Source organism: Silene latifolia, chromosome 10 (assembly GCF_048544455.1).
Source record: "Silene latifolia isolate original U9 population chromosome 10, ASM4854445v1, whole genome shotgun sequence".
Lineage (NCBI taxonomy): Eukaryota > Viridiplantae > Streptophyta > Magnoliopsida > Caryophyllales > Caryophyllaceae > Silene > Silene latifolia.
The window spans coordinates 158,252,061-158,324,149 of NC_133535.1; the positions used below are offsets into that span (position 1 = coordinate 158,252,061).

Here is a 72,089-nt window from a genome sequence, read left to right on the forward strand (position 1 = left end):
TGGTCGGTTAAGACCGTCATGGGATGTGCGTCGAAGTAGGGTTTCAACTTCCTTGCGGCAACAACCACGGCAAAGGCTGCTTTTTCAATCGGCGGGTAGTTTCTCTCGGCGAGGCAACGATGTATGGGCGATAAAGTAGATTGGTCTTTTGCTTGTTTTCTTCTCGACGACGATTACGACCGGCCGTGGCCGAGGTTCTTGCTAGATATAGATATAGTGTTTCCCCCGGCGTCGGTGCCGGACGGGGTCGGGAGAGTTTGCGAGATGGGCCTTAATTGTTTGAAAGCCGTGCTCTGTTCCTCCCCCCAGCAGAAGTCCTTATTCCCCTTTAGCACTTTGAAGAATGGGGTGCTCTTGTCGGCCGACCGAGAGATAAAACGGGCAAGGGCCGCCATCCTCCCGGTCGATATCATGACCTCTTTGCGATTCCTCGGCTCCGGCAGGTCTAGAATTGCTCGCACTTTCTCTGGATTGGCATCAATTCCCCTGGCGCTGACAAGCACGCCGAGGAACTTACCTGCCCGGACACCGAAGTTGCACTTTGTAGGGTTAAGCTTCATCTTGTATTTCCTTAGTGAACAAAATGTCTCGTGTAAATCGGCTAGGTGCTCGCCGTCGGACTTGCTCTTGACAATAGCATCGTCGACGTAAGCCTCAATGTTTCGCCCTTTTTGATTTTGGAACACTTTGTCCACCAGTCTTGTGTAAGTCGCGCGGCGTTTTTTCAAACCAAACGGCATCATCTTGTACATGTAGGTGCCGTGTATGGTGATGAATGCGCATTTAGGCATGTCTTCCTCTGCCATGAATACCGATGGTATCCTGAAAAGGCGTCGAGCGAGGCTCGGCATTGTGTAGCCTGCCGTTGCGTCTATTAAGCTATCTATCCGAGGCAAGGGGTAGCAATCTTTCGGGCATGCTTTATTAAGTTGCGTAAAATCAACACACATCCTCCACCCCCTGATGACTTTTTAACCATTACAACATTAGCTAGCCATTCAGGGTATGTACAAGGGATGATAAAGCCCGCATCTAACAACTTATCGACCTCGGCCTTGATGGCATCTTCCTTTTCGGCCGAGGAGTTTCTCACCCTCGCTTCACAGGGGCGAGCGCTGGGAGTACGTTCAGCTTGTGGACGATGACCTCCCGGCTTACACCTGGCATCTCGGCGGCCGAGTATGCAAAGACATCTTTGTTCCTTCTCGGCGGGTCTAGGAGATCGGCCACGAATTTTGGTTCCGGGCCGACACCGACGATCACGGTGCGTCCCCGGATCAATCTCTATCTGTTCGGTCTCCGCCCCTTCGACCATGGCGACGTGGTTGGTGCTCATCGGTTCGTCCTCCTGTCTTAAGGATGGGTTCTTCCCTTTTTCCTCTTTCTTTGCCACTTTGAAGGATTGCATGTTGCATCCTCTGGCCGATATTTGGACGTTGACCACCTCGTCTTTTTCGTTCTTTGAGACGAGTTTATGAACCTCCCCGCGGTCCGAGACATACATCGGTGTCGGGGCCCGATGATGGACATTACAAAGATCGACCTCACTCAGGGTGACACGACCGATGAGAACGTTGTATGCGGATGAGCCGTCGATGACCACGAACTCGGACATCACATTCTTGGCCGCGTCGGATGGCCGAACATCACTGGTAACTTGATAGACCCCCGGGGGACCAAGCCTGCCCCGGAGAAGCTGTACAATGGGTTGGTGCATGGGCTAAGGTCCGCAATTTTCGGCCGAGCCCCGAAAGCACTCCCCGAACATGATGTTCGTGTAAGCACCCGTGTCAATCAGGCATCTCATGACCAGGTGGTTAGCTATGTCTAAGTGGACTACGAGTGGGTCGCTATGTGGGGCGATGACTCCTTCGTAGTCCTTCTTCCCAATAGTTATGTTCGGGATGTTGGAAGCGCGGGCGCTGTAGTGGGCACGAAGTTGACGGCCCGATCGATTCGTTCGGTGCCTTTTGTGCCCGTGAGCGGATCCGCCGTTCTCGTTTCCCCCGATGACAACATGAATTGTTCCTATCCGTTGAAAGACGGATTTTTTATCTGAGCCATCGGTGTTAGTCTTTTGGCCTCCGGCAATATACTTGCCGAGGCTCCCTTTTCGATCGGCTCTTCAATGGCATTCTTCAAATGCCGTGATCGTTGGTTAAGTGACCGGTGTGGCGTGGTACTCACAAAGATGCGGGCTCGTGTCACCGTCCCCCTAGGTTTGGGGGCCTTTCCCACTTCTCGCCCCTCGTTTACGCTCGGGAGAAGACCTCGGCGGCCGATACGACCGGGGGTGTGATCCTTGTACTTCTTATGATAGTACGGACTGAACTCCCCGGCGTCCGCCGGTTCTCTTCCTCTGGCGGGCTGTCGGTCCGTGACCTATTATTGTCACGGCGCCCTTCATCCGGCTTGTCCTCCCGGTGGCTCTTTCTTTCGAGTGCCGGCCTCGCCGTGGCCTACCCATATTTTGTGATAGTCTTCGACCTTGATGGCCTGGTCGGCCAATTTCTGGCGGACTCAAGGCTCGAGCCACCGCACTTGATGAGCTCGTTTTCAAGTCCCCTGCGGGGAGGCCTTTCATCGGTCACGAAGGCCGCTAGTTCGCTGTTCAGCTCCCTAATCTGCTGAACCCCGGCATCGAACCTCTTCACATAGCTTCGGAGTGACTCGCCTCCCTCCTCGCTGATGGTCGGGAGATCCGATGTCTCGACGGCTCTCCTTTATTGGTAGAGTCTTTGGGCCAAAACGCGTCTCTTAGGTCGGAATAGGAGTATACCGACCCATCGGGTAGCCCCTTGTACCGGCTTTGCGCCATTCCAACCAAGGTCGTTGGGAAAACTCGGCACTGACCTCGTCAGGTTGCTCCCACACCGACATGTGAGACTCGAAAGCCTCGGCATGATCGGTTGGGTCGCCCTCTCCTTTGTATGATATAGACGGTAGCTTTAGCTTTGGCGGCACCTGGGTCTCTAGGACGTAGGCACTGAGGGGCTGTCTGACCACGTGTCTAATGACACGCGGCGATCGGCTCCTCGCATCCCTAGTCCGGCCCCTCTCCCCGTGGCGGGAAGGGCTTCTTCTCCGACTCTGGTGAGTCGGACTCCTTCTTCGACTCTGGTGAGTCGGGCTCCTTCTCCGACTCTGTTGAGTCGGACTCCTTTCGCTCGTCTGGGGCATGCCTCGTGGGCGTCGCGGCGACATCGTCCTTCCGCGAGTGCGGGAAGGGCTTAGTTCTACCACCGACACTGGGCTCCCCGGCGTCTTGGTAGGCTCAGCCTCTCTTAGTGCTTCGTTCAGGTTTCTCGGAGTCACCTTTTGGGCCCTAGCTTCCTGGACGGGTCCCGCTGCTCTTGTCGGTGTGACAGTGTGAGCCGGCGCGCTGACAATCAGGTCCAGGAGCTGCTTCAGCTTTGCTGCATCAACCACACGCCCCATGACGGTGACCTGGTCGGCGGGCAGCGGCGTATCTGGCATTATTGGCATCCCGAACTCCGGTTGAATTATCCGGCTGGTGGAGGGCTGCACAACTCCAGAATTGTGGACGGTATCTTCTGGGTGGAGGGGCTCTTCGGTTACGAACACCTCTTGTTCTTTTGACATCTTCTTAGCTTTTTGGGTGGGTTTTTTTTTTTTTTTTTTTTTTTTTTTGTGTTTGGGAATGACTAGCTTCTAGTATCTGTATCCCCACAGACGGCGCCAATTGTTCCGGGTATGAATTCCGAAGTAGGTTTGTTTACCACGCTAGCTTTCTCGAATAATGCCTCTTCTAGCCTTGACTGCTCTCCTCGGCCTCTCCTGCAACAATGGGCAAACTGAGGGCTTGGCTTTGTGCCAAGCGTACTCACTCCGACGCTCAAGTCAGTGAACCTATTGTGGTTAAGTAGAATGTTGCTTGATGACGTGTATTGTAGAGAGATGAGAGAGATAATACCAATTTAAGTGGTTCTTAGGTTAGATTCTGGATCCCTTCCTCAATGAGGATTGAGGAGTATTTATAGACTTTCACCTTTTGTCACGTAGTGGCCAAGTGGGCCAAGTGGCGTAGCAGGTGGAAAGACTGATCTATCCTCGGCCGAGGGACCTATGGCAGGCCGGCGAGCCTGGTTGACTCCATGCCGAGGGTTCTTGGATATGAGTACGCGGGTATGTGCCCCGGCTGGTAGGTTGCCATGCCGATACCCAGGCTGGCAGGCCGAAAGGATGCATCGGCTGGGATGTCTAAGTCATTGAATTGCTGTGGATATCTTTGACCTCGTTCAATATGTTGACTTGGTCAGCGGGCACAGAATATGCCCCATCAATTAATATTATAAGAGGATGACATACTCACATATCAATAACAATGCACGAGATTCGAAATAATGGTTATGGATCTTCTTTACAGATTTTTTTTTCTTGGTTTGGATGAGTCTTTCATTTTTGTCAATTTTTCATTTTTTCTACAATGGTTTATTAGAAATATCGAATGGTAGCAAAAATCTTTAATAAGTTGTTGACATGTTGTTGCATTATTGTCCTTCACTCTTTCATACACTTTAGTCTCCTTTGTAACACTTATGTTTTATTTTTACTTTGTCAAACAAGTTACAAATCAAATTGTTTAGCCAAATTACGATACACATGTCAATTTGATCTTATCATAGTGTTATAATATGCATAAATAGTAATTAGTTAGAAAACGATTCTTATTCTCCAATTCATTGTTTCAATTCCAATGTGTAATTAGTTTTGCTCATCTTATACTAATAATACGAAGTAATAATTATTAGAGTTCACCTATAAAGTTTTGATCCTTACTTTACTCTCTTACTTTTTGTCTCATATCTAATCTTATATATACTACGAAGTATATTATTATAACACAAAATGTGATATTTTAAATATATGTAATCTTTCCTTGGAATTATTTGGAATAGTTGTTAAAGTTGCTCACATAAAAATTCACGACCGTTTCTTTGCAAGATAAACATAGGGCCAAGTACTTTAAAATGCACCAAAACGAAAATAAAAACAGTATCTTCATTCAAGCAATAAAGAGGCAAAATGTAATGTTTGTTGGTGAAAAAAACCATTCATATTCTATAATCTTTAAGTTGGTCAAATCAATGGTTAAATAATAAAGAGACAATTGAAAAATCGCTAATTAAAGAGACAATTGAAGAACCATTAATTGAACAGGCAATTGAAGAATCATTAGCAACTCAAACGAGAAAATTGAGAGTCATTGATTTTCTTTCTATAAAATCTCATCAAAATACCAATTCATATTGTCTTATTTGATACCAGGTTGTCGAAACCAACATTACCCGTCCTTTGAAAACAAGGGACGACAATGGAGCGCAATTTCATGTTCCAATACTTCTATGGCGTCAAGATTGTCCATAAGACCAGAAGTACCCGAAAATTCAATTTGACGGATTGTGTCCTCACTTCAAAACAACCAAGCTATTCATATTTTGGTTTGCGTACCATCCAGAATCAAAAATTTGGTGTATTAAACTTTTGTTTTAAAATACCGGTCCCCCAGTCGTGTTTATTTATTTACTTTTTTTTTTTTTAATTATTTGTGAGTGGTTTTTTAATTAAAATTAAACAAACGATTGAGAGAGGGACTACTCCATATAAGTTATTCACAAATTAAACACATAAACACAATCAATTATTAACGATCCCGTGATTTTCACGGGCTCCAAAACTAGTTATATATATAATTAACCAACAAATTAAATAATGTGAGGTCTAATTAGATAAATGAGCTAATATTTATCATAACAGTGTAGATTATTAATGAAAGTGTAGCTGATATGATAATTTCGTGTAAAAATCGTCTCCCCTTTAATATAGTCTAACTGGGAATGTCATATACCTTTTTTTTATACAACTGTGCTAAATTGCTCATGATTAGTTATGTTGTTGTATCAGTGGCGAAGCTAACGAGGTTAACAAAGCACTCCAAAAATGAAAATTTTATAACTTTTAGTTAAATTTTATAACACATGCAGGGTGCCCCACCTTGTCGCATCTCCCTTTTTGTGAGAAGTCTTCGACTTGTGACGAATTTAACCCGTCACAAGCAAGACGCTTGGCTCTCATAATCAATATGATCTATGTATTTATTTCCAAATCTTTCGAACTGATTTGAAAGTCGACAAATTGTCCTCACTCATTAGTCATCATCCAAAGTTGGTCCTACCTACAAGAATAATTACAAAAATTGAAAAATAACGTGGTACACGACTCATTAGTCATCATCCAAAGTTGGTCCTATCTACAAGAATAATTACAAAAATTGAAAAATAACGTGGTACGCGAGTCACATAAGACATGCAAAATTTTGGCAGTGCAATAATACTCTCGAGTCTCCTCGTCCTAGCCAATCAATGCTATATAAGACATTGAAAAACAACACTTTCTCTTCATTAACAAAAACACATACATATACATCAACCAATCAAAATAATAGAAAGGCCTTCCATTTACTAATTTCAGCTCTTAAGGTAAGAAATTACAGGTTTGTGCTGACTATGACTGTGCAATAATACTCTCGAGTCTCCTCGTCTCGCTCATCTATTTACCTATATTAATTTTTCATATTATAGTTATTTAATTACGTTTTATTTTAAGAATGTTTTTAGTAGATATCGATCATCATTGTATATTGCCATTATTGGTCAATTTATTTTCCACTATTAGTGTCAAAACTCAAAAAGAAAATAAATAAATAACTGAGACAACGAGATATCGAGATATACATTGTGGTTATTTTACGTGTTGGTGGATCTCTCACTGATTGACTTTAGTTTGGAGAAAATTTACGAATTTAATAAATTAAATTATACGCGTCGACTAGAGAAATTGCCAAGATAAATAAATTTGGACAACCTAATAAAATAAGTTTTGCAAGTAATTTAAATGCTGAGGAATAAATTCCCAGATAAGCCAGAATTAATATAATTGGAGTTCAAGTAACAACTTTGCTCGAGTCATGTTTTCCATGGCCCCCAAACCTGGCATTCCACCCTCATGAATTTAGGGCTGTTGAGTAACACAAAAAAAAAAAAATGAATTTAGGGTTGTAACCTAGTCGAGCCGAGCTCGAGCTCGAGCTTACCTATGATTTAGCTCAGTTCACATTGTAAAAATCAAGTCTAAGCCCGAACCCAAGCTTTAGTCATTAAGGCTCGAGATCGATTCATATGATATTGTACGAAACCTGAGATTGAGTTCTGTTTTAGTACCATTTTTTCGAGCATTATTTTATTTCCAGCATAATTTTTAAGTTAAAAATTCCAGTTCAAACTAGTATTTTTCCGATAATTAGCTTAAAATAACATTTCTTATATTATTTTCTTTTCTAAACTTATATCTTAATTAATTTATCATAAAATTATAAATTAATGTAATTTAAGTAAATATTATTAATAAAAACTATGTAATTTAAAACATAACAAGCTCAAACAAGTTTCCGAGCTGAGCCTTACTGTGCTCCGGTTTAACTAGGTTTGGTTCAAGCTCGAGCTCAGTTTGACCGATCTCAAGCCGAGTTTTGACTTAACCAATATCGAGGGCTTGTTGAGTGTCTAACTTGCTCCTCGTGAATTTCCACTGAAAACGCCCCTGTTTACAAATCGATCTTCTCATCGTTGTTTCAATACACAAGTAATACTAATCTAGTAATTAATCAATTCAAACAGGATACAAGATAAAAGATGAAGATGTCTATTATAATATCAGTATGGTTCATGGTGATGGCCTTGATTGTGGTAGCAGACTCTGCGGACCCAACCTGGAGCGTTGATTCTGATTCTGAAGAATATTCGAAATTTTTGGATTCTCTGAGGGAAGAACTCGGGCGAGGAACCACAAAAGTTTGCAATCTACCAGTCACCAACAAAAACAATAATAACGTATTTGTTTTGGTGAATTTAGTATTACCCTTTAATGGGAACACCATTACATTAGCCTTAAGAAAATCCGATGCTTATCTTGTCGGTTTTCAGGACACAGATGCGAAAACCAAGAAAATACGTGCGAATTTCTTTTCAGATGAGTATGCAAGATTGAACGGTAATTATAAGAGCGTCTTTCCGAAAGCACAGGACCTAGGAAAGGCGCTTCCCTTATCAAGCAGTTACACTGATTTAGAAAAAAAAGCCGGTGTTTCGAGGGAAAATCTAAATCTAGGGGTTAGTACTCTTCAAACTTCCATTAATAAGGTTTATGGGAAGGATTTTAATGCTAAAGGTGAAGATATTGCGAAAGAGGTAGCGAAATTTGCGCTAACCTCTATACAAATGGTTGCTGAGGCAGCGCGATTCAAATATATCGAGGATCAGGTGATAAATCGTGGAATGTTTGGCACTTTCCAGGCCGGTTCTCGTATCACACTTTTGGAAAATAATTGGAGTTCAATTTCAGATCAATATCATAATCCAGCTCGTAAATGCATACCACAGGATTCTAGGTTTACTGCGGAAGAAATGAAACTTGGTCTCCTACTGTATAAAGGAGGATCTGTCTTAAATTCGAATGATGGTCATGCCAGTTTCGCATTTGTCGAAGACGGGTTAGCTAGTCTCCTTTGAGACGGTTTTGCAAAACTATTTTTGTAAGATCGTCTTTTTGGGTCTATGTCCTTCTCTATTATGTAAATATAAAAACAGTCGATATGACACTATTTAGACTGTTATATCTAAGGAATAAGTAATGGTGTTATTGCCGTCAACTTGTACTTTGAATTCAATAAGGGAAGGTTTGGGTTTCTCCCATTCGGGTTTCTCCCATCCCTATCATCCCAATGTTGTTTATTTGTAGTATTGTACTGTTTTTATTAGATATGTGAATTTTGTTTTATAAGGGCTGTGTTTATTACCCTTAAATATATATATTTTCTCGTTTTTCATAAATTATTACGGAATATGGAGGGAGTAAACTGCATATTATGTTTAGCAAATTAGTCAAAAGAGAATATGTAAAGAATTTATTGAATAGGAGGGAGTATTGTTAACAACTAAACAGGTGAGAAAAATTAAAATATAATCCGGCTAAAATGTGAATTAAGCCTTGACACAATTTGGTCAGTCCAAGTTATGGATCAAATATCAAAAACAGAGAGTTGGGCCCAAAAAGCAAGGCCATGTTACACTGCATTTTTCTAGCAGAAATTATTGTGTAAGGTCTATTATTTAAGTTAAAAATATATAAATAATATATTTTTTTTTAATTACTTATAATATTTTAAATTCATAACTTATATATTTAAATATGTTCAGTTTTCGATATATAAGATATAAAGTATAAAGCTTAATATATACGTAATGTCTTATGTTTGGGCTTTTTTTTTTTTTTTAATTGGGTAAGTTCTGTAATATATGAGGATTCTATATGAGAGTTATTATTTTCTGAATGTTGCTACATAATTTGGCCAGTTATGGGGTTGGAGTTACAAGCTACAATTATACATGTATACGGAATACAACTTCCCTTAAATTATGATATTCTCGTCTTTGCACTATGAAAGACTGTAAATGAGATAACGTCATCATATTCGTAATAATTAACAAGCCTCTCTGTAACAACTAAAATAATGAACATTATATAAGAATATGTGAAAGTATGGTACCCAGACTCGACACCATTCGACACCGTACTCGGCATATTTTTCTTTCAAATGAGGCTTGCAGCTTTTGGCAGATTGTCAAATTCGTTTGTAAATCTTTTGTCACTCGTTAGTCGTGTGTGGAGAGCTAGCCAGGCAAGGAGAATTACTTGTTTTCTAAGGAGAATGCTTTTGTCTAGTCATTTGATTACTTAACCACCAACATAGTTTAAAAGAAAATATAATCATATGAGATAATCTTGTGTGATCCATTTTATAAGTACAATAAGAAAAACAAAGTTTTATATTTTTTTTTATAATGTAAAATTTAAGATATTTACGTCACAGTTTATACATTGATGAACGTCTAAAAGAGAAATGATGTATTTGGAATTAAAATGGAGGGAGTATCATTGTTTCTATTCTCTTATTAATTACACAAAAACTTTACACCCCATCTTGTGCTTTGTTGTGTTATTAGTGTACTAGTTTGGATGTCCGTGCGTTGCAACGGGTTAACTAACTTAGTTTAAAAAAATTGGTTATAAGGTCTTAATATTTACATCTTATCTCTAATCATTTATTTAGATATGAACAAAAGTCAAAACATCTTATTTAAGAGACGCAAAAGATGTTAGGTTGATAACTAAGTTCCAAGGATGCCTCATATTTATAATCATAAGACCACTACATCTTATGTTAATCTTTCGATGTGGGACAATTCTATTATTTTTATATAATCCTACATTATTTTTCAATGGGGACATATAACATACTAAGAAGTACACAATTTTATATCTGTACAAATTATATGAAATCTATACGTTAATGATGTCATTTTTACCACGAATCAAATTATGTTATTTTCATAATTTTCTTAATGATATTTTTTTTGCAAATGAAATGTAAAAGTTTTTATATAAAAATTAGAAACATCACTTGAATATAATATAGAAAATAAATTTTATAATAATTAAAAGATTCTCCACTTTATTTTTTACATCAAAAAATATTATTTATAATACTTTCCTAAATTAATTTTTAAGATCACCCCACCTTATGTGAATTTTCTAATGTGGGACAATTCAACTATTTATATGTAGTATATTTACTACACCTACATTATTTTTTAATGTGGGACAAATAACACACGAAAAAGTACACCATCTTTTTTGCACCTATTTCGATATCCAACCCGATTTAATAATGAGAAAATATTATACTATCTATTTATATTTGTACGTTTTTTCCATTTTTTGTCATAATTAAAATATGTACAAATGATATGATTTAAATTACATTTTTTTCCTAACACGACTTTTAAGATGTAATTGGGGGACAATAGAATGTATAAACAAATACAAAATATTTCTTTTTTCTGGTGCGATTTTGATTAATGGTTAAAAATTATGATGTATTTTAGTTACTCAAATGTAATGAGGCATAATAATTACCTATATTTGAAAGTTAAAAAGATTTAATTCTACTATTTATCAAAGTAAAAAAGCTCATTATTGATTTGTTTGTGAATTCAAGATCTTTTTATGCAACACTTGATTGTATTATAATTCATAAATTTTCTATTTTAGTGCAGAGATTATCATTATTAGACACAAACAAATCTATAAAATATAATTAAAAGTCTACCCTAAAATGACTAATAAATGCCACGTAGACAAAGCCACGTAGGATCCAAAAATGCGACGTAAATGCCACGTAAATGTGAGCATCAAAACTCATTGCCACATAATTGTCTTATTTTATAGATTTAATTCATTTTTCTATAACTTAATTTAATTTATGTAACCCTTACAAATTTACATCAAAATTTCATAATTTATAATCAATATTGACATTTTAATTGAACTTTTGTAATAAAAACATGTTAATAAATGTCATAATTTAAAATTAAAATTGACATATTAATTAAAATTGGTAATAAACCATGTTAATAAATTAAAACTTTTCATATTACTTAACTTGCACGGATGCACCCACCATTTTTATTAACACTTTTTCCTATTTAATTCATTTTTTAATTAAACATTATATTAAATTGATTAAAACTCTTCATAATACTTAACACCCACCAAATTAATTAAAATTTCTTCCTATCTAATTAATTTTTGTAATACAATATGTTAATAAATTGATTAGATTTCTTTATACTACTTAATACCCATAATTTTCATTAACATTTTTCCCTAATTAATTCACCTCTTGAGTTACTCAGCAATCAATTATCTAATTTAATAATACCACAAAATAAATTAAAAATAAAATTAAAATATGGGAGTCTATGGTTGTGTGATGGCTATAAATTATAAAACCTAAAATACCTATGATAGTTTATATTCACAATATTTATTTAAAATCTATTGCTCATTTGCCTAGGAGTTTCTAAGTTGTGGATTATATTTTATGGTTTAATTTATTTATTTGATTATGGAGAGTATATTGAGTATTGTTGTTGTTATGTCCAATAAAGTATATTTTAATTTGTTATGTTATTGGTTTTATAAATCCTTTAATTTATATTTAAATTCATGTTTCCCATTTGGTTTAATTTCAATGATTTAAATGTGACAATGTTGATTCGTTTGTGAAGTTTTTGCCATGTTGATGTTTTACCTTTTGGTCAATATATTTTTTATATGAATTTTAAAGCATCGGGAAATGTATGTAAATGCAGATAAGACAAAACATCACGTAGGTAATCTGAAGAGGGAGGAAATACAAAAGGCACGAAACTGAGGTAAAATCTATCTATCTATACAATATAATTAAAAGGATACTTAAAACATTTAATTTTAATTCACATGGCATTTTTATAGAGATTAATACTAATTAATCTATATTAATTACTTAATTATTTATTTTTATACATATTATAAAAAGGCAAAACTATGTATTAAAAAGTTAATTATCTCCAAAATTGTCACATGCTTATAAATACCAAAAAAATTAAAAAAAATAGTAGTTGCAATCACTAAAAAACTAATATAAACTCTTTATTTTCCTCTCATAAATTTGGTTATTAATCTACCTATTTATTTAACTTTAATTCCATAAGATAATTAAAAAGTAAGCAATACTATCTACCATTATTATTCTGCATGTCATATTTTAATTTCGGAAGATAATTTCTAAACCATTCCCATGCAAAGTAGATTATGTAAAAATAATAATAATAATAATAATAAAGCAAACCTTTCACATTCCATTTATCCTTACACCATATTTATGTCTATATTAGACTTCATAATACTGAGAATAATCTATAACTCTATAATCTAAATAAAAAATTTATAATCTATAAATCTAATTAAAAGGCAAGCCAAACTATCTACCATAATCTATATGTCATATTTAATTACATACGATAATATCTTAAACCACTCTTGTATAAATTAGATTTTGTAAAAAAAATAAAAATTACAATTATTAGTAATCAAGCAAACCTTATTCTCCTTACTCCTTATTTACGTTTATATTAAATTTCATAATAATGAAAAAAATGATGCTCAAAACTTAAAAGTCATGAACCTTAATTCATATTTATACTTATATTAAATTTGATAATAATGAAAAAATAATGCTCAAAAGTCATAAACGCATCCTCAATTGTTTATATATTTTTGTTGGTAGGCAAAATTTATTAACCAAAATTTTTCTCATCCCTATTGTTAGTAGAACTAAATGTGTCACTAATTTATTTCTTTTTTAGTGCAAGTTTCATTAGTATGAAGTTTTGATCACATTTTTCAACTTCATCGTATGTATTTGTTTTGTTCTCATTTAGGGTCTACCAAAATTTGTGGTGTTGACCTATTCAAAGGTTAACATACTTAGATCTCTAAGATTTCATTCCTATTCCCTCTTTCTTTCTCTATTTAAGAGGAAGCTTAAGTTAATAACGATAATATTGTATAAAACAAATTCCACTGTTTTGTTGGTTAATTCGCACTAATTACTGAGTTACTTTTTTATAGGGACGATTCATTGGAAAAAGAAGACTATATGAAGAAGTAAAATATTAGGATTGTTTAAAGAACTATATATTAAAAACTAAGTGTAAGATTGACAACATCAACGTGAATGAGTAATAGTTTTTTAGTTTTTTTTTTTCAACTGTATTTCTTTTTGGGAAAATGCACATGGTGCCCATGAGGTTTGCCCTTTTGCACGATATACCCAAAATTTTGATCCGGAAAACTTTAAGAGGTCATAACTTGTGTTTAAGAGATCGAAATGTGACGAGGTTTTTTCAAATCGACCGTCTTTTCGAGAACTACGATTTGAAAAAAAAAAATTCAAGTTTGGAATTCGTTACCAAGAGATATGGTTACTCAAAGTTTGTTCGGTCAAAAAAACTTTGACATACTAAAACTCCAAGCCACGGGATCCAAATACGACAATTTTTTTTTTCCAAATCGTAGTTCTCGAAAAGACGAACGATATGAAAAAAACCCATCACATTCCGATCTCTTAAACACGAGTTATGACTCTTAAAGTTTTCCGGATCAAAATTTTGGGTATATCGTGCAAAATGACAAATCTCAAGGGCACCATGTGCATTCTCCCTTTTTTATTTGACAAATTTAACAAAAGTAACCCAACGTTTGTTAAGTATTCCGAAAATAACCCAACCTTTTGATTTTAACAAGAATAATCCAACGTTTGCTTTTGTGTTGCAGAAATGTCCCAACATTTTACTTATATTTCGAAAAATAATAATTTAATCATATATTAATCAATCCATTAACTTATTGGCCATATATTTGAATAAGTAATTATATAAAATTATGAAAAAATTATTTAAGAACAATTTGAAGCATGGAAAAAAAATAAAAAAAAATATTATACTGTTGTTCAAAATCCCAAAATGCATAAATGATATGTTTAAAAAATTATTTGTTTCCTCAAATCCACGGTTTAAAAAATCAAAAGTATTTCTCTCATAACTATTTCCACAAATTTAAAATCTATCTTATTTGTTATTTCTTTTCAAAAAAAAATATATATTTGTTTTATAATTAATTTTCCATTGACAAACTAAAGAAATTATAATTTTTTCAGTTTTTTGGTTATGAGTTTTTTTATATATGATATCACAAAATAGACTTTAAAGATTTATGAAACTATTTTACAAATATCATTTATCAATATGTGGTAGAAATTTGTTTAGTTGAGATTTCGGGATATTTATGTGACAAAAATACAAAGGTTGGGTTATTATTGTTTAAGTTAAAAGGTCGGGTTAGTTTTGGAAGACTTATCAAAGGTTGGGTTATTTTTGTTAAATTCGCCTTTTTATTTTGGTATTTGTTGATTTTTTTTCATCATTTTAGCTTTGAAAAAATAGCACTCTTTAATTTATCGACTTTGATCTTACATGTCAATGCCTGCCCGTATTTTAAGTACACGATCTATCATGAATTATTCATGAGGTAATCTTACTTTGTGATTGTATTTTATAAAGTCTCAATTACTATAAACACTAAAAACAAAATATCCCGTGAAATTCACGGGCCACAAAGCTAGTTTATGTATATTTAGCACCCATTTTAGTTTTTAATTATGACTTTGTCTTAAATAAAGTTATTATATTATCGATTGTCTTAAAATAAACATTATAATATCAGTAATATATAATCGCTTTTATAAATATCTACGTGATTAATATTTGTATGGTATTGTTGTAACTAAGGTTTGCCGTTAATACAAACTCTTATAATAACCATCTAAGATAATTTTTAAGCGATTCAAAAGTTTTGGGTTAATACCCCTAAGTTATGACTCATATTTATAATTATGTGATACCTCACCTCATGATAATCTTCTAATGTAGGACAATTCAACTATTTATATGTAGTATATTTACCACACCTACATTATTTTTCAATGTGGGACAAACAATATACTTAGAAATACACCATCTTTTTCACACCTAATTTGACATCTAACCCAATTTATTAATAATAATAAGCAAATACTATAGGAGTACTATTTATTAATATTCGTATAATACATTTTTTTAACTTCTCATCGTAATTAAAATATGTGCAAATAATATGATATTATATTCTAATGCTAGCATTTATTTATCACGAATCTAATTATATAATTTTTCAAAAAAAAAAAAAAAATTATGTTACTTTGTTGCTAAATGAGATGTATACGTTTTTAAATAAAATTATAAACATTACTTGGACATTATATAAAAAATATATATATCATATCGTGGAGTTAATGGTATAAACTCTTAAGAGTTCTCCAAGACAATGTTTAAGAGACTCAGAAGGTTTTGGGTTGATATTTAGGTTCTAAGGATACCTTATAGTTATAACCATATGATCACCCACCTTATGCTAAACTTTCGATGTGGGACAATTCTATTATTTATACGTAATATATTCACCACACCAACATATTTTTCAATGTGGGACAAATAACATACTTAGAAATACACCATTTTTTTCGTACATAATTAGACATCTAACCCAGGTTAATAATAATGAGCAAATACTATACTCCCTCGATTCAAGACCAAATACAACATTCCTTTCTTTACACTATTCATGAACGAATAGAATCTTTACGATTCCTTGCAATATGTAAGACAAAATATGGTCATGTGGGATCTTATTTGATTCACGTTTTTTTTTATAATATTTTTTTGGCAAATGAGATGTATAAGTTTTTATATAAAGATTATAAACATCACTTGAATATAATACATAATATAGAAAAAATATGTATATATCATACTGTGAAGTTAATGATATAAACTCTTAAGAGCTCTCCAAAACAATACTTAAGAGACTCAAAAGGTTTTTAGTTGGTATATAGGTTCCAATGATGACTTCTATTTATAATCATAGGATCACCCACCTTATGTTAATCTTTCGATGTGGTACAATTATATAATTTATACGTATTATAATCACCACACTAACATTGTTTTTCAATGTGGGACATATAACATATTAAAAGAAGTACACCATCTTTAATACTCGTATGTGCAAATCATATGAAATATATACTCTAATGAAATCATTTTTTGCCACGAATCTAATTATATTATTTTCATAATTTTTATAACGACATTTTTTTGCCAGATGAAATGTCAAAGTTTTTATATAAAAATTAGAAACTTCTCATGAATAATAAATAGGAAATATAGATATTATAATAATTAAAAGATTCTCCACTTTATTTTTGTGTGGAAATATTATTTATGAAACTTTCCTAAATTAATTTTTGATGATGTGGACGCTCTAGAATCGCTCGAAAAAAACTCTCTTTTATATATATATATATATATATATATATATATATATATATATATATATATATATATATATATATATATATATATATATATATATATATATATATATATATATATATATATATATAGATTTGTCGTCGAATTGATCAATTGATCGTCAAAAAGACATGACCATGAATCCATTAATACTTTGTTAATCCGTATTACCATCTTTCACATAAACGTCGCTCGCTTTGCAAGTGGATGAATTTATATTTATTCATTGTTATTCGAAAGATGCAGAAACAGAAGGAGAATAGAAATACCAGTTGAAGACGAATTATAAGCGATCAGAAAATAAAACCCGTAAGTAGTGTCGTGGTAGAAGCCACTGCCTTGAAAACTATTTCTCCGGTACGACCGTGGTGGCGATCGGCTAGTGCCGTAGTTCCCCAAGGATAACACTACAATCTCCACGCAGTTCCGCCCACTCGGAACTGTGAGACTTGGAACGAAAATTAATAACAGTACCCAGAAACTTTAATATTGAGCAGAGAAGATAAAGAGAGAAGCGAGTGTGAGTGTTGTTGTATTTTGATAGAGAGGTCAGGCTCTTATTTATAGCCAAAACAGAAGCAACAGAAGCAGTTTTGTTTAGCAAAACGTGCTCCTAAGAAGTTGCAGTCAAGGGCACAAAACGTGGAGCATGACCCTCACCTGTTGACAGTCAGTTGGACTGACTTATTCAATTCAACACATAAAAACACAGCCCAAAAAGATAGGCACAGCCCGCCGCAGGCGATTGCCGAATCCCGGATCCGGATCCGGGCCGGGCCGGGGCGGGGCGGGGCACGGGCACGGGCACGGCGCGCGCGTGTGCGAGCTGAATTAAGCACCTCGCAAGACTTCCACAAAAGCCTCCCTTGACCCACTAGTGATAGTGTAAGGTAAGAGGACATATATAAATACATGAAACTCTCTTTTCCTCACCAATGTGGGACAATTGGAAAAAAGGAGAAGCCTCACAAAGCCCCTATTTCCAACAATCCCCCACTAGGGGCGCCAGAGACAAGAAGAAAAGAATTCTGGGTAAAGGAAGGATTGGATACTTAGGTATCAATATCTTTCGATTTGAATTGATACTTTAGTGCAATGAGGAAACAACTTACTTACAGCGAGAGAATATCTAGCGATTTGAATTCCTAGCTGAGCTTCGGTCGATACCCCCCACAACACATATCATACCTTCAGATTAAGATCGTTCCACGAAAGTGCAACGCGCTCTTTTTTAGAGTTATGCGTTTACCTCGGTACTAATAGATGTGTTCAGAAGACTTCTCATAGTCTAATGATCGTTACACCTACGTAGGTGACTCAAGTGCTTCTCAATAGCACTTCTCACATGAGTCATTAAGGACCAAAGTCCAACCTGGTGTATGATTCATCAAGTGCGTCTCAAAAGCACCACCATAAAGTCTATAAATCATACAACGCCATAGGAATAGAAGCTTTAGACCTAGTCAAGTCTCACTCTTGACCTAAGGACTTAAGCCCCATTCCCCTCGACGTATCAATGACTAGTCTCCTAGCCAGCCCTTTAGTAAAGGGATCAGCAAGATTGTTTTCAGACTTCACATAGTCCAAAGCAATCACTCCGTTGTCTTGGAGTTGTCTAACTGCAGCGTGCCTTATTCGAATATGTCTCTTCTTTGAATTGTAGACACTATTCTTTGCAACACCAATAACAGCCTGCGAGTCACAGTGCAGGGAGACCGGTCTTAGCCGTCCGCCCCATACTGGTATATCAGCTAAAAGGTTTCTCAACCATTCAGCCTCTTGTCCTGCCAACTCAAGAGCTATGAACTCAGATTCTATGGTGGAGCGTATGATACAAGTCTGTTTAGAAAACTTCCATGATATAGCACCTCCACCCATGGTAAAGACATAACCACTAGTAGAACAGATCTCATCGTTACCTGCAACCCAGTTCGCATCACAATATCCCTCTAACACAGCAGAAAATTTACTATAATGCAAACATAAGTCTACTGTTCCTTTTAGGTATTTTAGTAAACGACGAAGAGCATTCCAGTGTTCATTACTAGGGTTATGTGTATAACGACTCAGTCTACTAACTGCATGAGCAATATCTGGTCGAGTACAATTCATTAAAAACATCACACTACCTAGGATTTTAGCATACTCTTCTTGGGAAACACTCTTGCCCAAGTTTTTACACAAGTGTACACTAGGATCATAGGGTGTTCTAGCAGGCACATCATCAAAGCAGTTAAACTTTCTCAACACTTTTTCAACATAGTGAGATTGACTTAGACAGATTCCATTGGGATTTCGGATGACCTTAACTCCTAGGATCACATCAGCTTCTCCTAAGTCCTTCATCTCAAATTGTGATGACAAAAAATCTTTGGTTCTAATTATGACCTCCAAATTATTACCAAGTATTAACATGTCATCAACATATAGGCATATAATTACACGATCAGATTCCATCTTTTTTGAATAAATACATGAATCAGAATTGTTAACCACATACCCATTACTTATCAAAGTGTTGTTAAATTTCCCATACCACTGTTTAGGTGCTTGTTTCGGTCCATAAAGCGACTTGTTCAGTTTACACACTTTACTCTCTTGACCCTCAATCACAAAACCTTCAGGTTGAGACATATAGATATCTTCCCTTAGTTCACCATTCAAAAAGGCAGTTTTAACATCCATCTGATGTATAACAAGGTTATGAATAGCAGCTAAGGCGACAAGAGTCCTAATAGTCGAAATTTTGGTCACAGGAGAGTAAGTATCAAAATAATCAATACCCTTCTTTTGTGTAAAGCCTCTAACTACAAGTCTAGCTTTGAACCTCTCTATTGTACCGTCAGGTCTCATTTTCTTTTTAAAGATCCATTTACTCGTAATGGGTTTACTACCTTTAGGTAAATCAGTCAACTCCCAAGTTTGATTTGACACAATAGAGTCAAGTTCGCTTTTAATAGCATCGTCTTTCAAAAAATTAGCATCAATGGATTTCATTGCCTCACTATAGGTTTTTGGGTCATCTTCTATTAAAAAGGCCGAAACAAACTCATCACTAGCACAAACAGTGTATCCAAGTTCAGACAACATAGTTGTATCATAATCATCACCGAAGTTCTTTGGGCATCTAGGTCTTTTACTTCTTCTAGGTTCAACAGAAACATCAATAGAAGTGCTAGCACTAGCATGTGAAGACAAATCAGGAGATGCAACAGATAAACTAGGAGATGGTACAACAGTTTTCTGAAAAGGAAAAACATGCTCAAAAAATTCGGCATCTCTAGCCTCAGATATAGAACGGTCACTCAAAGACATAAATATATACGCAGAGCTATTTTGAGCATAACCTATAAACACACAATCATAGGTCTTAGGTCCAACGGTAGGTCTCCTAAAATCAGGTAAACCCACTTTAGCTAAACACCCCCATACCCTAAGGAAGCTCAGGTTAGGAGGATAGCCCTTCCAAATCTCGTAGGGTGTCTTGTCAATTTTCTTATGAGGTACACGGTTAAGAATGTGACAAGCTGAAAGAATTGCTTCCCCCCACATATCGTCAGATAGGCCAGAACTTAAAAGCATAGCATTCATCATTTCTTTTAAGGTTCTATTTTTACGTTCAGCTACACCATTGTATTGGGGTAAGTAAGGTGGACTAGTCTCATGTATTAAACCGTTTGCAGCACAAAAGTCAGCTAGATAACTGGATTTATACTCACCACCTCTATCAGACCTTACCCTTTTAATTTTTCTGTCAAGTTGGTTCTCAACTTCATTCTTAAAGTTTATAATAGAAAGTTCTGCTTCATCTTTAGTCTTAAGCAAATAGACACGGGTGTATCTAGAACAGTCATCTATAAACGTAACATAATAATTCTTGCCACCTCTTCTTGCAACATTTTTGAAGTCAGCTAGGTCGGTGTGAATTAACTCAAGAAGACTCGTGTTCCTAGTAGTCACAGGTTTACTAGGTTTCTTTGTAAACTTAGCCTCCACACAGCTAGCACATTTAGAGAATTCTTGACTCGTCAAACTCGGAATTAAACTCATAGTTCTAAGTTTTTTTAATATAATCCACATTCACATGACCTAACCTACCATGCCAAACATCAATAGACTCAGCGATATAAGCAGAAGAAGATGCAATATTATTAATAGCAGATTCAGAGTTCAATACAAAAAGATCCCCAGAAAGATAACCCTTGCCCACAAATTACCCATTACGCGACATTACCATCTTGCCAGCCTCAAAAACAAGTTTCAAACCAGCTTTGTTTAACAAGGCACCAGACACAAGGTTTCGACGCAATGAGGGTACAAATAAAACATTATTGAGAGCAAGTGTTTTCCCCGAGGTGAGTTTGAGAAAGATCTTGCCTTTGCTTGTGATCTTTGCAGATGAAGAATTACCCATGTAGACGCATTCCCCATCAACAACTTCCTCGAACTCAGCAAATAAACCCCTATCAACACAGAGGTGTCTCGAAGCTCCGGATCAAGACCCATTCAAAGAACATTACCCACCGATTAGCTTCCACAACCACAAACAAAGTGCGATAACATCATCAGTCACAGCAACATTGGCCTCAGCAGATTTCTTCTCAGAACATTGGTAGGCTTTGTGCCCAGGTTTTCCACAGACATAGCAGACAATAGGACCCTTAGCAGCTTTCTGAATCTTAGGAATCGGTATGGTATGCTTCCCTGGACCATTCTTCTTAGCAGGACCCTGGTTCTTACCCTGACCAACCTTGACCTTACCCTTACCCTTATATTTCTCAACATTAGACGGACCACCAGACTCAACCAGATTAGCTTTAACAAAGAAAGAATAAAGGACCATCCACGATTGACTAGCAGGAAGGTCTTTGAGGCGATTAGCCTCCTCGGTCCTCATATGTCCTATAAGTTCTTTAAGGGACATGTCTTTCTTTTTGTGCTTAAGTTGGTTTCTGTAATGAGACCAGGAGGGAGGGAATTTCTCTAGCAGAACATTAGCTATAAAGATATCATCAAGTTTCATGCCTTCATTCACAACATCAGCACATAGGTTTTCATAGACATGGACTTGATCCATGATAGGTTTCCCGTCAGCCATTTGAAATCCCAATCATTTTCCCACAATATACTTCTTTTTCCCCGCATCATCAGTCCCATACTTAGTTTCTAAAGACTCCCAAATAAACTTAGCAAACTTATTCACAGCAAATAAGTCGAACAGGGTGTTTGTCATATTATTCAGAATGTGCCACCTAGCAGTTTTGTTGTCCTTGACAAATTTTGCAATAACCTCTTCATTGGACTTAACATCTTTAGCAGCAGGAGGGGCCGTCTCAACATCAGTAGGGGTGATAGGTTTAGGCGGGTCATTAAATAAAACATAATCAATTTCTAACTGCTCAAAATACATCAATAATTTCTGGGACCAACGCTTATAATTATGACCATCTAACGATTCCGTATTCGCCAATTCAGAACAATTTTCGAAATAATGACATGTTGCAAAGAACAAATAGTTTTCAAATTGTTATTCGAAAGATGCAGAAACAGAAGGAGAATAGAAATACCAGTTGAAGACGAATTATAAGCGATCAGAAAATAAAACCCGTAAGTAGTGTCGTGGTAAAAGCCAATGCCTTGAAAACTATTTCTCCGGTACGACCGTGGTGGCGATCAGCTAGTGCCGGTAGTTCCCCAAGGATAACACTACAATCTCCACGCAGTTCCGCCAACTCGGAACTGTGAGACTTGGAACGAAAATTAATAACAGTACCCAGAAACTTTAATATTGAGCAGAGAAGAGAAAGAGAGAAGCGAGTGTGATTGTTGTTGTATTTTTATAGAGAGGTCAGGCTCTTATTTATAGCCAAAAACAGAAGCAGTTTTGTTTAGCAAAACGTGCTCCTAAGAAGTTGCAGTCAAGGGCACAAAACGTGGAGCATGACCCTCACCTGTTGACAGTCAGTTGGACTGACTTATTCAACTCAACACATAAAAACAAAACGGTTTTGAACCATCCTCTTTGTTTGTTTTTGTAGTAGGGCAAAAAGATAGGCACAGCTCGCCGCAGGCGATTGCCAAATCCCTAATCACGAAACCGGGCCGGGCCCGGGCACGGCGCGCGCGCGTGTGCGAGCTGGATTAAGCACCTCGCAAGGCTTCCACAAAAGCCTCCCTTGACCCACTAGTGATAGTGTAAGGTAAGAGGACATATATAAACACATGAAACTCTCTTTTCCTCACCAATGTGGGACAATTGGAAAAAAAGAGAAGCCTCACAAAGCCCCTATTTCCAACATTCATTAATTCATAAGAGGAGAAGATGGGTCACAAATCACAATTCTCAAATAATATATTTACCGTATTTGCCCTATTCCGAATAATTAATGCATAAACCATAGTCCATGGCAAAAATTCCCGGGTATTAATTAGTGTTTTCGTCTTAATTATTTATTTGTTTTGCATTAAAATACTCTCAAAAATACTAACAGATACTCCGTAAGTTTATATTTTAACAATTCTCAAAAATATTAACAATTCTCAAATAATATATTTATATTTTAATCAATTTATCATAAAACTAATACTCGTATAATTTAAATAAATATTATTAATAAAAACAAAATAATTTAAAACATAACGAACTCAAACGAGAATATTAATTGAGTGTTCAATTATTAAATAAGTATAGTCAGTGACGGATCTAGAATATTAATTTAGTAATCAATTCAATTCAAACAGGATACAAGAGAAAAGATGAAGATGTCTATTATATCAGTATGGTGCATGGTGATGGCCTTTATTGTGGTAGCAGACTCTGCGGACCCAACCTGGAACGTTGCTTCTGATCCTAACCTATATTCGACATTTTTGGATTCTCTAAGGGGAGAACTCGGCCAAGGAACACCAAAAGTTTGCAATCTATCCGTCACCAACAAAAAAAATAATAACGTATTTGTTTTGGTGGATTTAGTATTACCCTTTAATGGGAACACCATTACATTAGCCTTAAGAAAATCCGATGCTTATCTTGTCGGTTTTCAGGACACAGATGCGAAAACCAAGAAAATACGTGCGAATTTCTTTTCAGACGAGCATGCAAAATTGAGCGGTAAATATAAGAGCGTCTTTCCGAAAGCACAGGAACTAGGAAAGGCGCTTCCCTTATCAAGCAGTTACATTGATTTAGAAAAAATAGCCGGTGTTTCGAGGGATAATCTAAATCTAGGGGTTATTACTCTTCAAACTTCCTTTAGTAAGGTTTATGGGAAGGATTTTAATGCTAAAGGTCAGGATAATGCGAAAGAGGTAGCGAAATTTACTCTAACATCTATACAAATGGTTGTTGAGGCAGCGCGATTCAAATATATCGAGGATAGGTGAAAGCTAATGAAATGACGGGCAGTTTTCAGGCCGGTCCCCGTATTACACTTTTGGAAAATAATTGTAGTTCAATTTCAGACCAATATCATAATCCATCTCGTAACTGCACACCACAGGATTCTAGGTTTACTGCGGACGAAATGAAACTTGGTCTCCTACTGTATAAACGATGATCCGGCTTAAATTCGAATGATAGTCAGGCCATTCTCGCATTTGTCTAAGACGGGTAGTGGGTTAGTCTCTTTTGGGACTAAGTCCTTCTCTAATAGACTAATATACAGTTATATAGAAATAAGTCGATATGACACTATTTACAATGTAATATCTAAGGAATAATGGCGTTGTAACCAGAGTAATGTTGTTATCGTTGTGTTAAAATGAGTTCAATTATGTCGTCAATGTAATATCTAAGGAATAATGGCGTTGTAACCAGAGTAATGTTGTTATCGTTGTGTTAAAATGAGTTCAATTATGTCGTTGAGTTGTACTGTGAATTCAATAAGGGAAGGTTTGGGTTTCTCCTACCACGTGTCTGGGGTTGCTTCTTTCTATTTTTTTGACACATCATTCCCTCTTTCATCCCCTTCATTTCCTAGAATTCCTACTATCTACATCCTCTTTATTTCCACTACGCCTTTTTTCCTCTACAATAGAGATGATCTTCTTATATTACTTTTCTTATTATTATATTTATTATATTTTATTTATATTTAATATTATGGGTTACTTTATATTGTTTTAATAATATACAAATTAATAAAACTAACTTTAAAAAAGTTTGTGTTGCTAAATTAAATAACATATAAAATTCATAAAACAAAATACATCAAATTTATATCAACAATACAAAGTAGCATGCATTGGTGATAAATATGTACAACATGCGTCTATGTATATACTACAACAGTTGACTTCTTCCAAATATTGGATGCACCAAAACAAATATGAATATACAATAACAATTAAAAGTATATTGAATAATTGTTTTTCCATAATAAATAAAAATTATAAATTAAAATATTATCCATCATATGGTAAATTAACATTAGCTTGTGGGCACAAGAGCCTATGTCCCCTTTCTCTAAAACTAGAGGAAACACCCATCTTCTTCTATACAAGACGACACCCAACATAGTTCCCACAATAGAGAGGATGCCCTCTTAGAGCATGTACAATAGAGAGGAAGTAACCTCCTCTTAGCACTCTCTTTCATCTAAGAGGAGGTCCTCTTTATTGTGGACAATGCATAGAACATCCTTCGGATGTTCTCCACTTCCTCTAAAATTAGAGGAAGTGGAATATTGGCCCTTGGGCCAACTAGCCAATCATATTTTTTCATTTTTAATATTTACATTTTATTTTTTCATTTTAATAGAAGTTAAAATATAATTAAAATGGTAAATGATAGATAAGAGGATTCTCTCTATTGTGAACAAAAATATATAAGAAGAGGATGAAGATAGTGGAAATGATTGTGGGTCATAGAGAAAATGATGTGTTAAAAATTGAGAGGGCAAAAAAAAAAATAAGAGGATGATGATGTACTCTCTATAGTACATGCTCTTAGAGAAGAGAGATGGTTAAGAGGAGACTCAATTCTCTCTATTGTGAGTGTTCTTAACGTATTCGATTTAAGCCCTAAATAACTAGTATTCATCTATTTTTAAGAAATAACTTATTTTCGTCCGAGACTCATTCATCGCATACCGGCATCTCAAATGTCTTCTGCTGCTTCACAAAATTTGTGTGGATGTTTTGTCTAACACAAGAAACCATCCGTATGTTTTACGGACATTTTTGTTCCGGGACACTGAAATCTCGTAAACCATGTATTATACACTTAAACTTAAGCCATTTAGGAGGTCGTTTCGAGTCATGTTTCTTTTCCTACCAGTTTTTCTATCACGTGTTTTGGATAGCTTCATGAGTTACCGCATTCGATTTTAATCCCTAATTAAGAAGCATTTATCTATTTTTAAGGAGCACTTGATTTTCATAGGAGACTCGTTTATCGTGTACCGGCATCCTCAAATGTCCTTTGTTGCTTCTCAAAATCTGTGTAGCTACTTTATTTGACCCGAGAAACCATCTGTATAGTTTATAGACATTTTTGTTCCGGTACCTTGAAATCCCGAAAACCGTGTATTATATACTTAAATTTGAGCCGTTTGGGGATGTCGTACCGGTCATGTTTCTATTACTCCCAGTTTTTCTACCACATGTCTAGGGTCACTTCATGAGTTACCGTATTCGATTTTCAGCCCTAATTAAGAAGTATTCATTTATTTTTAAGGAGTACTTGATTTTCGTCCGAGACTCGTTTATCGCGTACCAGCACACTCTCAAATGTCCTATGTTGCTTCTCAAAATTTGCGTGGTTGCTTTATATGACCCGAGGAACCGTCCATATGATTTACGAATATTTTTTGTCTTGGGACCCTTATATTCCGAAAACCGTATAATATATACTCTTAAACTTGAGCAGTTGGCGGAGGTCGTACCGGATCGTGTTTCTTGTCCTACTAGTTTTTCTACCGCGTTTCTTGGTTTAGAGGAAACTTAATGATAACAGGATTTGAACCTGATGTCATGAGCATCACCTCTTAATGGCTCTTATGAACCTAATAAGTTAACATGACCAATTAACACTATGTTAATAGCATTAATACTCAAAATTTGTCAAAGAAAACTTTGAAATGGGAGAAATGAAGAAATTTCCACGAAGATAAGATGTGAGAAAAATGAATTATGATGGCGATAAGTGCATAACTAATTATACAGTGTATTAGTAATGCATAATTTTGTTATATAACATTGTGACATTTTTAGTACGCTTTATAGTATTTTATCCTTCCTTTATATTATTTGAGGGAATGTCACATTTTTATCAATAATCAATAGTATATTATACACTCCCTCCTATTCAAAAGACTATGTACATATACTTTTGGTGCGGTGTTTAAGAAAAAACATGTTAGTGGATAATTGCATATAGTATGTTAAGAATCGGCCAAAAAAAGAATAAACAAAGAATCTATTGAATCAGAGAGAGTATTATCGATAACCAAACGGCCAAACGGGTAAGAAACTGAAAATACAGCAACTCTCCTATAGGACCGTCTTATAGCATATGACTGACCCAATAGAAGAAAAGCCCAAGCAAAAACATTGAGATATTAAGTTTTTGATCTTATTTTGATAACTTTATACTTTATAATGAAATCTAACCTATTTAAATATGTAAGTTATTAATTTAAAATATTAGGTTATTAAAATAAAAGTATAATTTCATATTTTTATTATGTAATTTTGTTGGGCCTTATGCTATTGGGTTAGTCTTACCTAAATATAGGTCTTATAGAACAATTTGTGCTGAAAATATGATCACGCTACATTATGAATAAGGCCTGGACTTAATTTAGTCGGTGCAAGTAGAAGAGTAAGAGAGTGGGCCCAAGAAGCAAGTCCATGTTACACTGTCTTTTGCGGAATGTTGTACATGATTAGCCCAAATATGGGCCTGGAGTCACTAGTTACATCCCTCTATGTTCCGGAATTGTAGCCCAAACCGACCTGAAACTGAATAGAATCAAAGGAAAAATATTAAATCCGAACTCAACTTTTAAAAACTCACACCCGATTCAATATTTAAAAATGAAATTCATATCCAAATTTACTATTGAAAAGCCTGAACCAAATCAAAATCTGACCCATTCATAACCGAATTTGATCCCGTCAAATATTTTTGAAAATTTAGGTTTATTAAACTTGAAAATTTCATTTTCGTCATATAAGATGAATTTATAATCAAGTCAAGTTTTGGATCGGGTATGAATTTGAAAATAAATAATAGAATCGGGTATGAATTTTAAAATACGAATCATGTTTGGATATGAGTCTTTGATCCAATAAGTAAGCGGATCAGATTTGGATTTTGCAAAAACTTATCCAACCCGATACATCGCCATCCCTACCCGAAAGTGTTATTGTAACTTTAAAATTAGAGAAAACGGTTGATTACAGCCTTTTAAAAACCTCTTTTTGAGAATTTCAGCATTATATAATTGTTTTTGAAAATTACAAATTTACAACCATAATAACAGTTCTGATCAAAAATTACAATCAAAAGTTTTACTCCGTTAGAAAATTGAGACAAATTTGAATTTTTCTTACTTGAGTTCATTTTTTAGGACAAAAATACCCTTACCTTCAACTTATACAACCCCTTATGATCTTCATTTTCATCAAAATTCACAACTCCATCTTCTCTCTAATTCTCCATTTCTTCTTCACCAATATTACCTAATCTATCTTGTCTCTTTTATTCACATTCTACCCTAATCAATTTAATTTTATTTAATTGTAATTCTATTATTTTTATTTTCTCTTAAAATTAATTAGTATTCATCATCAATTTTCCCCAATTTAAAAATAATTAGGATTCTTCAATTGTGGGGAATATTTTGAGAGAGTAGTGTGGAGGAAGATGAGGGGTTTAAGGTTAAATGAAAGGTGAGTGAAATGAACTGGGTGAGTATGCAAACAAATAGGTAAGGGTATTTCGGTCACAGACTAACACAATTCGCTGGAAATGTCATCTTGGTGCAATTTTTAAAGAAAAGTGATATTCAGGCTGTAATTTTCAAAAAAAAATTTATAAGGTTGCAATTTTTAAAAAGTGATTTTAAAATGCTATAATCAACAATTTTCTCTTAAAATTATCACAATTTTTTGTTTAAAACCAAAATATTCGTCTCAGACATAAAACAAGTCAAATATGTCGGAGGGCCAATAAAATATTTGTCTCATTTATACAGTTAAAATGTTATTTAACTCGTTTCAAACTTAAGACTGATTGTCCGTTTTAAAGGAAATTTAATTTAACAATATTGCAAAATTATATGCTTCGTACAACTTCTCCTAAGGCTACTAGTCTACTACAGTGTTCTCGTATTCATAGTATTACACTTTCATACGAGAAAATACAGTAAATGAGATAGCGTAACCAAGCCACACCAAATTCTTGTAGTAGCCTGATCTCATGTACAACATGAAGAGGACTAAAATAATGAACGTTTTACAAGAATATATTGAAGTGTGATGCCGAGTCTCAGGCATCACCCGATGGCATACTAAGTAAGGGTGTATAAGTCCACGTGCGTGGGAACCGGGCCTCTGCTTTTGGTAACCGGATTACAAGCTTATATTAATGAAATTGAATACAAACATCGAACTATAATAGACTTATGCATTCATATTGGGGCCTCGTTTTCATGTGTTGCACTGGGTCTCCATTTGTTTTAAGACGCCCCTGGTTACTGAGACACTCTTTATTTACTACGAATGAGCTTGTGAGTGAGAGTAGGACAAGGAGAATGACATGTTTTCTAAGAGCAAGTCCAATGGTTTAACTTATGGACTTGCTTGCAATTTCTTAAAATTGGAAACTAATGGCTAAACCATTGGAGATAGCCTAGTAGGATTGCTTGGGTTAAGCAAATAGATTCATTACTAGTAGCTTAAGTGGACCCACTAAAAAAACCAATGTACAAGTATGGTAGTTTAAGATTGTTGTAGCTTAAGATTTGATGTGACAAAGCTGCAAAGGTAAGCTACTTGCAACTAGCTTACCGTTGGACTTGGTCTAATGCCTTTGTGGCTTTGTGAATTGTGTCGGTCATTTTTTTACGTTAACTTTAAGAAATATGAAACGATAAATAGCGATTTGTATATGAAAATGGTTATTAACTTTCACATACTTAGAATAAAAAGGCAAAGAAGTTAGGGACACTCCACTCCGCACTCATATATAGAAAACATTATAAAAGTCTGTTTGGTTGCCAGTTTGCCACTACAGAAATATATAGGTCTCGTTTGGTTGCCCCTTCTAAATCATGGTAGTTGTAAAATCTCATTAATTAGAAAATTGCAACTTTTTTGGTTGCTCATTTTTTGTTATGATGTAGGAATTTTATTTTCTAAGGAGTATCAAACTCCTCCATAATGGAGGAGTTGGATTACCTAGCCGGTAATTGCAAACTCTTGTGTAATTGAACTCCTACCATCAGCAACCAAACGGATTTAGCTAATTCACGTGAATTTAATGTGGGAACTTAAATCCCATGAATTCGATTTTTCGGTGGAATTATATTCCAACGGGCAACCAAACGAGGCCATAGTAAAAATCCACATAAATTAGAAAAATGGCAATTGTTTGCTTAATTTAAAACACGAGAATACCATATAAAAAATCCTTTTTTTTTCATGAACGGTTAGCTCCTCCTTAATGAAAGAATTAACCTAAACACCTTACCTAAATACTATAAATTTATGCATGTATTCAATTACTAGTATAGATCTCGCCCAAATGCGTGATTTTGTAGATGGACAAATTAGAGAAAATAGTAATTCATGTGGTAATTGTTAAAAGGTAAAAAAAAAAAAGTAGTTATTGTAGTTAAACAATATGGCCCGGAATTAAATACTATAAATTTATGCATGTATTCCGGTTGACATTTAGTTATAAAATTTAAATTAGTATAGTAATTGTTAAAAGGTAAAAAAAAAAAAGTAGTTTCAACACTTTTAATCCGTATAAGATTGTCGGTTTTAATCGAACTATTTTGTCAACTTCATTAAAAAAAATATTGTTATTATATTATTATATCCACTGACGTAATATAACCGTTAAGTAGTTATTGTAGTTATTAAGTTTAGTTTTAAAAATAATAATAGTAAATTATTGTTTTCATACCATACTTATAATCAGTATAATTTTATTTATGTAACATAATAAGTAATTACCCCATATATGAAATTAAACAATATGACCCAATTTTATATACGACATAATGAAGTCCAATTATAGAGTAGTTTTTATTTAGGTGGAAAAAAATTGGAGATCTCTTATTCTTTAGTATAACTGTATAAGGGATGTTATCTACCGTCAATATGTCGACATAATGCCACGTACCAAACTCTGCCAAAATGGTACGGTGTTGAAGCTTGTAGTTACCCGTTCAAAATGTTTTAAAACACGATATAAGGTAGTGAGTAGTGACAAATTATCACAGATTCACAGCCCATCTTGTATATACTCCGTACTTTGTTTTGTGGTGTACATATTGTCATAATTGATTTGGGAAAGAGACACGACCATGAATAAACCCAAATTCACGTGTTCTTTTGTAAGTCGGACTTATTTATATTTATGTTAAATTAGTTATTCTTTTATAAGTTGGACTTATTCATATTTATGTAAACAGATTTTTTTGAACATAAATATTATAACTCATTTAAATACCAGTAACAAATTAGTTATATTGTTAAGAGAATAGAATCGGAAGTGGTGATATTCTCATTAAAAGCTACGACATAATATAATCTTGTAGAGTAAACAATGGATTATGAAGAAATTATTTGGGAATTTATTCAACTAGTAGATTAAACGGAGTTAATTTGTATTTAAATAATTAAGTTAAAATTTTGCAAAAAATAATAATAATTAAGTCAAAAATCCAAGTAAGAAATAAATCGACGCGTCCTCATATTTCAGTTATTTTAATATTATAATTTAAGTTGTCATATCGGCTGGTGCTCGGTCAATCCGAGCTTCGCTAGATACAAGCCGGGTCCGAGCTCAGGAAGGCTCGGCGCGCAAGCTCGTTTGGGCCCGTTTATATTTTTTTTTGTATAATCTTTACATTGTAGTATTAGTGTTATTTCAAATTATATGTTGCTTAAACATTTATATAAGTATACTATAATATAATACGAAGTATATTTTAATATTTTATAATCTTATTTGTTTTAAAAAAAATATTATATTTAGTTAGATTTAAAAGGTGAGAAAATGAAAATATATAATAATAAAACGAGCTCGACCTTTTCCCGAGTCGAGCTCGAGCTTCAATTTTTTAGGCTCGACGAGCTTCGAGTCGAGCCCGAGTTTAAGCTAAAAAAATCGAGCCGAGCCCGAATCCACCCGAGTCCCAGCTTAAATCGACTCTTTTAATTTAGACCCCTAGTGTAATTTTGTACATACACGGCGAAAGAAAATTAATTATATTCACTACAACTCTTCAAAATCAAAGAGAAGTATGCATTAGAAATGAAAGACATACTCTATCTGTCTCGGTCATTTGTTGTCCTATTTTATTTTGGGATGTCTCAATCAATTGCTGTCATTTCTATTTTAAGAATGAATTTGATAAGCAATTTGATCGTTCACACTCAATTTGGTCCACTTATCGTCTAATAATTGACTCACTCATCTTTCCTTGCTCTTTGTAACAAAATCAACTGACAACAATTCACAATTATCACGCAAATTGGATAATGGAAGGATACAATAAGGGAACAATAAGTGCTGGCTTGTCATTTGTCAAGTTGTCATAAAAGCTAAAGTGCCTAATCCAAAAACTAACGGCAATGTTAACGGAAAGTCATTTGAAGTTCTTAACTGGAATGTTTAGAAGTTCGGGTCCTTAACTAGAAAAAAACTAAAAGTTCAATTTCTTATCTTACCCTTATCTCCCAACCAGTGTTATATAAGTCATTGAAATAAAGCACTTTCTCTTCATTAACAAAAACACATTTACTAAAACAATCAATCACATAACAAATTCAGCTTTTAATTTTGGTTTCAACTAAGAAACTACAGGTTTGTATTTGACTATTACAGCATTACATTCTCCTTATTTATCTCGGTTATTTAGTTACCTATTTCGATAATTCATGTTACAGTTATTTATTTATTTTTATTTTAAGGATGTTTTTATTTACTAGATACTTTAATGGTAGATATAAATTTCTCTTAAGTTGTTAGTGCCAAAACTCAAAAGTGAAAATACCGTAATGTGACATGTTCGTTGATAGGGTAGTCAAGTTACATACCAAACTTTACTAAAATGGTAAACACAAATTCTCATTTAAGAGTTAAACTAACACTATCCGTCTTAAACATAAAACGGGGCAAATATCATACCACTTGTATATATAAGACAGATATATTGCTTTTTTTGCCTATGCATTCTTGCGAACGATGTGGCAACCGATGAGTTTTGCTAAGAAACTTCTCATTTCGGTCTATATCCAACCTTTTTTTCTAATAGACAATGAAATAGATTTATCTTGTTATGAACTATTACTTCACAAGTGGACAGAATTTATAGTTATTTATTCTGGTTTAAATTCTGGTTTCAGCAAAAAAAAAAAAAAAAAAAAAGGTTTGTTAGCTATTGCATTAATGCAATAGTTAACAAAAACCCTTGTATTAACTGTCTAGATTTTGTTAGGCCACATGTTTGAAGTAACAATAATAGTCCGTAATACATACGGAGTAATACAAGTATACAACAATTCAATCCCGTCTCGCCGTCTCGGTCATCTATATATTTACTTGTGCAGCTGTGCATTTTTTATTATATATAATTACCTATTTACGTTTGTTTATTTTTTTATGACATATTTAGTGAATAACTTGATCGTTATTTCATTTTGGTTCATTTGTTACCCATTAATCGTAATTGTTAAATTCCCCCTAAGTGGTAAAAATAAAAGTAAACAAATAATCTGGACATCATCTTGCTCTTTTATTAAGAGTTGCAATTGTTAATGTTGGGGCGTGTCTCAATTTGTCCATGCTCAGATTCAATTTGAGTTCGGCCAAGATTGGCTAGAGACTAGAGAGCATGTACATTGTCGGGTTGAACCACTTCAAAATACGAAGCTATGATATCTACGTAGTATGATTATTTTCCGTGTTGGTGGAGTGGTGGGTCTGTTACTAATTTATCTATTTCCATTTTGACTGTATTAGTCAATAGTTATATTTATTTACTTTTCAGTCAAGTTTACATCTCCCTTGTATAAAAGTAAGAGTAAATTAAAAATTACTCCTTTTTAAAATTCAGTTTTTTAAAATTAATCCCTTATATAATATTTTTCTAAAATTACTCTCTTAAAATAAAATTTTATTTAAAATTGTTTCAAAACTCCAATTTAGGTAACTTATTCGGTCTGTTATTGAACTTATTACGTTTGTGGCTTAGCCAATTTATACTTTAAAAGTTATAATTATGTAACAAATGGAGGGAGAATTCAAAAACAGACGGAACAAGTTTCTTAAATTGGAATTTTGAAACTATTTTTAAACAAAGTGTATTTTAAGGGAGTAATTTTAGAAAAAAAATTATATAAGGAAGTAATTTTTAATTTGCTCTAAAAGTAATTAACCGGTGAAAGCAATAATTTCAAGCAGGATACAATTCAAGGGGAAAGATGAAAGTGTCTAGTATATCGGCATGGTGGTTGATGATGGCGGTGATTGTGGCAGCAGCTTCTGCGCGGCCGACCTGGACCGTTAATTCTGATTCTGTAAAATACTCGTCGTTTTTGGAAGATTTAAGGGAGACACTCGGCAGTGGAACACCAAAAGTGTGTAAATTACCAGTGACCAGCAAAGCCAAAGCCTCATCATATGTTTTGGTGGACTTGGTTTCCAATGGGAACACAATTACATTAGCCTTTAGAGGTTCAAATGCTTATCTTGTAGGTTATCAGGACAGGTATCCGAAAACCAATAAATTACGGGCCAATTTTTTTTCGGACGAGTACAGCGCCTTGAAGGGTAAAGAAAAGACCATCTTTGGAAATAATGAAGTGACTGCAGCACCGAAGGCGCTTCCCGTTGCAAGCACTTACTCTGATCTAGTAAATAAGGCCGATGTTAATAGGGTAGATGTAAGTCTAGGGGTTCCTAGTCTTCAAACAGCTTTTAAACTGGTTTATGGGGTGGATTATTCAAAAAAGAATTTTCGTAAAGATGTAGCCAAGTTTGCTCTAATCGCAATACAAATGGTTGCCGAGGCAGCGCGATTCAAATATATCGAGGGTCAGGTGAAAGATCGTGGAATGGGGGGCAGTTTTGCGGCCGGTGATCGTATCACACTTTTGGAAAATAATTGGAGTAGTCTCTCTAACCAATATCATAATCCAGCTCGTAATTGCAAACCAGAAGATGCTAGGTTTAATGCGAATGAAATGAAACTTGGTCTCCTCTTGTATAAAACATGATCCGGCTTAAATTCGGATGATGGTCATGACGCTCTCGCATTTGTCTAAGACGGGTTAAATAGTCTCCTTTAAGATGGTCTTGCAAAACTATAATTTGTAAGATGAGCTCTTTTGGGACACTGTCCTTCTCTAATATGCACTTATATAGAAATAAGTCGATACGACACTCTATTTAGACTGTAATATCTAAGGAATAATGGCGTTGTAACCAGGTAGGGTAATGTTGTTATTGTTGTGTTAAGAAGTTCAATTATGTCGTCAACTTGTACTGTGAATTCAATAATGGAAGGTTCGGGTTTCTCCCATCCCTATCATCCCCAATGTTATTTATTTGTAGTATTGTACTGTTTTTATCACGTACTTCGTATGTGAATTTATTTTCACATTTTAAATATATATTTCCTCTTTTTTCTCAAATTATTAATATACGAGGTATTAATCTCTAGAAAATTCGCCGCAAGAATACATTATATCTACCTGTTAAGGAGAAGTTTTAATTCAAAACGTATACAATTTTGTGTACTCATTTTGTATATCTATCTCAAAACGTTTCGTCTACCTTCTCTTTTATACCGCCTTTCCAACATTGTTATGTAATTCTCTGACATACAGTTGCCAGTCAGTTGGTACGTTTCTTAATAATCTTTCCTTCGCAATATAACTACAACTTTATACACAATATTTTGCGGGAAATTATCCTTTATAGAATTAACCCTAAATAGTATACAGAATAAGCGGTAGTGTCACTTGATACCGGCTAAAACTTCTTCAAAGATTTCTGCTTCAAAAGCAGGCTTTGGCATCTCTAAAAAAAGGCCAGACCCTCGTACATGCTCTAATGCACATGCTTTTTAACGCTTTGGTGTGCCTCTTGAGAATAAGAGGCTTCCCTCGGCTAAATCCTTACAAAAACAGGAAGATTTCACTCCCACCTCGTCTTTTGAGCAGGGGGCGTTTGGTTGGGGGTCTAGAAGAAAGGGAGAGAGAAACAAAGTTAATGATTTTCGTTGATGCTGTTTGTTTGATACAAACAAAGGGAAAGAAATTCCCTTCTTTACCCCTCAATCTATCTAATTCCTTACCCCCCACCTCCCCAAGGTATGTGTAACACCCCAAAATCGGATCACTTACCTTTGGGCTTTGAGCCATTCCGATCCTTATGGGTGCTACATACTTGGTTTCCCAAGGTAGTAGTGCGAACTCACCATATAGAAGTACTTTAAGATAAAAGTTTAATTATTACATACCTTGAAATAAGAGTGTGAAATCATCAAATACTAGTATAAGGAGGTGCACAAGGCCACCTCAAATAGTACAACTAACTAATAAAAAGGAGTCCAATGTCAAAAGCTAAGCTACTAGTGACGACAAGTCGTATGAAGACCGCTCCCAAATCATCAAGCTACAAGGCAAACCCACCTGTCGACACTGTAATACCCCACATTTATGGCAGTCTACTCGGCCGAGTTGGCGAGCAACTCGACAGAGTCAGGGTAAGGCAACTCGGTCTTCTTGGCCTAACTCGACCGAGTTGGCTGATGAGTTTGGGTAGATATCATTCTGGAGTACATGTCGAGTGGTAGCTCGACCGAGTCATAGTGTGACTCGGCCGAGCTGGGCTTACTCGACCGAGTCATGAAGTTGACTCGGCCGAGTTTGGCTTACTCGGTCGAGTGAGTTGGTAACTCGACCGAGTTAGCGGTCTGGAGAGTTAAACATTTCGGTTTTCGAGTGATTAGTATAAAAAGAGATTAAACATTTCTTAATCATTTTATTAAAACAGTTTACACATTTTATCAAAAAGGGTTTACGACGTCTCTGTGTTCTCTCACTTTTCTCTAATCACTCCAAAGCTAGGGTTCGGTCTTTGTCTTGCCAATTCCAATCAAGGGGTAAGTGTCTATGGTTTTAATATTATTGTATGGGTTTATGTTAATGTATAGATCGATTAGTTGACGGATTAGGGTTAGTAATAATTATATACGTATATGTGAATAGGTGAAGGATTCGTAGAAGGGGATTTCTGCGACTAGATTGATTGACGTGCTTGTTGATTGGACTGCGTACGAATAAGGTGGGGTTTCCCTACTCGGTATTGCATAATTGATTTATGGTTGATGATAATATATGTTGTATGAAATGTGGATGTTTTATATCGTTTAGCGATTGATTGTGATGGTTAGCATTGTTGTTGGTGAGCCACTGCGAGAGGTGGTCTCACACCCCATTTGTCGCCTCTTGGGTCTCTCGACCAAGAGGGATGTGCACATTAAGGACTTGGGTTCGCTCGTGTGATGAGAGGGGATTAGGTGGTAAGGCTGCGGTCCCCACTGGCGGTGTGGATTACCTGTTGCGATGGGTAATCTGGCAGGACTACACATTTAGTGTGTAGTCAGTGATGGAGTATTTTGCTTCCGCTGTTGTATTTTGGCTTAGCTGGTTAATATGTATATGCGTGTACTGACCCCGGTTGTTTGTTGTCTTTGACCTGCGGTGATCCATTCGGGGATGATGAGCAGTTGATTAAGCAGGTATTGTGGATGTCGTGGCTGTACTTGTTAGCTGATGCGGGATTTTGAGGAGAGTCATCACGATAGCTGCTAGACGATGTCACTATTAGACTTGGTTTTTATATTGGAGTTGTATCAGTTGGATTCTTTATAGTTTTGGTTTTGGGTTGTAATCACCGTTTGACTCTTTTATTCTTTTAAAGTATTCTGTTTTGTTTTCCTATGATGCGTACTACCTCGGGCAACCGAGATGGTAACCCCTTCATATGCTCGAGTGGTCCTTGGTAGGGCACTTTTGTATATGGGGATGTTACAAAGTGGTATCAGAGAGAAACGATTCTAGAACCTGAACTAATGAATCAATGAACATAGGGTGTCCATAAATTAAAATGAACCCGGGTAGGAGTTATTAGGAGCTACCACGAAGGTTTGGGAGACGTCCTAAAACCGCAAGTTTGCCCTTGTAACTCCTAACTGGTCACTAAGGGTGTGGTAAAGGGGATTCGTTAAGTGTATACATGTGTTGAATATTGCAAATTGATTGTTTGGATGAATGTTGAGAATTGTCGAATAAAGAGGATGATGATGATAGTGTGTGTTAGACTAAAATTGCAGTAACAATGAAAAGGAGAAGAGATAACCGAATTTGTAGTGACGTGGTATGTGAGCCACTGCCTTGAAAACTATATTTCCGGTACGACCGTGGTGGCGATCAGCAAATGACCGGTAGTTCCCCAAGGATTTACACTACTGCACTCAGGCGTGCCCACTCGAGACTGAGAGCATTGGAACGACAGTATTTATCTTTACCCAGAAATTATAGAGAATGAAGAGAGGAAGAGAATAGTTGTGTGTTTCTGAAGTGAGAAAGCAGGTCCTATTTATAGGAGAAAAGGTGCAGGTGAGGAGCCAAAACGACACCACAATTACTGCAGTCAAACGCAATTAAGAGGCCATTAACACAGAAGATTTAGCTCTTAATTGCAGACGATTCGGTTTGACTATGCACCTGGACAGGCTCCTATGAACTTGGACACTTCATCCTTATTCAAAAACACACGCGACTCTGACCCAAAAAGATAAGCACAGCCCGCCGCAAGCGATTCCCGATTCCCGAATCACGAATCACGAATCCGGAATCACGAATCCGGATCCGGGCCGGGCCGGGCTCGGGCACGCGCGCGCGCGTGTGCGAGCTGAATTAAGCACCTCGCAAGGCTTCCACAAAAGCCACCCATGACCCACTAGTGATATGGTATGAGAAGGGTTGTTATATAAACACAAGAAACAAGCCTTTCACTACCAATGTGGGACAAATGAAAAATACTCAAGGCATAAAAAGCCCCTATTTTCCAACAATCTCCCACTAGGGGCACCACAGAAAGAGAAAGAAGAATTCCTGGGTAAAGGAAGGATTGGATACTTAGGTATCAATATCTTTCGATTTGAATTGACACTTTAGTGAGATGAGGAAACAATTTACTTACAGCGAGAGAATATCTTGCGATTTGAATTCCTAGCTGAGCTTCGGTTGATACCCCCCACAACACATATCATACCTTCAGAATTGTGATCGTTCCGCGATTTCAAAGTGCAACGCGCTCTTTTTAGAGCATTGCGTTTACCTCGGTACTAATAGATGTGTTCAGAAGACTTCTCATAGTCTTTGTAATCAACACACCTACGTAGGTGGCTCAAGTGCTTCTCAATAGCACTTCTTACATGAGCCATTAAGGACATAAGTCCAACCTTATGTATGATACATCAAGTGCGTCTCAAAAGCACCACCAGTTAAGGCTATGAATCATATAACGCCATAGGAATAGAAACTTTAGGCCTAGTCACTCTTGACTTAAGGACTTAAGTCCCATTCCCCTCGACGTTTCAACGACTAGTCTCCTAGTCAATCTTTTAGTAAAAGGATCAGCCAGATTGCTTTCGGACTTCACATAGTCTAAAGCGATTACTCCATTATCAAGGAGTTGTCTAACTGCAGCGTGCCTGATTCGAATGTGTCTTTTCTTCGCATTATAGACACTATTCTTAGCAGCACCAATAGCTGCTTGTGAGTCACGGTGTAAGGAGACCGGAATATTCTGTCCCCCCCACACTGGTACATCTGCTAATAGGTTTTTCAACCAATCAGCCTCTTGTCCTACCAACTCAAGAGCTATGAACTCCGACTCCATGGTAGAGCGTGCAATACAAGTCTGTTTAGTAGACTTCCACGATATAGCACCTCCACCCATGGTGAAGACATAACCACTAGTAGAACAGATCTCATCGTTACCTGAAACCCAATTTGCATCACAATATCCTTCTAACACAGCAGGAAATTTACTATAATGCAAGCAAAGGTCAACTGTTCCTTTTAGGTATTTTAGTAAACGACGAAGAGCATTCCAATGTTCACTACTAGGGTTATGTGTGTAACGACTCAGTCTACTAACTGCATAGGCAATATCTGGTCGAGTACAGTTCATAAGAAACATCACACTACCTAGGATTTTAGCATACTTTTCTTGGGATACACTCTTACCCAAGTTCTTACATAAGTGTATACTAGCATCGTAGGGTGTCCTAGCAGGCACAACATCAAAGCAGTTAAACTTTTTCAACACTTTTTCCACATAATGAGATTGACTTAAAGAAATTCCTTTAGAGTTTCGAATAACCTTAACTCCTAGGATTACATCAGCTTCTCCTAAGTCCTTCATCTCAAATTGTGATGACAAAAATTCTTTGGTTTTAATTATTACCTCCAAATTATTACCAAGTATAACATGTCATCAACATAAAGGCATATAAGCACACAATCAGATTCTATTACTTTTGAATAAACACATGAATCAGAATTGTTTACCATAAAGCCATTACTTACCAAAGTGTTGTTAAATTTCTCATACCACTTTTTTAGGTGCTTGTTTCGCATCGTATAGTGATTTATTCAGTTTACACATCTTATTCTCTTGACCCTCTACCACAAACCCTTCAGGTTGCGACATATAAATCTCTTCCCTTAGCTCACCATTCAAAAAAGCAGTTTTGACATCCATCTGATGTATAAAAAGGTTATGAATAGCAGCTAAGGCGACAAGAGTTCTAATAGTCGATATTTTGGTCACGGGTGAATAAGTATCAAAAAAATCAATATCTTTCTTTTGTGTAAAACCTCTAACCACAAGTCTAGCTTTGAATCTTTTTATTGTACCGTCAGGTCTCATTTTCTTTTTGAAAATCCATTTACTCGTAATGGGTTTACTACCTTTAGGTAAATCAGTCAACTCCCAAGTCTGATTAGATACAACAGAATCAAGCTCACTTTTAATAGCATCTTTCCAAAAATTAGCATCAATAGATTTCATTGCCTCACTATAGGTTTTTGGGTCATCTTCTATTAAAAAGGCTGAAACAAACTCATCACTAGCACAAACAGTGTAACCATGTTCAGACAAAGAATGTTGAAACAAAATCAGGTCCAAAGTTTTTAGAACATCTAGGTCTCTTAGTCCTTCTAGGTTCAGCAACATGATCAATAGAAGTGCTACTACTAGCATGTGAAGAGATATCAACAGATGTAACAGGCAAACTAGGGGATGAATCAACATTCTTCTGTAATGGAAAAACATGCTCAAAAAACACAGCATCTCTAGCTTCAGATATAGAACGATCACTCAAAGACATGAATCTATATGCAGAACTATTTTGAGCATAACCTATAAAAACACAATCATAGGTTTTAGGTCCAACTGTAGGTCTTCTAAAGTTAGGTAAACCCACTTTAGCTAAACATCCCCATACCCTTAGGAAGCTCAGGTTAGGAGGATAGCCTTTCCATATCTCGTAGGGTGTCTTGTCTAACTTCTTATAAGGTACACGGTTAAGAATATGACAAGCCGATAGAATTGCTTCCCCCCACATATCCTCAGAAAGGCCAGAACTTAAAAGCATAGCATTCATCATTTCTTTTAAAGTTCTATTTTTTCGTTCAGCTACTCCATTGGATTGAGGTAAGTACTGTGGACTAGTCTCATGTATTAGACCGTTTTTCTCACAAAACTCGGCTAAATAGTTTGATTTATACTCGCCTCCTCTGTCAGACCTTACCCTTTTGATTTTTCTATCAAGTTGGTTTTCGACTTCATTCTTAAAACTTATAAACGAATGTTCTGCTTCATCTTTTGTCTTAAGCAAATAAACACGGGTGTACCTTGAACAGTCATCTATAAAAGTGACATAATAATTTTTACCACCTCTACTTGCAACATTTTTGAAGTCAGCTAGGTCGGTGTGAATTAGCTCAAGAAGACTCGTTTTCCTAGTGGTAACAGGTTTACTAGGTTTCTTTGTGAATTTAGTCTCAACACAGCTAGCACATTTAGAGAATTCTTGACTCGTCAAACTTGGAATTAAACACATAGTTCTAAGTTTTTTAATATAGTCAACATTCACATGACCTAATCTACCATGCCAAACTTCAATAGACTCAGCGATATAAGCAGAAGTAGAAGCAATATTATTAGAAACTGAAACAGTGTTCAATACAAAAAGACCCCCAGAAAGATAACCCTTGCCCACAAATTCCCCATTACGCGACATTACCACCTTGTCAGCCTCAAAAACAAGTTTCAACCCAGCTTTGTTTAATAAGGCACCAGACACAAGGTTTCGACGTAACGAGGGTACATACAAAACATTATTTAGAGCAAGTGTTTTCCCCGAGGTGAGTTTGAGAAAGATCTTGCCTTTGCCTTTGATCGGAGCGGATGAAGAGTTACCCATGAAAACGCATTCCCCATCAGCTACCTCCTCGAACTCAAAGAAATAACCCCTTATCAAAGACAGAGGTGTCTAGAAGCGCCGTGTCCAAGACCCATTCAAGAACATTACCCACCACATTAGCTTCCACAACCACAAAGAAGAATGATGTCATCAATCCACAAAGATTCGCCAAAGAGATTTCTTTTCGGAGCATTGGTAGGCTTTGTGACCAGCTTTTCCACAGACATAGCATACAATTTGCCCCTTTGGTTTCTGAATTTTAGCAACTGGTTTCGTATGCTTCCCTGGACCATTTTTCTTAGCAGGACCCTGGTTCTTCCCCTGACCAACCTTGGCCTTACCCTTACCCTTGAATTTTTCAACATTGGACGGACCACTCGACTCAACCAAATTAGCCTTGACAGAAGCATTAGAAGCATTTACAGACACACTAATGGTTTTGTCTTTGAGACGATTTGCCTCCTCGGTCCTCATGTGACTCACTAATTCTTGGAAAGAAAGATCTTTTTTCTTATGTTTCAGATGGTTCCTATAGTCAGAACAGGAAGGGGGGAATTTTTCCAGTAACACATTTGCTAGAAAAATCTCATCTAGTTTCATCCCTTCATTAACTACGTCAGCACAGAAATTCTCATAGACATGTACTTGTTCCATTATAGGTTTGTCATCTACCATTTGGAACCCCAGCCATTTCCCGACGACATACTTCTTTTTACCCGCATCATCAGCCCCATATTTTTTCTCAAGTAATTCCCATATGGTTTTAGCAGATTTATGAACCATGAACAAGTCAAATAGGGTATTAGTCATAAGATTAAGGAGGTTAAACCTAACTGTTTTATTATCCTTATCATGTTTTTTAATAGCCTCTTCATTTGACTTGACTACAGAAATTGCAGGAGGTGTGGTCTCAACAGATGATGCAAAGCAATTTCGATTCTGGCGTAGGCGGGTCAGAAAATAAAACGTAATCAATTTCAAACTGCTCAAAGAACATCAGTAATTTTTGAGACCAAAGCTTATAGTTCTGACCATCTAAGGGTTCGACTTTTGACAAATCAGGAGCATTCTTAGACATGATCGACATTGTTACAGCAACAAAAATATAGTTTTCAAATTGTTAGACTAAAATTGCAGTAACAATGAAAAGGAGAAGAGATGACCGAATTTGTAGTGACGTGGTATGTGAGCCACTGCCTTGAAAACTATATTTCCGGTACGACCGTGGTGGCGATCAGCAAATGACCGGTAGTTCCCCAAGGATTTACACTACTGCACTCAGGCGCGCCCACTCGAGACTGAGAGCATTGGAACGACAATATTTATCTTTACCCAGAAATTATAGAGAATGAAGAGAGGAAGAGAATAGTTGTGTGTTTCTGAAGTGAGAAAGCAGGTCCTATTTATAGGAGAAAAGGTGCAGGTGAGGAGCCAAAACGACACCACAATTACTGCAGTCAAATGCAATTAAGAGGCCATTAACACAGAAGATTTAGCTCTTAATTGCAGACGATTCGGTTTGACTATGCACCTGGACAGGCTCCTATGAACCTGGACACTTCATCCTTATTCAAAAACACACGCGGCTCTAGCCCAAAAAGATAGGCACAGCCCGCCGCAGGCGATTCCCGATTCCCGATTCCCGATTCCAGAATCCCGATTCCAGAATCCCAGAATCCCGAATCCGGAATCACAAATCACGGATCCGGGCCGGGCTCGGGCACGGGCACGCGCGCGCGCGCGTGTGCGAGCTGAATTAAGCACCTCGCAAGGCTTCCACAAAAGCTTCCCATGACCCACTAGTGATATGGTATGAGAAGGGTTGTTATATAAACACAAGAAACAAGCCTTTCACTACCAATGTGGGACAAATGAAAAATACTCAAGGCATAAAAAGCCCCTATTTTCCAACAGTGTGATGGGAAGTGAATTGTTGTTGTGTTTAAATAATGATGTGTATAGCTTATTTGATTCAATAGTGATAGTTTTATGTGTAACGATGTGTAGTGAGCTAAGCATGCGGGTAGATTATGTAATAATACCATGAATCGGCCGAGTAAGGCTGGTGACTCGACCGAGTTGATCTTCAAATGTCCCTAATGATCCAGGACATCGAAATGCTGTTTTATAACAATCTTTTCTTCTATCTTAATTTGATAGTATCCTGCATAACCATCAATAAATGTTAAATATTTATGTCTAGTTGTTGCATCAATTAATATATCCGCTAAAGGCATTGGATATTCATCTTTAGGGGTAGCCTTATTCAGATCTCTGAAATCAATACATACCCGTATTTTTCCATTTTTCTTAATTACTGGAACTATATTAGCAACCCATTCAACATATTTAACAGGCCGAATAAACTTTGCTTTTAAAAGTTTGCTAATTTCTTCTTTAACAGCTTGAATGACTTCGGATGACATTCTTCGAGGTTGTTGTATCACAAGTTTCTACCCTGGTTTAATAGGCAACCGATGCCTTGCAATACTATGGTCAACGCCCGACATTTCATGATGTTCCCATGCAAAACAGTCTCTATATTCAAAGAGGATTGCCTTCAACGCTCTTTTCTCAGCGCTCGACAGATTTTGACTCATATATGTGAATCTAGGTTCCCCTGTAGTACCCAAGTTCACCTCTTCCAAAGGATCTTGAGACTCTCGCCTTATGTCCTCATTTTTTACCCATGGCCTTTCTATCCATGTTAATGGTGTATCTAATTCAGATTTACCATCTTTTGAACATAATTCATCAACTATTTCTATAGAAGAATCATTAATCTCCAAATTGTAATTCTTATTAATTAACAAAGTCATTACAATATTCTTAGGTAAATAAAAATGCAAGCAACTATTACTAAATTCTAGTAATTAAACGGAAGTAAACTCCATTCCTGAGTTCCCGCTGTTGCTTCTGGACTTTTCTTCTTGAGTGTCTTCTACTTCTTCTATTCGAAGTTGTTCAACCTTGCTGAAGATATTCTGCTCTTCTAGGTCTACTGTCTGCATTTGTTCAAGCGTTTCGATCCTCAGCGCTGGGATCTGTTTCTTATCATCAAAATCCAAGTTAGTTACATTAATCTCCACTGATGGAATATCAGCATAGATTATTTCATATTTTTTACCATTCCACATTACCAATAACTGGTGTAATGAAGATGGAATAGAGTAGGTTTTATGTAACCAACTTCTTCCGAGCAAAATATTATAGGTGGTTATACTTCTAACCACGAAAAAAGGCATTGTTTTTGTACATGACCCCACTTTTATGGCTAATGAAATCGTGCCTTCACAACACTCTGTGGTACCAGTAAAGCTAGTAATTGACACCTTACAAGGAGTTATATCCTTTTCTGTTTTTCCTACTAACTGAAGAATAGCGATTGGCACAATATTAGTCGTAGCGCCATTATCAATTAAAGCCTTACCTAAAATATGGTTTTCTAATTTGACTTTAATGTATAAAGGTTTACAATGGTCAGCGTCAACCCCTCTTCTAACAAATAGGGCTTTAATAATTCCATTTATCTCTTGATCAGTCAGGTCTCAATCTAAAGAATCATTACGGATAAAATTACTAGCAATGACACAATCAGAAATACCTGGTATCACTTTCTCTGAGGCTTTAGCGCTGAACTCTTTTGGCAACATAGTTACCATCATGCATTCCAAAGTACTTGGATCTATGGACCCAAATTGAATTGGCTGGAGATCCTCATCCGTTACAAGTAGATCTAACTCTGAATCAGAAAAATCCTCTAATTCCCCATCTTCTTTCTCAGCATTCATTACTTGATCGCTAAGCTTATCTATAGCGTCAACGCAAGCATCTAAGTCGCTCATCTTGTTAAGAGCATTTATATCAGCATTATCTTCTTTCTCTATTTCTTTCATTTTTTTCACTTTCTGCTCCTGAACCCTGACATCAGCAACCATGGCTTCTTGCATTAACTGCATCCCAAACTTAGCGCGAGCGTTGGCAGCCAGGACTTTAGCTTGTTTCTTCTTTTGAGTCTTTGTTGGCATCTTGGACATAGGGATATTGGTCTGATTCTTCAATTCCTCTAGAGGTTTCCTTACTGTACCTAACACTTGCATTCCCCTAGATCCCTTACTAGAAACCCCAGCTTCTAACTCTCGGACCCTCTTCATTGATCGGCGCTGATATGCCGGGACCCACTTAGGATCATTTGGAATTGCCTGGATTCGCACCAACTCAAAGTGCAAGATGTCTGCACATCCAAAGCACATATTCCTTCGAAGATTCTTCATGCTCTGAATCAACCGTGAATGAGCTGGATCTGCCTCCAAAACATCCTTATAAGTCTTAGAGTCAGTATTCCTATCAATTTTGACAGATTTACCCTTCATGGCTTCCAAGATCTTCTCTTTGCTACCAAGGTCCAAAGCCTCTCCATCAATAGGAAGCAAGGGAAGTTTCCCCTTTTGCACAAGTCTTGCAACAAAAGCTCAGAAAGTCTGACATTTGTCAGTGGTGTGAAGTTCAGTCATATGCCATTTCCATACTCCTTCCATATCAGCATTGTCAATCTTTGGGAAGATCAACAACTGTTGGTCTATCAAGTGGTCAAAGAAACGCTGCGCTCGCTCTTCCTGTAAATCATCAGCAGAAATGATGGATTTAGAAAAATCGAACATATTACATTCAAAATTCAAAACTGAAAACGGATCATCATCAGTCTTGACATTATCCCCACTTGAAAACAAAATCTGACCATTATCAATCAAATCCTGCAAAGTATTTCGAAATACAAAACAGTTATTAGTTGTATGGGATCTAGCATTATGCCATAAACAAAAAGTTTTCCCTTTTGTTTCTAGTGTTGAAGGAATTTTATGATTTCCTTTTATTTTAATTATGTTATTCGCATGTAAGTACCTAAAAATTTCTTCTCCTTTTGTTATATCAAAAGTATAAAGGTGTTTTTTATTATTTTTCATATCTCTATTTGCAGAGATCTCTTTTCGCTCCAATGGCGCACATTGAAAAGAAGGTCCTTTAGGAATTTCTGCAATATTTATTTCACAAAATTCTTCTTCTTCTTCAAAATTCATACAATTAAAAGCTCTATGCCTTTGTTGGCTTTCTTCGCTCAACACTTGCTCATATTTAGTAACTGACTCGGTAAGTTCCATAAAATTCCTAAAAATAATTCCATCAAAGCGCTTCCTGAATGGAATTGCTAGACCATCTTGAGCAATCCTTATGAATTCCCCCTTGGGTAAATTTAAATGACATCTAATCTTGGCATTCTTAAACCTAGTTAGATAGTCTTCTACAGATTCCCCTGTTTTTTGTTGGATTCTAGTTAAATCACTAATCGTAATACCAGGATCTATTCTAGTAAAATGATTATGAAATTGGTTTTTCATCGCCTTCCAATCTTGTATAGAATTGGGCGCTAAATGAACATACCAACTAAAAGCAGTTTTGGTCAATGAACTGGGAAATAATCTTAATTTTAAATAATCATTATCCGCAGCTTCTCTACATTGACTGGTAAACCTAGTTAAATGCTCCATCGTTGACACTTCTCCATCGCCCGAAAACAATGTGAAATCAGGAATCTTATAACCCGGTGGATATGGGTATTGTCTATCTATCCATTCAGGGTATGGTTTTTCGTGACGAATCCGTCGACTCCTTTGGTTACCGGTGTTCATATAATTCTCTATCATATGTTCAACCTGCGCCATAAATGGCATTGGAATAGCACCATAGTGAAGAGTTAAGAACGATTTAACACCTAAGAGGGGGAGGGGGTGAATTAGGTGTACCTTTTAAAAATTTTATTCTTAACTTGGTTAATTAGTTAACTTAAGTAAAGAATATTGAAGTACAAGACTTGAGAAACTTAATTGAATGTAAGTTCACAAGAGGTACAGCAGTTCTATGTCACGGTATAGGTGACTGTGACACAGAACTTGATTAGGTACATGCGAGAAATAGCAAAGTGGAAGAACGTAAAAGTAAATGAACAAACAAACGACATTTTAAAAATTGGTTCAGCCTCTACTCCGAGGCCTACGTCCAACCGTTATTTTATTGCTTGTTTAGAAATTTACTCAAACTTACTAAACCCCTTACAATGAAAATAACTCGCCAACCTACTCCGGTTGCACTCAAACTTAAAGCTACTCCGCTTCAAGAGTTTATGGGTTCTATCTCAAGGTGTTACAGAATCTTGAATCTCAAGAGTTCACTTAAATGAACATGGAGATTACAATGAAGATCTAACACGAGAATCATGGAACAAACTCATCATGTCACAAAGACAAATGAATCGATACTTGGAAGTTTTACAAATTTTTTCGAAAACAATTTTGAAGACTTAAAATCAGAAAAACGTTTTGCAAATACTTGAAGAACAAAGCTTTCAATGCACAAATGATTTGCAAGGTTTTTACAATAAATGCTTTGGAAGTCTTAAGAAATAAATGTGACTAAGACACTCTATTTATAGTGGATTTAGTCTTAGGTAAGTACACTTAGAAAAATTAAATCCAATATTAAAATGATAGCTTTGAGTGATGGTAAGTGTTAGACTTGTAGGCTTGGGGCTTAAGAAATCAGAAAACTTAAGCTTCTACACTCAACATGTGACAATTTACCAAAATGGCAAAAAGCTTTTCTTACTTTAGAAGTTTGACAAGTCTTTTTTGCCATTTTAGTAAAAGGTGTTTGCACAAATCTAGAGGCTTAGACAAGTGGGCTTGTGACTCCAAAATTTCAGATTGTTTTCAAACTTTTGAAAATTCAAATGTTTAAGGTTTAAAGTTTGCAAAGTTTTGACACTTTAAAAACATTTGGACGAAAACTCCTCCGTATGATAGTACCGAAACCACGGTACAGACAAATGACCGTTGCATGGTTTTGCCATTACTTGACTTAAATGAGAATGTTACACTTACTCTTACATATATCGACTAAGGCTTTGGAAAGTATCATTGTCTTGACTTCCTTGATTGGCTTGATCATCTTGAATCATTGTTGAAAGTCCATTTGATTGCTTCATTCACTAATTATTTCAACTAAGAGCAAACAATCAAATAACAAGGGGACTTGGCATCATCAATCTAATGTGTTCTAACAAATTCCCCCTTTGATGATGACAAGTCCAAACATGTGTGATATTCCCCCTTAGCCCATGGTTAGTCGGTCTTTGGTCAATTTCAACATAAACATAATTAATAAACATGATCAAGGTAGTCGAAAGGTGCAAACATGCTTGGCCAAAGTAAAACATCTAATCATGGAAGCTAAGACATAATTAAGGTGGACGTTAGCCTAAGAGTTAGAAGATCACACATGGCATAATTAAACTACTTCCCCCTTTTGACATCGTCAAAGGAGGAGAAAACATGTTCAAAAAGGCAAGCAACACGATTAAAACACACGCAAATAGTTCAAGCAAGATAAAAACAAACAACCGAAGGTGCAAGAGAGTGTCTTAAAAAAAAACAAAGAGCCAAAGTTCAAGAGGAGAGACGGGTTAAAGAGGCATGAGTTTAGGAGGCATTCTGAAGACGTTCAAGAAGATCTTCATTCATAGTGCGAAGATCACCAACTTCATCCCTCAACTTGCCCTGTTCTTTGACCAGCCGATTCACAATCCCAAGGAGCTCATCCAACTTTGCTAGTACCACACCCATTTCAACGGTAGAACCCACTGTAGAACCGGACTGATTCTTCCTTTCCAATTTGCCATTCTTAATCTCCAAGTTCATCCGAGAAAGAAGGCCCGGTGTCATTTCATCACTCAATTTCTCAATCGCAGGGCTTCCCTTCAACACTAACCCCTCCCTCATAAAAATGATCGAGAGCCACATACCATAAGGAACCACGGCATTTTTGTCAAAGTTGCCACTTTGGAACTCAGTGGACATTTCAAGAATTCGGTGAAACATAAGACGGGGAAGGTTAATGGGTTTGTGCTTGACAATGTGATGGATTAGGAGCATGTCAAGGAGTGAACATCTCCCACGGCTATTGTTGGAAGGGACAAGGTTACGAAAAACCAGGTTAAAGATGAACCGGATGGGTGCGGTTAATTCAAAGGCATATATGTTGGTAGGGCCATCATTATCATGAGGTCGAACAACCTTCATGACCTGGGTAGAGGTAACCTCATCAACTTCCCCCCAATCATGTTTTGGGAAGGAGGTAAGCCCGACATCACAAATATCCAGATGAGCAGCAAGTTGGTCAATGGTTAGGACAAAGGGTTTCTGATTTATAAAGGCTGAAAGAGTTCCAGATTCAACATCTACCTTGACTGTTGCATAGAATTGGATGATTTCGGACAAGTACGTAGGACTATATTTGTCCAACAGATTCACCCAACCCTGTGCATACATAGCCTCTTTGAAGTATTTGAAAGCAAGAGATGTGTCATACCAGGACTTCTTGTAGCGCCTTCCACTGTGAAAGCAACAAATCAGCATACCGTGACATAGCTTGAAGATCTCCTCCGGGAGATCGAGAGAATTGAGATGGTTGAGGATATCATTCTTGAATGATTCGGCATAAGGAGCAACAACAAGGTCCATGCATGTGTTGAGAGGCACCTTCTCCTCAACGATTTCATTCTCATCTATGCTTGGTAAATCCCGCTGATAACGAGCCCTTTTGGGTGCTTTGGATTTTGATCCGGATCCCCTTTTTCTTTGAGTAGCCTTGGGTTTTGGAGGGGATGCCTCCGGGGTCACATCCTCATCATCATCACCAAATATTTCAAGCATCTTCCTCTTGGACCGGGTTCGTGATGCGGGTTTTGAAAATAATGGGTCAAGCCCATCATCAAACACCACAGTGGCATCATCACGATCCTCAACATCAACAACTTCATAATCGATTTTTTCAGCATTGGAACCGATTTCCTTTTCAACATTGGAGGCCTCCGTTGCATCAATTTCACTCCTCTTATCCTTCTCTAAAGTGTCACTCACTAAATCTTTTAAGAGCACATCATCATCATTCTTCTCAATTGCAACATCACTTTCCTCCTTCCTTTCCTTTCCGTCTGAATCCCTTTCATTTTTCTCATCTAATTTTTCTTTTTCTCCTTCTGATTTCTCTTTACTTTCTTTTTCGTTGTTTCCCTCTAATTTTTCTTCGCTTTCTTTTGATTGCTCTTCATCTCTCTCTGATTTTTCCTCACTACCAATTTCCCCCTCTTTAATCTCACTTGATTGTTCTTCTTTTTCATTGGTTTTGGCAACCTCATTTGATTTCTGAATTTCTTCATCATTTTTGTTTGCCTTAGAACCGGAGTTCTCTTCATCGGTGTCAATATCCACTTCAGCATCAAGTTGGAGAGAAATAAGAGGATTCCTACTTTTTCCTCCTCTGCCACGACCACCGCCCCTTTTGGCAGTTGTCTTCTTTCGTGCAACAGTTGGTTTGGCAGTGGCAGGGATGATTTCATCTGGTTTTGCAGCGGTTTTGGGAGCCATCTTTTTCTTGGCAATGTATTTTGGATTGAAGGTATTTCTGAGTTGAAGTAATTCTTTTGAAAGTCTTGGAGGCATTTTAAGAGAGAGGAGAAAAAGGGAGGTTAATGGCGGTTTTGGGAATCCGAAAAAGGTGAGGGTTGGTTGTTTATTTAGTGAGTAATAGGAAGTGTTAGTGGAAACATGGATATAAATGAGGGATTGGTGTAATTAATCTAGGTGAAGGACGGTTGAGTGTTGATAATGTGAGGCTAGGGTGTAGGCTTTTAAGTATGATGGGACATAAAGTGATTTGGGAAGCTCAATGCAAAAATAACTCAAGTGCACTCATACGGTTGTCAGTTACATTTGTTCGACATTTGCATGCATTCTACCATATTAACTAACATTTAATTACACGTAATTCCTCCCTCTAATCAATCATTGGAAAAACGTAATTTAATTTAGCGGTATGTCACCTAATAAACCAATTTCCGACCGAAGTCTTTCGAATTGTTCTCTTTCTAACGGTTTTGTAAGAATGTCCGCAATTTGATTTTCCGTTTTACAAAAGCTTAAACAGATATGACCTTTCTCAACTTGATCACGTAGAAAATGATGTCGTATGTCGATGTGTTTAGTTCGTGAGTGTTGTATAGGATTCTTTGATGTATTAATTGCACTAGTGTTGTCACAAAAATAGGGGTAGTCTCGAAAGTAAGGCCATAATCATGCAATTGTTGACGTACCCAAAGAATTTGTGCACAACATAGAGCGGCACTCACATATTCGCTTTCGGCCGTGGACAATGCAACGGTGTTTTGTTTCTTCGAAGCCCATGAAATGAGACACGGTCCTAGGAGAGTAGCAATGCCCGAGGTGCTTTTCCTATCCAATGTATCACCGGCATAGTCCGCATCCGAAAAACCTACAAGATCAAGTTCGTAGTGAGTTGGGTACCAAAGATATAGCCCTTGTGTTCCAATCAAATACCTAAAAATCCGTTTGACGGCTTTGAAATGAGATTCTTTAGGATTTGCTTGGAAACGGGCACAAGCACACACACTAAATTGTATGTCGGGTCGACTAGCGGTTAAGTAAAGTAAGGAACCGATCATACCTCGATATACCTTTTCACTAATGCTCTTACCGTTTTCGTCTTTGTCAAGCTTGACTTTAGACACCATGGGTGTAGGCATAGGATTAGAATTAGTCAACCCAAACTTACTTAGCATTTCTTTTAAGTACTTTTGTTGGTGAATCATCGTTCCATTCTCACATTGTTTGATTTGAAGACCAAGAAAGAATCCAAGTTCTCCCATCATACTCATTTCAAATTCAAGTCATCAAATCGAAAAAGTACTTATAAAGAACATTGTTAGTTGCACCAAAAATAATGTCATCGACATATACTTGCACAAGCAACAGTTCATCTCCTTGTGACTTGATAAACAACGTTTTATCCACGGACCCACGTATGAAACCATTTTCCAATAGAAACTTTGAAAGCCTATCATACCAAGCCCTAGGAGCCTGTTTTAAACCATAGAGTGCTTTATCTAGTTTAAAAACGTGGTTGGGAAACTCGTTGTTTATAAAGCCCAGAGGTTGTTTAACGAACACTTCTTCATCAAGGTATCCATTTAAAAATGCGGTTTTGACATCCATTTGAAAAAGCTTTATACCTTGAAAAGACGCAAAAGCTACAAGCATTCGTATGGCTTCAAGCCTAGCTACCGGTGCAAAGATTTCATCGTAATCAATTCCTTCTTGTTGGTTAAAACCTTGCACCACTAGTCTAGCTTTATTCCTTACGATTTCTCCAACATCATCTAGCTTATTGCGAAAGACCCACCGTGTACCAATTACGATGCGTTGGGAGGGCCTAGGGACAAGATGCCATACCTTGTTCCTTTCAAATTGCTCCAATTCCTCTTGCATTGCAATCATCCAAAGATTCATCACCAAGGTTCTTGTGACATGGTCTGGTTCGATTTTTGAGATGAAGGCATTGTGTGCACAGAAATTTTGAAGCGATGATCTGGTTTTTATTCCAGAGGTTAGGTCACTGGTTAAGTTTGATAAGGGATGTGAGCTTTGGTGTTTCCATTTCTTGGGGATAAGTGAGTTAGAAGATTCGGTTTGTTAAATGCCCAAATGTGAGAGGGGACTGTTGCATGAGGAATGTTTGAAGGAGGTGATTGTGGTTCGTTTATGATTAGATTGGGCTGTTCTTCACCATCCTTGTTCCCCTGGATGAGGTAGCATCATCTTGTGTAGGAGGACGATTAGTTCCCCCGAATTTTGCACATCCTCCTCATGCAACAAAGGCTCCAACTGTTGCTCGGCTTCTTCTACCACTTGATCCATTTCATGTCGTATCATACCAATCTCAAAATCATCATCATATTCATCATCCTCATCATCAACCTGTGTGTTTGACACAAAAAGACTAGATTCGTCAAATATTACATGAACGCTTTCTTCCATTTTCATAGTCCTTTTGTTATAGACTTTATATGCTTTACTATGATCGGAATAACCAACAAAAACTCCTTCATCACTACGAGCATCAAATTTGCCAAGGTTGTCTTTTCCATTATTGTGCACAAAGCATTTACTACCAAAGCATTTTAAATGTGAAAGATTAGGTTTTCTTCCTCGTAGTAGTTCATAGAGAGTTTTCTCAATGATTTTTCTAATCATGACACGGCTGTAAATATAACAAGATATGTTTACGGCTTCGGCCCAAAAATTCTTGGGAACCTTAGAGCTAATGAGCATGGTCCGAGCCATATTTTCAAGAGTTCGATTCATTCGTTCCACAACCCCATTCTGTTGTGGGGTTCTTGCGGCCGAAAAGTTATGACTAACACCATACTCATTACAATAGGACTCAAATGACGAGTTCTCAAACTCGGTTCCATGATCGGATCTTAATGAGACAAGTTTATATCCAAATTTGTTTTGAACCTTTTTGACCCAAATTAAGAACTCATCAAATGTTTGATCCTTAGAACTTAAGAAGAGAAGCCAAACAAATCTTGTGAAGTCATCTATAATGACACAAATAAAACGACTTCCACCTCTACTCACAACTCGCATGGGACCACATAAATCAATATGAATGAGTTCAAGAGGTAAGGAGGTGCTAACAACCTTTTTGGATTTAAAAGAGCACTTAACTTGTTTTCCTTTAACACAATCATCGCAAAGTGATTTAAATTCAAATTTAATGTTAGGAATGCCGTCAACTAGATCAAGTTTCTTAAGGGTGTTAAGTGTCTTAGCATTTACATGACCAAGTCGTTTGTGCCAAAGCCAAGGGTCGTTCTTTTGAACACTCATGCATGATAGTGATTGACCCGACAATGCATACAAGTTAGTCATATAGACGTCTTTAACACGTTTACCTTCAAGTATGAGTTCTCTAGTTTTACCATTGATGATTCTACATTCACTAGCAAGAAATTCAACAATATTACCTCGATCACAAAGTTGTGAAATGCTCAAGAGATTGTGTTTCAAACCTTTGACAAGCAACACTTTGTCCACGCATAATGACTTTGACTTACCAACTTTTCCAATACCAATGATTTCACCTTTTTTGTTGTCGCCAAAAGTCACCATGCCACCATCGTAGGCTTCTAGCGAGAGGAATTGGTTTTCATCTCCCGTCATGTGACGAGAGCATCCACCGTCTAAGTACCAATTGTGCGCCCCTCACTAATGCCTATAAGAAATCAAACATTTAGTTTAGGAACCCAAACAAGTTTGGGCTCCTTCTTGACAATGACCTTTTTGACTTCATCTTTCTTTATCCACACTTGTTTAGCATTCTTAGTGTTTCTTTCTAAGTCACGGACTCTTTTGTCACAACCATTAAACTCATGACCTGTTTTGCCACAATAGTTACAAATGATGTACTCGGAAGACCAAAGATACTTTCTTCTTCTAAGTCGGTTTGACTTGGATCCTGGTTTCGAGTGCAACAAAGTGTGTGCTCTTGTTGCATTTGAAACCAAGTCCAAAGATTCTTTGCATATTTTTCATATTCTTGTGATTGTTTTAAGAGAAACTCCAAAACATTCTGACTTCCTTCCCATTTTAAGTAGAACATCTTAGCCTCATCTAGCTCTTTAGTTAATGTTTCGATTTTAGCAAGATGATTAAGATTCAATTTACCTAAATTGTCGAAAGCTTGTTTTGCAAGTCTTGCTTCATCACTAAGTAACATTCCAATTTGTTCCAATTGTTTATTATCCCTTTGACACAATTTGAGGTCAGCTAGAAGAGTTTCACGTTCCTTAGTTAAAGAAGACACTAATTTCGAGAGAGTATCTATTTCTTTTCTTGAATCGGATGCCACAAGAGACCTCTGTGGCATGAGTCCTGTTCACTCTTTTTAACATCTCAATTTGAGCAAGAAGGTCATCATTTAATTTTTGAGCTCGTTCTAAGGCACTTTTGACATGACTAGACTCATCATTTAACATTTCAAAGAATCTTAACAAGATCATCTTTTTCGTTGTGACAAGTAGCTAAGTCAATCAAAAGTTGGTCACGTTCTTGTGTTAGTGATGACACATTTCCTTTAGAACTGGATGCAACAAAGACAAGGATCTGTTGTAACTTTGGTTTCATCAACTTTGTTGGCTAAAAACAAATTTTGTTTTCAAAGCTTTTTGATTTCTTTTTCAAGACCCAACATGGAACTAGGTTGATCATTCTCATTTAGACTTTCTTTAAGGACTACATTTTCCTCAGCTATGTCCTCAATTTCGATTTGCATAGCTTCCAACTTATTAGTTTGGACACGACATTTATCTATGAATTGATCTAGGAGGAGACAAACTTTGTCTTTAGAGAAAGATCGAACCTTTTTCTTGAGCTTAATTACCTCATGGTCCAAATCGAGTCCAATCCACGGAGTGAGCCATAAGACACTTGATGTCTTCTTTCTTTGATGATTTGGAAGCATTTTTTGAGGAACTAGACGAGATGCTAAGTTTGGCGTCTAATTCATCCTCAAGGACATCGTCTTCTTCAGAATCAGACATGCCCCAAATAGCAGTCATTACCTTGTTTTTTTAATCACGTTTTGCAAAGTCACGTTTTTCCTTAGATTTGATATCGTTCCACTTTGGGCATTCTTTGATTTGGTGACCTTTGTCACCACATTTAAAGCAACCAACAGTGGAGTTAGATCTTCTCTTAGGAAAACGGCGTTTACTAGAGTTGTTGCTATACCCTTGAGAGTTTCGACCATTGATCATGCCAACAATGTTTTTAGTGAACATTGCAAACTCATCATCTTCATCCTCCTCATCACTTGAGAGAGCATTAAGAGCGAGTCCTTTCCCTTTAGAGCTTTCACTAGAACGCTTCATGAGAGTTAACTCATGAGCCATAAGTGAGCCCATAAGTTCATCAAGGGTGAGCAATGAAAGGTCCTTAGCTTCCTCAATAGCCGTAACCTTCGGTTGCCACTTTTCAGTTAGGCTACGAAGGATTTTACGGACTAAATCCTCGGATTGAAAACTCCTACCTAAACTCTTAAGGTCATTGACAATATTAGAAAAACGTGAAGACAAACTATTAATTGACTCATCTCGGTCCATATTGAACATCTCATATTGTTGCATGAGAAGATCAATACGATATTTTTTGACTTGTGACGTTCCCTCATAGGCAAGGTTTAGGGTGTCCCAAATCTCTTTGGCCGAAGCACATCCAGATATACGATTAATCTCTTGGTCACCGATCCCATATTGAAGAATGGACATGGCCTTAGAGTTTTTCTCGATTTTCTTATAGTCAGCCTCAACATACTTATCCTCACTTTTCAAGGAGCTAGTGCCATCAGCATTAGTCACTTCGATTTTGAGGGGACCCTTTTGAATGATTAACCAACATTCATAGTCCGCACTTTTGACATAGTGCTCCATGCGATGTTTCCACCAGGCATAGTTTTCTCCCTTGAAAATGGGATACTTAGTGTGTTTTGAATCGTTCATAACTATAGGATCAACTCTTTGGATTTAACCAATATCAAGAGCACAAGGCTCTGATACCAATTGAAGAGTTAAGAACGATTTAACACCTAAGAGGGGGAGGGGGTGAATTAGGTGTACCTTTTAAAAATTTTATTCTTAACTTGGTTAATTAGTTAACTTAAGTAAAGAATATTGAAGTACAAGACTTGAGAAACTTAATTGAATGTAAGTTCACAAGAGGTACAGCAGTTCTATGTCACGGTATAGGTGACTGTGACACAGAACTTGATTAGGTACATGCGAGAAATAGCAAAGTGGAAGAACGTAAAAGTAAATGAACAAACAAACGACATTTTAAAAATTGGTTCAGCCTCTACTCCGAGGCCTACGTCCAACCGTTATTTTATTGCTTGTTTAGAAATTTACTCAAACTTACTAAACCCCTTACAATGAAAATAACTCGCCAACCTACTCCGGTTGCACTCAAACTTAAAGCTACTCCGCTTCAAGAGTTTATGGGTTCTATCTCAAGGTGTTACAGAATCTTGAATCTCAAGAGTTCACTTAAATGAACATGGAGATTACAATGAAGATCTAACACGAGAATCATGGAACAAACTCATCATGTCACAGTACAGCGAACTGATACTTGGAGGTTTTACAGCTTTTTCGAAAACAATTTTGAAGACTTAAAATCAGAAAAACGTTTTGCAAATACTTGAAGAACAAAGCTTTCAATGCACAAATGATTTGCAAGGTTTTTACAATAAATGCTTTGGAAGTCTTAAGAAATAAATGTGACTAAGACACTCTATTTATAGTGGATTTATTCTTAGGTAAGTACACTTAGAAAAATTAAATCCAATATTAAAATGATAGCTTTGAGTGATGGTAAGTGTTAGACTTGTAGGCTTGGGGCTTAAGAAATCATAAAACTTAAGCTTCTACACTCAACATGTGACAATTTACCAAAATGGCAAAAAGCTTTTCTTACTTTAGAAGTTTGACAAGTCTTTTTTGCCATTTTAGTAAAAGGTGTTTGCACAAATCTAGAGGCTTAGACAAGTGGGCTTGTGACTCCAAAATTTCAGATTGTTTTCAAGCTTTTGAAAATTCAAATGTTTAAGGTTTAAAGTTTGCAAAGTTTTGACACTTTAAAAACATTTGGACGAAAATTCCTCCGTATGATAGTACCGAAACCACGGTGACAAACAGACCGTTGCATGGTTTTGCCATTACTTGACTTAAATGAGAATGTTACACTTACTCTTACATATATCGACTAAGGCTTTGGAAAGTATCATTGTCTTGACTTCCTTGATTGGCTTGATCATCTTGAATCATTGTTGAAAGTCCATTTGATTGCTTCATTCACTAATTATTTCAACTAAGAGCAAACAATCAAATAACAAGGGGACTTGGCATCATCAATCTAATGTGTTCTAACACATAGGCTTGTCCTTGATCAGAAAATTGATCAGGGGGATACTGATAAAATGGGTTCCCTGGGTCCCCTCCTGCTCTGGCATAGGGATTGTTACGGCCCGCCTGGCTAAGGTTTTGCCTTTGGAAACATGGATTGTTGCGTCCATTACCATTACCAACATGCGCCTGATGTCTAAAGTCCTGAGGCTCTGAGGTCCACCTATTGCCCATCCAGTCGCTCATGCATGGGGGAGGTTGTGCGCGGTTACCCCTAATAGGATAACCTAATGGTGGGTCTATTCCCCCATTCCCTGCTACGGGTTGTGCGCTAGGGGTAGGATAGTCATCTTGGTAAAATGACACCCTACTGGTATCCAGCGTTAGTCCTGGTGAACGAGTACCATTGTACCCAACACCTCGTTCAACAGGAGCACGGCGCTGAGGACCATATGCATTTTGATTATTGCCAAAATGTCTAGATGACTCACCGTCTTCGAACACCTGGTTATGAGCGCCAGAACGTTCGAATGATATTTCATATGCTCTAGTCTGAGTAGGTATAGGATTTCGTGATCCAGGCACACTAGCACCCAAATTAATGGTTCTAGGATCGCCCCTAATATGTTCTCCATTGTTCATTCGTGTATTCATCTCTTGTAACCCATCATCCAATAATCGACACAACCGTACATTTAAGCTATTGTGTTTAGCTATCAATGGTTCTAATTGGCTTAATAATTCCTGGGCCATATCTTTTGATAAAGCTTTTTGTGTAGCGGTTAAGAGATTTCTCATCTCTTGCATCATCCTTTCTAATTCCCTTGATTGATCATTTCCAAGGTTATCAGCGATTGACTTCACAATATTTGTAAAGACTCTAGCATTTTCTTGAGTAAATAAACGATAATGCTCATGAAAATCATTTCTCATAGCTTCTCGTACTTCAATAACCACATTTGTCAAAGATCCTACATATTTCTTATGTAGTTTACGTAAGTAACGCTTACTAGAGTCACTTATTTCTTCTGATATGATGAACGCATGATCAGAATCTTCATGTGCATTGAGAAACTCTTCATTAGGAGTAGACCCGAAACGAGGGCTTGCCGAGTTCCTTTCATGGGTAGTCTCCAATGAATCGCTGCTAGATGTTTTTCGCAAGGACGTATTCTCATTCTGAGCGCTTTGCTCATTATTGAGGTTATTCGCTTTTTCCATTCTAGATTTAGATCTAGTTGAGTACATTTCTCACTAAATGAGATATATTATGTTAAGAAGGATCAATTTGAATTAATTCTCCCACTGTGGTCGCCAAAAACTTGTTTGTTTGGAAACAAGCTAAGTACCTCTAGGTACCGTGGAGGTCGTAACTACCCTCCTATACTTTGTGATCTACCCTTAAAAGCAAGGGTTCGAGTCACGGTTGTAGATGCGTAATCTATTTAGTGTTAAATTACTTATTATAATTTAACACCATATGATAGTGAATGATAAAAATACCAAAGTAAAACACAAGAATTCTCAATGATACTTATATATCAAGAAAATACCAATAACAACACAAGCTAAAGTCCTCACAAGAAATCCTTGTGGAAGGTAACAAAGCTAAATTACAAACTAAAGGATAAGTGGCGAAAATACGTCCATGATAGGGTCGGTATCGCCGGACTAAAAGTTAATCTACTCCTAAGATAGATGTCTAATGATAGACTATGTTGTAGTTGTTGTTTGATGTGTCTTCTTTCTGGGATAAATGCCTTTTATATAGGCAATTTCCTTCATAACTTCTGTCTTAGTGGGGGAGAGGTTAAACAACCGCTCATCCTCTCCAACTTGCTACGCCAGCGCCCACAAAGACCCTTCTTCTAGACTTCCGACTTTTTATTCCTCTTGGACCACAGGATTTTCCAGGCCCAAATAACTTCTGTCCTACTCCCAGGGCCCAAATACCCTTAAAGCATTTAATATGATACTTTGACATTTTTAGGTGCTAACAGATAGGTAATAGTGAAAATTTATACCTAAGTCTGTTTGGTTGTCAGTTTGCCAGTACATGAATATATGGTAAATTCCCATAAATTAGAAAAATGGCAGTTGTTTGGCTAAAAAACAAACAATTTACTTTTTTTTTTCCCATAAATGGTCAGTTCATCCGTACTGAAATAATTAGATTAAACTAAACCATCTACGTAAATAGAAACTCATGTATGTATTCAATTATCGTGTATCACCAAATAACTTTTAAGTAACTTACTAAATTGTCTGTCCAATTTATGTGTTTTTTAAATTTATTGAAACTTAATTTCTCAATCACAATCAAACACCACCTTAATGTGATATACTCCGTTACGTCGGCATAATGCCACGTACCAAACTCTGCCAAAATGGTACGGGGCAAAATGTTTAAAAGACCAATGGGAGTAAAATGACAAATTAACACAGCCCTTCTTGTACAGACTATAGTAGTTGATCGTGAAAGAGACCCAAAAATATCCTCTATAAAGATAATGAATAAATTGACAATCCTTTTTTTTTTGTTGGTACAAATGAGGGGCAAGGCCACGAAAATTAACTAATAGCTATTACACGGGAATAGTCAGCCCAAAAATATTCTCTATAAAAATTATGCATATTTCGTTTTGGCTTGTATAATTAATTTTTTGTAGTTATTTTTGGAAACATCTTAAAAATTTACCTAATTAACTTTCACTTTTAGTCTTTGCTTGACGCTAATCCCGTCATGAGCTTCGCGACCTCTCACAAAAAGGAGAGAGAGGCAAGGTGGGGACCCCCACGCGTCTTCCCACTCACCTCTTAATGGGCATTTTGTGAGAGGAAACGGTATCCGTCACAAGCTTGTGACGGATATCGCCCGTCTTCAATGAGATTTTGTGATTAACTTTAAGGAACTTTTAACAAATTACCTCCTTATTTACATTTTATTTCCTGTCAATTCTTTCCTGTCGTTACTCACTTTCCATTTGACCGACGCCTCTCTTATATACAGTAACTCATTCTCTTTTCACTATCCTTTATTTGGGCATTTTGTCTCACAAAATAGTATTCGTCTACAACTTAAGACGGATGGTGCCCGTCTTAAGTGAGAATTTGTGATTTAAAGATGGTACTCTGTAATAACTTTTGTGGGCTCAACTCGATTGTCCACTATCTTTATAGAATGATATAATGATAAACATTGGCCCACTTGCTATGATACTTTTGAACCGGAAAATATTATAGGTGAGAATTGTGTTCTTCAGCTTATCTCATTGATGACGGGCACTATCCGTCACTAGCTGAAAATGGATATTGCCCCTCTCACAATATCACAAGTGAGAGGGTAAGTGGGGTGCTCCATTTCATTCCCACTTGCATATTGTAAGAGGGGTATTATCCGTCTTTAGCTTGTGACGGATAGTGTCCGTCTTCAATGAGAATTTGTGTTCTTTTAAGTTATAGGGGGATTCCAATTTAGATCCTCTCCATTTCTTTCTCTCTATATCCTCCCCAATAGACCCATATTATATTATTATATATCTCATTTTCATTTATTTACCTTTTCCCGCTCAAATGTATTTACAACCACCCGAACAATCCAGAATTAGATCTGGACCCTTAAAAGGTAATTGATCTTTATTTCTTTTAAGGAAATGGAGAGAATCTTGATAAATTGATCATGATTAGTTATGGTGCACCATCAGTGGTGAAGCTAAGCAAGTACAATGGTAAGCAACAATAGACTAGCTTGACAAATTCACATCATCTCCTAAGCTACAACAATTCTAAGCAAGTAAATTATTCCAATGGTGTAGTTAGCTTTTATACTAGCTTGAAGAATATAAATCAAATACTAATAATAAATAAAAAAGCAAAATAAACTAAAAAATTGTTGGAACTAATTTTCTATTGGTTGCTTGGTAATTGTGGGCACATCTAAGCAAGTAGCTTAATGAAGCAACAAGCTTAAGGCAAACCATTCAACATGTCCTCCTCCAATGGTGTAGCAACTAGCTTGCAATTTTGAGAAATTGCAAGCAAGTCCCTAAGCTACACCATTGGACTTGCTCAAGTCCAATGGTAAGCTAGTTGCAACTAGCTTACCATTGCCATATCACTTTTTAAGCTAGTTTATTTTTAGGCTACAAATTTATTTCAATGGTTTAGCTTACATTTTAACTAGCTTAAGCCAAATTTTAACAAATCAATTAATTTCTATTGGTTGTATTTTAGTTGTAGGGCCAATTAAGCTACTAGCTTAATGAAGCTAGTTGCTTGGTTTAAGCTATCCTACATGGAGTTGTCCAATGGTCTAGCCACTAGCTTGTAATTTCTTAAAATTGCAAGCAAGTCCCTAAGGCAAACCATTGGACTTGCTCTAAGAAGGCCAATAGAGCACTCGGAAAATGCAAATTTTATTGCTTTTAGTTAATTTTTTTAGCACCCTAATTACAAATAATCCTAACTCTGCCACTGTTAACCGCTTGATAATTTTGCTACTTCTTAAAATATTTTTTCGGCAAACTCGTCAACCCATTCAACGGTTTTGGTTCAACTTCATTGATCAATTTAAAAACCCCGATTAAAAAAAGTTACTTGAAAGTCTGAAAAACATACTCCAACAAATACTCTCATCTATAAATCTATAAATATTATTAAAATAGTAAACCTTAAAAGTCACGTTGACAATGTCACATCGCATTACTAAATGCCACCTTGCACCACCAAAATTTCACGTCATCAATCCTCCATGTAGTATGACGTGTTTAATTAAGAGGGTAATTCATGTTCGTATAATGATCCATTTAAAAAGATACACAAATTAAAAAATATTTACACAAAAAAAAATTAGCATAACAAACATTAAATTTTGGCCTTTTTAATTTCTAGATAAATTAAACAACAATTAAAAATCAAAGTTCATACTAAATTTTAAATTTCTACGTTTATTCTTTGAATATTTAAAGTAACAAATAAATATCACATAATTCTAATTTTACGCCGTTTATGAAATAATAAAGAATTTGTAAATATTAAAGGCAAATAATAACATACTTACATTAAACATTGACATTTTAATTTTTAAAACTAGAATTAGTTAAACGAAAAATAAAAATTTACATCACTCTAATTTTAAACTATTTATATATGCAACTCTTTCTTAAATATTATTGCAATTTCATTAAATTGAATACATATGTAAATCTATAAATATGATTTATAAATAAAACGGAAGACAAAATATCTACCATCTTTTAGTTCGTAAGATAACTCCGTAAACAATTCTCATGCAATGTGGATTAAAAAAAAAAAAAAAAAAAAAATTAAAGTAAACCTTATATATTTCATTTCTCATTACTCTATATTTATGTTTATATTAAATTTGCTAATAAGGAAAATGAATGCTCAAAAGTCATAAAATATTTATACATATTTATGTATATATTAAATTTGATAATAATAAAAAAACCCCAAAAGTCATAAAATCGCATCCTCATTTGGCTATAAATGTTTGATGGAAGGCAACATTTGTGAGCCAAAATTCAAACCAATATTTTTTTACCCTCATCGCCAAAAGAATTAAATATATGTGTCAAATATCTTTCCTATCATTGTATCAACATCAAGGTAAGTGTATTAAGGTTTTAAATTAATAACTAGTTTTAGAGCCCGTGAAAATCACGGGACCGTTAATAATTGACTGTGTTTAAGTGTGTAATTTGTGAATAACTTATATGGAGTAGTCCTTCTCTCTCTCTCTCTCAATCATTTGTTTAAGTTTAACTAAAAAACCACTTACAAATCATTTTTAAAAAAGGTAAATAAATGAACACGACTGAGGGAGCGGTATTTTAAAACAAAAGTTTAATACACTCCAAATTTTTGATTCGGGATGATAGGCAAACCAAAATGTGAATAGCTTGGTCTCGTAAAAATATTTCTCATTCGGTATGCAAAATAATTACGTGAATTTCAAAGCACATCCATGTTAGGATCGTACTACCATATACATACCTCCTACAATAGCAGCATTAATTAAATTATCAATTTAATTAATTTAATTGGCACCTCCAATTAAGACTATTAAATATAAATACATGAACAAAAAGAAAAGGAAAAAGGAGACACAAAAATCCAATAAAATACTCTAAATTACAGAGAGATAAAAAAAAACTAACTTTTGTAAGGACGGGTAATGTTGATTTGGACAACCTGGTATCAAATAAGACATTATGAATTGGTATATGGATGAGATTTTATAGAAAGAAAATCAATTACTCTCAATTTTCTCGTTTGAGTTGCTAATGATTTTTCAATTGCCTTTTTAATTAATGGTTCTTCAATTGCCTCTTTAATTAATGATTCTTCAATTGTCTCTTTCTTATTTGACCATTGCTTTGATTGGCTTAAAGATTATAGAATATCAATGGTTTTCTTCACCAACAAACACTGCAACTTGCCTCTTTATTGTTTGAATGAAGATATTGTTTTTTTGTCGTTTTGGTGCATTTTAAAGTATTTGGCACTATGTTTATCTTGCAAAGAAACGGTCGTGTACTTTTATGTGAGCAACTTTAACAATTATTCCGAATAATTCCAAGGAAAGATTACATATATTTAAAATATCACAATCTGTGTTCTAATAATATACTCCGTAGTATATATAAGATTAGATTTGGGACAAAAAGTAAGAGAGTAAAGTAAAGATCAAAACTTTATAGGTGAACTCTAATAATAACTATTAGTAGTATAAGATAAGCAAACCTAATTACACATTTCTCGGAATCACGCAATAAATAGAGATTTATGCATATACGATTCCAAACATAGCTTCTTCATATTCGATCATTCATCAAAAATTATAATCAAAACAATACTTTTATACTTCATACGAAATATTTGTCTTTCCTAATTCATGAGAAAATAAAATATAAAGAAATTAAATCATTCACAAAAAATTATTCAAAAAATATTGTGAGTTACAGAATAGTATATTTGATGGAAAACAAAAAAAATGATTTAAAGGCTTGAAAGCACTGGACTTAGAACAATGAATTGGAGAATAAGAATCGGTTTCTACCTAATTACTAATCATGCATAATATTTATTATGCATATTATAACACTATGATAAGATCAAATTGAAATATGTGCATCGTACTTTAACAGTTTGGCCAAGCAATTTGATTTCTAACCTGTTTGACAAAATAAGAATATAACATAAGTGTTACAAAAGAGACTAAAGTGTAGGAAAGAGTGAAGGACAATAATATAACATGTCAACAACTTATTAAAGATTTTTGCTACCATTCGATATTTCAAATACAACATTGTAGAAAAAAGAAAAATCGACAAAAATAAAAGAGTCATCCAAACAAATAAAAAATCTGTAAAGAAGATCCATAGCCATTATTTCCAATCTCGTGTATTGTTATTGATATGTGAGTATGTCATCCTCCTATAATATTAATACAAACACAAAAAAATAGCTAATAAAATTCAAATTAATTCAAAACATAATAAAAATAAAAAGTGAAACAATTAATTTAGTTCTTTATGTATACTTTACCTACAAATTTTTTGAATAAAGTTGAAATTCATTCTCCTGCAATATTAATATAAACACAAAACAATAACTAACAAAATTCTAATTAATTCAAAACATAATAAAAATAAAAAGCAAAATAATTAATTTAGTTCTTTAGCTATACCTTACCTACCAATTTTTTGAATAAAGTTGGAAATTCATTCTCCTGCAATATTAATACAAACACAAAAAGTAATAACAAATTAATACAAAAATAAGAAAAATAAAAAAACAAAACAATTAATTTACTTTTCTATGTATACTTTGGGTGCTATTTTTTGAATATAATTGCAAATTAGGGTGAATATAATAGTTGTATATATGAAAAATTCTATTACTAATTCTCTCAAAATTTTATGAATGAATGGAAAATAAAAAATATGGTACATAAATACGGAGTATATATAGTAATGATGAAAGGAAAGTTAAAAGGTCATTTAATTAAATAAATGAAATAATGGTTAAATAAATAAGGTAAATAAATAACAAAAATTATGAGAGGCGATCAATGATTTACAATTTTTTTTTGGTTCTGTTTATAACTTATATTTTTTATACTTTTTTTAACTTATATTTTTTAATTTTCTTAAATTGGTAATACATGTCACTTTTTTTTTGGCATGTTACATTAAAATTTTTTTAGGTTAGACTTTTAATAAGAAACTCCATAATATTAATACAAACACACACACAAAAACAAATATCTAATAAAATTCAAATTAATTCAAAAAATAATAAAAATAAAAAGTAAAACAATTAATTTAGTTCTCTATATATACTTTACCTACCAATTTTTTGAATAAATTTTAAAATTCATTCTCCTGTAATATTAATATAAACACAAAAAAAAATAACTAATAAGATTCTAATTAATTCAAAACATAATAAAAATAAAAGGCGAAATAATTAATTTAATTCTTTAACTATACCTTGCCTACCAATTTTTTGAATAAAGTTGGACATTCATTCTCCTGCAATATTAATACAATCACAAAAAACAATAACAAAATTAATACAAAACATAAGAAAAATAAAAAACGAAACAATTATTTTACTTTTCTATGTATACTTTAGGTGCTATTTTGTTTTTGAATAAAATTGAAAATTAGGGTGAATATAATAGTTATATATAAATTAGGGTGAATATAATAATTGTATAAATGAAAAATTCTATTACTAATTCTCTCAATATTTTATGAATGAATGGAAAATAAAAAATATGGTACATAAATACGGAGTATATATAGTAATGATGAAAGGAAAGTTAAAAGGTCATTTAATTAAATAAATGAAATAGTGGTTAAATAAATAAGGTAAATAAATAACAAAAATTATGAGAGGAGATCAATGATTTACATTTTTTTTTTGTGTTTATACCTTATATTTTTTATACTTTTTTTAACTTATATTTTTTAATTTTCTTAAATTGGTAATACATGTCACTTTTTTTTTGGCATGTTACATTAAAAAATTTTTAGGTTAGACTTTTAATAAGAAACTCCATAATATTAATACAAACACACACAAAAAAAAAAACTAATAAAATTCAAATTAATTCAAAACATAATAAAAATAAAAAGTAAAACAATTAATTTAGTTCTCTATATATGTATACTTTACCTACCAATTTTTTGAATAAATTTAAAAATTCATTCTCCTGCAATATTAATATAAACACAAAAAAATAACTAATAAGATTCTAATTAATTCAAAACATAATAAAAATAAAAGGCGAAATAATTAATTTAATTCTTTAACTATACCTTACCTACCAATTTTTTGAATAAAGTTGGACATTCATTCCCCTTCAATATTAATACAAACACAAAAAACAATAACAAAATTAATACAAAACATAAGAAAAATAAAAAACGAAATAATTAATTTACTTTTCTATGTATACTTTAGGTGCTATTTTTTTTGAATAAAATTGAAAATTAGGGTGAATATAATAGTTATATATATCAAAAATTCTATTACTAATTCTCTCAAAATTTTATGAATGAAAGTAAAATATAAAAATATGGTACATAAATACGGAATATATATAGTAATGATGAAAGGAAAGTTAAAAGGTCATTTAATTAAATAAAGGAAGTAATGGTTAAATAAATAAGGTCAATAAATAACAAAAATTATGAGTGGAGAGTAATGATTTGCAATTTTTTTTTTGGTTGTGTTTATACCTTATATTTTTTTATACTTTTTTTAACTTATATTTTTTAATTTTCTTAAATTGGTAATACATGTCACTTTTTTTTTGGCATGTTACATTAAAAATTTTTTAGGTTAGACTTTTAACTTATATTAATGTTCCTCATTAGGACGAGCCCTTTCAGCATCATCATCGTCATCATCAACATCATCATCATCCTCCCAACCCTCCAAAGCTTTTGGATCAACTTCGGGAGAAGGAGACCTAGGGCCCCCAGACCTTATCGGGATGGCGTCTAGTATCTCCTCCTCATCAAGACGCGGCGGGAACCCCCGGCGCACGGTTACTAGGTCCGGCATCGCCAGAAGACATGGTAGCAACAATTACTTAACAAAATAAGAGATTGAGAAAAATTTGTTTGTTTACCTTGAAGAAAAGCACTAGCCGAAGTAACGACTCTGAAGATTAGAAGAGAAAGAAGCCCTTGAAAGTTTAGAGAGAAGAAAATTTTAGAGAAGATGAAATTGGTGGCCAATTTCAGGGACTAACTGCCCTATTTATAGGGGAAAGCCCATGAAGAAGGACCAATCGGGCACGACCCATGAAACGTCGACCAATCGGCGAACGACACGTGTCGGACATGCAACCACGGAATGTCAATCGTTGCAACAGTTGAACGTCAATCAATGCAACAGTGACCAAGCGTCTTCAACACGCCCCTTCATATCTCTCTGCCTATTCATCTTCCTCAACAAATTCCTAGGTATCCGTTCTCCGCCGGCCACATGATAAACCAAGCTAGGTAGCACCGGCCGGGGGCAATCGAAAACAACCGGCACTTTCAACCCTGGTCTCAGCCAGCGTCACTCTCTTTTCCACATCGGATGCCCTTTACACATCCATGTGGAGGGGGGATATGGTACGGCCTAAGCAGAACCAAGCCGAGGTAGAAGAGGCCGAGAAAGAAAATTTTGTCTTACGCAGAATATACGCTCAACACACATCGGAGCCCATACCACGGCATAGACTACGCTGGGGGCAAATTGATGGGGCATATTCTGCACCCGCTGACCGAGTCAACATATTGAGCAAGGTCAAAGATATCCACAGCAAAGTCAACGACTTAGACAGCCTGACCGACGCGACTGTCGGCTGTCTCTTGTGCCTCGGCTAGGACACTAGCCCGGTAGGGGCACATATCCGCGAACTCATATCCAAGACCCCTCGGCGGCGAGTCAACAGGGCCCGCCGGCCTGCCATGGGTCCCTCGGCCGAGGGTAGATCAGTCTTTCCACCTGCTAGCCACTTGGCCACTTGGCCACTACGTGACAAAAGGTGAAAGTCTATAAATACTCCTCAACTCTCATTGAGGAAAGGATCCACAAGTTAACCTAAGAATCACTATTCATCTGGTAATATCTTCCTTATCTCTCTACAAAATACACTTCGCCAAGTAACAACAACTTCTCTCTAAGTTTACTGACTTGAGCGTCGGAGTGAGTCAGCTCGGTCCAAAGCCGAGCCCTCAGTTTGTTCATTGTTTCAGGAGACCGAAAGGAGGATTCAATCAAAGACGTCATTCTACAAGCACGGGTGGTAACAAATAACTGCTCTGGAATTACACCCGGAACAATTAATATTAATACAAACACACACACACACAAAAAGAAAAACTAATAAAATTCAAATTAATTCATAACATAATAAAAATAAAAAAGTAAAATAATTAATTTAGTTCTCTATATATGTATACTTTACCTACCAATTTTTTGAATAAATTTAAAAATTCATTCTCCTGCAATATTAATATAAACACAAAAAAATAACTAATAAGATTCTAATTAATTTAAAATATAATAAAAATAAAAGGCGAAATAATTAATTTAATTCTTTAACTCTACCTTACCTACCAATTTTTTGAATAAAGTTGGACATTCATTCTCCTACAATATTAATACAAACACAAAAAACAATAACAAAATTAATACAAAACATAAGAAAAATAAAAAATGAAATAATTAATTTACTTTTCTATGTATACTTTAGGTGCTATTTTTTTGAATAAAATTGAAAATTAGGGTGAATATAATAGTTATATATATGAAAATTTCTATTACTAATTCTCTCAAAATTTTATGAATGAAAGTAAAATAAAAAAAAATATGGTACATAAATACGGAATATATATAGTAATGATGAAAGGAAAGTTAAAAGGTCATTTAATTAAATAAAGGAAGTAATGGTTAAATAAATAAGGTCAATAAATAACAAAAATTATGAGAGAAGATCAATGGTTTACAATTTTTTTATTTCTTTTATTTTTGTGTTTATACCTTATATTTTTTTAATTTTTTGAACTTATTTTTTTATTTTCTTAAATTGGTAATACATGTCACTTTTTTTTGGCATGACACATTTTTTTTTTTTAGATTAGCCTTTTAATAAGAAGATCCATAATATTAATACAAACACACACACAAAAAACTAATAAAATTCAAATTAATTCAAAACATAATAAAAATATAAAATATAATAATTAATTAATTCACTATAATCATCGGTTTTTGCTCAACTTCAAGCAATTTTAACCGCACGTGGCATTCCTTAATCAAACGTGTCATTTCATAATCCTACGTGGCTTTTCATAATCCTACGTGGCTTTGTCTACGTGGCGTTTATAAGTCATTTTAGCCTAGGCTTTTAATAGTATTTTATAGATTTGTTTATGTATTTTTAAGTTCCATTGGTTATGAACTAATCTTCACATTTTTAACCTTCACATATATGTTATT

At 35.5% G+C, this 72,089-nt stretch overlaps 3 protein-coding genes and 1 long non-coding RNA gene across 6 annotated transcripts; all 4 read left to right on the forward strand.

Annotated features, from left to right (window-relative positions):
• The first annotated feature begins 6,375 nt into the window (after positions 1-6,375).
• On the forward strand, positions 6,376-8,909 carry LOC141606592 (ribosome-inactivating protein lychnin-like). 2 transcript variants are annotated; one of them, XM_074425780.1, is made up of 2 exons: positions 6,376-6,500; positions 7,698-8,909. In XM_074425780.1, exon 2 carries the CDS (start codon positions 7,713-7,715, stop codon positions 8,586-8,588), a length of 876 nt encoding a protein of 291 aa, XP_074281881.1. In that variant the 5' UTR covers positions 6,376-6,500; positions 7,698-7,712; the 3' UTR covers positions 8,589-8,909. The 2 variants fall into 2 exon arrangements, with proteins under 2 accessions (XP_074281881.1, XP_074281882.1); XM_074425781.1 differs by having other exon boundaries at positions 6,419-6,514.
• A 14,778-nt stretch (positions 8,910-23,687) lies between these two features.
• On the forward strand, positions 23,688-24,314 carry LOC141608734 (ribosome-inactivating protein lychnin-like). The gene has a single exon (XM_074428077.1). The coding sequence runs from the start codon at positions 23,688-23,690 to the stop codon at positions 24,312-24,314; it is 627 nt and encodes a 208-aa protein (XP_074284178.1).
• An 8,541-nt stretch (positions 24,315-32,855) lies between these two features.
• On the forward strand, positions 32,856-35,704 carry LOC141606609 (ribosome-inactivating protein lychnin-like). Its single transcript, XM_074425807.1, has 2 exons — positions 32,856-32,976; positions 34,576-35,704. Exon 2 carries the CDS (start codon positions 34,596-34,598, stop codon positions 35,388-35,390), a length of 795 nt encoding a protein of 264 aa, XP_074281908.1. The 5' UTR covers positions 32,856-32,976; positions 34,576-34,595; the 3' UTR covers positions 35,391-35,704.
• Positions 35,705-36,103: 399 nt separating this feature from the next.
• Positions 36,104-38,404, forward strand: LOC141609434 (uncharacterized). Of its 2 annotated transcripts, none has more exons than XR_012527427.1 (3): positions 36,104-37,282; positions 37,389-37,464; positions 37,910-38,404. It is a non-coding gene; the product is annotated as an uncharacterized LOC141609434 (long non-coding RNA). The 2 variants fall into 2 exon arrangements; XR_012527428.1 differs by having other exon boundaries at positions 36,104-36,883.
• Positions 38,405-72,089: the final 33,685 nt, after the last annotated feature.

Coding starts and splice junctions, on each gene's coding strand:
- LOC141606592 (XM_074425780.1), top strand. CDS start 7,713: ATGAAGATGTCTATTATAATATCAGTATGGTTCATGGTGATGGCCTTG.
- LOC141608734 (XM_074428077.1), top strand. CDS start 23,688: ATGAAGATGTCTATTATATCAGTATGGTGCATGGTGATGGCCTTTATT.
- LOC141606609 (XM_074425807.1), top strand. CDS start 34,596: ATGAAAGTGTCTAGTATATCGGCATGGTGGTTGATGATGGCGGTGATT.